At 35.7% G+C, this 72,089-nt stretch overlaps 3 protein-coding genes across 3 annotated transcripts; 1 reads left to right on the top strand and 2 right to left on the bottom strand.

The window, feature by feature from the left end:
- Window positions 1-7,165: 7,165 nt before the first annotated feature.
- LOC128870600 (uncharacterized) lies at window positions 7,166-9,607 on the bottom strand. Its single transcript, XM_054113252.1, has one exon. It carries the CDS (start codon window positions 9,605-9,607, stop codon window positions 7,166-7,168), a length of 2,442 nt encoding a protein of 813 aa, XP_053969227.1.
- A 24,409-nt stretch (window positions 9,608-34,016) lies between these two features.
- LOC128870598 (uncharacterized) lies at window positions 34,017-38,219 on the top strand. Its single transcript, XM_054113251.1, has 4 exons — window positions 34,017-34,039; window positions 37,199-37,382; window positions 37,441-38,009; window positions 38,168-38,219. The coding sequence occupies exons 1-4, from the start codon at window positions 34,017-34,019 to the stop codon at window positions 38,217-38,219; spliced, it is 828 nt and encodes a 275-aa protein (XP_053969226.1).
- A 4,950-nt stretch (window positions 38,220-43,169) lies between these two features.
- On the bottom strand, window positions 43,170-43,740 carry LOC128870609 (putative nuclease HARBI1). Its single transcript, XM_054113262.1, has 2 exons — window positions 43,392-43,740; window positions 43,170-43,334 (listed from the first exon to the last, which is right to left on the bottom strand). Exons 1-2 carry the CDS (start codon window positions 43,644-43,646, stop codon window positions 43,170-43,172), a joined length of 420 nt encoding a protein of 139 aa, XP_053969237.1. The 5' UTR covers window positions 43,647-43,740.
- Window positions 43,741-72,089: the final 28,349 nt, after the last annotated feature.

Genomic DNA, 72,089 nt, shown 5'->3' with positions numbered 1-72,089 from the left:
GGTATACATATACCATCTTTTCACTGACGGACAAGAAGACGGTCGCAGTTGCTGTTTTTTATATGCATACGTTTTGCGTTCGTTGAAGGTTTGTATATATTTGTATACATATGCGTGTATGCGCGTTTGGCTTTCTGGATGCATCCATGGATATTAGAATATTTTCTCATCAATATGTGTATGTAAGTAGTTCAGATTTGACTGAAGAGATTAAATATAGGAATGCATATTCATATGATTGGCTTTATGGCTGTTTTACATATAAATTAATTCAAATGAAGTATGAATAATGTTATATAGAAAATAAATTTCTAAATAACAGGTATTAGAAAAACCTGAATACACTATTTTAAATCAATTCTAATTAAACCAAATATAAAAAATGAAATAAAAATATCGAACAAAAAACTGTGCACAGGATTTGAACCTGAGTCAAATATGAGACGATGTACTGCATACACGACACGTGTTTCACGATTGCACGAATCTACAATTATTAATGATCTTTTCTAAATCACTCATTTATTCGATTCGCAGTTTTATATGCACATATTCTGCGTTAGTTGAAAGTTTGTATGCGTAATTATATGAATATGCATGTGTGTATGCGCGTTTGGCTTTCTGGACGGATATTAGAATGATATTTTCTCATCAATATAATTTGGATTTGATGAAATAGATTATAGATATATGTACATATTTTCTGTTTTGATTGATTTATATAAAAGTCAGGTCATATCCAGTATGAACTATTTTATACCGAAAAGAAATTTCGATTTATAAAATAAAAAAAAAACAGTATTTTAAAGAAATTTTAATTAAAATAAACTCAAAAATTTTACCAAACTTTCCTGGTTTGAATTGTAAAATAAAATGTGCAAGAAAAAAAAAAAAATGACTTCAGGACTTGAACCTGAATTAAATACGTGCCAAAAAACAAAACGAATAATTCCGCCGACTTTAGCTTCTGCACCACAAACTAACTGCCGCGCGGCCTTCTTAATCGCAAATTTATTCGCTTCGATTTCCTTAGTAGTGTGCCGAAAAATCTTATGAACTTCCTCAGTAGTCTGGTAAACGCAGAAAATATCTGAATTCTTGTCCTAGCGTGGTAAGTAAATATAGAAACCCTCCACTCGCGTCACTCGCGTGGTAAATATCTGCAATTCGCCACTCGTGAGCAAAGTTGAATTTGAAATGACCTTATTATGAATCTACAAATTAGAACTCGAAAAAAGCTCGTTTAACATTTGCTCCTTCTCATTGCATTAACATTCTCTGGTTGAATTTGAAATGACCTTATTATGAATCTATAAATTAGAACTCGAAAAAAGCTCTTTTAACATTTGCTCCTTCTCATTGCATTAACATTCTCTGCTAGTAGCCATCGGAAGCAAAGCAGCACGGCAGTAGCAAACCACTTCATTTAGTATTTTTACAAAATTTTTACATTGGATTTTATTCGTTTCGGTCACATATTATTAGCTTTTTTTAATCAGTAAAGAAAACTTTCTTTTGATCGTTGGCACTGTGACCCTGTTGCTTTTTCATTTGGATTTGTTTTTCTTGAACCTTTGCCTGCGATTGAATTTTTTGATGTCCTCGAACCATTTTGTTGATATTTCTTTTGATAACCAGCCCTATCATAGAATCCGTCGTAGACAGTTTTTCGTAGAAACTAAGAAATTTTAATCATACAATTCGAATAGCTCTGAACGCACATTCGAAATTCGTAGAGTAGCATTCACTGAATACACCGTCAAATCTTACCGTTTCGTACAATTTTTCTACGACAACGTTAGACTAACGGACAAAAATTAGAAGTAGTAATAAAAAGAAAATTTAAAAGGAGAAAAATACGAAAGCTGTAAAATGTAAGTCCTATATTAACTGAACTATAAACAAAAAGGAATTTTTTAAGTATATGAACTTTTATTGGATTTTGAATCATCAGCGGCTTCCATGTGCTACTCATATTGTACAAACACATCCTAGGGTTACCCGGGTCCACGTTTTGGATTATATCTCGAGACCCTAGTCACGGAACGGTATGAAAAATACTCTATACTATAGAAATCATCAACAGCTCCCATTTGCTACCCATATTGTACGAATACATCCTTAAGTTATCGGGGTCCACATTTTGGGCGATATCTCGAGACCCTAGTCACGGAGCGGCATCAAAAATACTCTATACTATAGAATCATCAACAGCTTCCATTTGCTACCCATATTGTACAAACACATCCTAGGGTTACCTGGGTTCACGTTTTGGCCTATTTCCCGAGACCCTGGTATCCGATTCTTAAAATTTTAAAACACAAACCATCTACTGAATAGTCCAAACAAAGCCTAAACATTTGGTGTGGATAGATGAGCCCGTTCTTGAGTTATAAGATTACCAAGGAAATGTAACATCTTTTTATATATATAGACTAGCATCACCCAGTGGGCTTCGCACCACCATACATAAAATGTTTTTTTTATATCGCAAGAAATTTTTCATATTAAGTTTTCTTTATAGAACTCGTAAAATGTTTAAATAGTTGAATTAGTTGATTTTTTTCATTCAACATACTTTCTAAAGATGTACATATAATTTCACAATTAAATCCATAAGTGCTTTACATTTTTGCCGAAATGGATACTCATGTGGTTCAAACACATCCTAGGGTTATCCAGGTCCACGTTTTGGTCTATATCTCGAGACCCTAGTTACGGAGGGGCATTAAAAATACTCTATACTATAGAATCATCAGCAGCTTCCGTTTGCTACCCATATTGTACAAACACATCCTAGGGTTACCCGGGTCCACGTTTTGGATTATATCTCGAGACCCTAGTCACGGAGCGGCATCAAAAATACTCTATACTATAGAATCATCAGCAGCTTCCATTTGCTACCCATATTGTACAAACACATCCTAGGGTTACCCGGGTCCACGTTTTGGATTATATCTCGAGACCCTAGTCACGGAACGGTATGAAAAATACTCTATACTATAGAAATCATCAACAGCTCCCATTTGCTACCCATATTGTACGAACACATCCTTAAGTTATCGGGGTCCACATTTTGGGCGATATCTCGAGACCCTAGTCACGGAGCGGCATCAAAAATACTCTATACTATAGAATCATCAGCAGCTTCCATTTGCTACCCATATTGTACAAACACATCCTAGGGTTACCCGGGTCCACGTTTTGGATTATATCTCGAGACCCTAGTCACGGAACGATATGAAAAATACTCTATACTATAGAAATCATCAACAGCTCCCATTTGCTACCCATATTGTACGAACACATCCTTAAGTTATCGGGGTCCACATTTTGGTCTATATCTCGAGACCCTAGTTACGGAGGGGCATTAAAAATACTCTATACTATAGAATCATCAGCAGCTTCCGTTTGCTACCCATATTGTACAAACACATCCTAGGGTTACCCGGGTCCACGTTTTGGATTATATCTCGAGACCCTAGTCACGGAGCGGCATCAAAAATACTCTATACTATAGAATCATCAGCAGCTTCCATTTGCTACCCATATTGTACAAACACATCCTAGGGTTACCCGGGTCCACGTTTTGGATTATATCTCGAGACCCTAGTCACGGAGCGGCATCAAAAATACTCTATACTATAGAAATCATCAACAGCTCCCATTTGCTACCCATATTGTACGAACACATCCTTAAGTTATCGGGGTCCACATTTTGGTCTATATCTCGAGACCCTAGTTACGGAGGGGCATTAAAAATACTCTATACTATAGAATCATCAGCAGCTTCCTTTTGCTACCCATATTGTACAAACACATCCTAGGGTTACCCGGGTCCACGTTTTGGATTATATCTCGAGACCCTAGTCACGGAACGGTATGAAAAATACTCTATACTATAGAATCATCAGCAGCTTCCGTTTGCTACCCATATTGTACAAACACATCCTAGGGTTACCCGGGTCCACGTTTTGGATTATATCTCGAGACCCTAGTCACGGAGCGGCATCAAAAATACTCTATACTATAGAATCATCAGCAGCTTCCATTTGCTACCCATATTGTACAAACACATCCTAGGGTTACCCGGGTCCACGTTTTGGATTATATCTCGAGACCCTAGTCACGGAACGGTATGAAAAATACTCTATACTATAGAAATCATCAACAGCTCCCATTTGCTACCCATATTGTACGAACACATCCTTAAGTTATCGGGGTCCACATTTTGGGCGATATCTCGAGACCCTAGTCACGGAGCGGCATCAAAAATACTCTATACTATAGAATTATCAGCAGCTTCCATTTGCTACCCATATTGTACAAACACATCCTAGGGTTACCCGGGTTCACGTTTTGGCCTCTTTCTCGAGACCCTGGTATCCGATTCTTAAAATTTTAAAACACAAACCATCTACTGAATAGTCCAAACAAAGCCTAAAAATTTGGTTTGGATAGGTGAGCCCGTTCTTGAGTTATAAGATTACCAAGGAAATGTAACATCTTTTTATATATATAGATTAATGCGTGGCCGTGTTTACAAAAAGTTGAACTGCTAATAACAATTCGCGAATATTTGCACATATATATATATGTGCATATGTGACTGCATTAGACTAGCGAAAGGAGAAGTAAAGTTATGTATACATATGTTATGCTAAGTAAATGCCTGCGTATACTTTGTATGTCGTTAAGCGAAAAAGAATATTGTGAGGAATGTATAAAAACTCATAAATAACACTGTGCGACAGTGAAAATATACTTTTATAGAGACCTAGTACAACTTGTAGGTATAGTAAAACTAAGAAACATGGTATAGAAGAAATTTCCAATACACCCCCAAAATCTCATTTTATGGCCATAAAACCGTTTTTCAGTAGGTTGATGTGAAGAATCACTCCTAACTTCGCCAATTTCCATCCGATTTCGAATTTGTTTTTTTAGTTCGAAAGAACAAAAACAAGCCTTTTTGACAGTGTGTTTATATTTTTTCTCAAATGACAACTGCCGAGACTGTAGACGGAAGTATTTGGAATTTTTTTATTTTTTCTCTATTTTTTCAACTTTGACATAATTTTTACGATATTATCCGATATTGAGGATTTTTTTTAGTACACTGCTGTTATAGTAAATTTAATTTTGCGTCGAATGAGCTATATTTGACTGTAATTGAATTAAAATTAATAGAGTTGTGTGGGTTTTAAGATTTTTTCTTTTTTTTTACTACGAGATTTGGTATGCGTTTCGAAGCATGAAAATGATAACAAGTGTCATTATAAACACATAATACTTATTGGAGTATTGTGCAGTGCACCACTGTACGGTATGGTTCGGTGCGGTACAGTGCAGTACACAACGGAACTGGTTACAAACTTAAAAATGCATTGGAAACGGCCCTTTGGAGTTTAGTATGGTACGGTTCTTTGTCATTCTCTTCATCAGTTTTGAATACTTCTCTGTAAGAAATTCGATCATCATCATTCATCTTAAGACGTCATCAACTAAATTCCATTGTTTAAATCGAGAAGCGAGCGTTTCAGATTGTCTTCCCGATAGAAGTAAATCACGAGAAAGATCCTGAAAATCTGAATTTTATACAATGTGTCGTTCTGAAGACTTAGAACCAGACGGAAAGTACTCTTCATTATCAGATTTATTGTTATCAGTTTGATCATCATGAGCAATGAGTTGAACTTCCTTCAGTTCATGACTTGCAGTTGAGTCAATCATATCGTCCAAGACTACGGGGTTCTTAACAGTTGCAACATCAGCATACTTTATGTGCTTTCGAGTTTTATAATGATGACCGTTGACGTCCGTTTTACAAAAATAACAATCATCTGGTTTATGATAAGGCTGATGATGCCACATCATCGGAGAATATTGAGAAATTCGACTTTTCTGGCAACGTTTTGATTTATATCTCTTGAATTTCAATGAAACAAACAATAAAACTTTGACGCTTTAATAAGGTTAAATTATAATAACAAACTTCTTTTGTTAATCAATGTACAGTGTGAACTTTGGTACACTTGGGAGCTTTTTCATATTTCTATTGAAAAAAAAAATGTGCTATAATATGTCAGATATTTTCGTAAGTTCTAACCAGTTATGTTGTATGCAGTACAGTGTACTCTTATGTATACATATACACTCCAATAAATATCACGTATCTATAATAACGCATCAAAACACGTCCTTATTCCTATTTAGCGTAAGTTATACCTACATACCAAATTATTAAAAAAAAAAAAAAAATCTTATAACTCACACAACTCTTTTAATTTTAATTCAATTACAGTCAAATATAGCTCTTTCGACGCAAAATTAAATTTACTATAACAGCAGAGTACTAAAAAAAATCCTCAATATCGGATAATATCGTAAAAATTATATCAAAGTTGAAAAAATAGAGAAAAAATAAAAAAATTCCAAATACTTCCGTCTACAGTCTCGGCAGTTGTCATTTCAGAAAAAATGTGAACACACTGTCAAAAAGGCTTGTTTTTGTTCTTTCGAACTAAAAAAACAAATTCGAAATCGGATGGAAATTGGCGAAGTTAGGAGTGATTGTTCACATCAACCTACAGAAAAACGGTTTTATGGCCATAAAATGAGATTTTGGGGGTGTATTGGAAATTTCTCCTATACCATGTTTCTTAGTTTTACTATACCTACAAGTTGTGCTAGGTCTCCCTAAAAGTATATTTAATTTTTTTTTTTTTGTCACACCGTGTAATATAACATGACATTTTAAGGTGACCAGCTTATATAAATTATAAATATTGGCTATAGTAAGAAGTTAGTTTGTAGGTTGTGGAACGGGATTAGCTGCTGCTCCGAACACCGAAGTCATCAAGGAATGGCGATAACGAGGCAATGCTGCTCGAATTAAAGACGCATTTATTGCTTGCAATACAGTGTACTCCGGCCACAATTGCGCTCTTTGTACTATGCGAATAAGAAGTTGAGTTCCCTGATGAATGTCTTCAGCCTTAAGTTGCGATGACCTTGGCTATTTTTTAATGTTAATAAATTTGCTGACATACCCAAAAATTCGCTGCATTGTTCCGAATGAGTTAATGTATTTGAATTAAAAGGAAATGTCTATATGATTATTTGCAGAAAGCAAAACCCTTTGTCGAATTTCGGGAAGTTTTGGTTATGGTGAGCACATGCGTGGCCAGTTGTCCTCCGCTTCTAGTAAAAAGGGTGGGCCGTGCATCCAAAGTTTCGATCCTAGAAGTTCCCGGGGTGTAGCTCCCTTCGATAAAATGTCAGCCGGGTTCATTGCTGTAGGAACGTAGTGCCATTGCATGCCCTCTGTCAGTTGATGTATGGTGGAAACCCGATTGGCGACAAAAACGTTAAACCTTGACGGTTCTTCTCGCAGCCACGAAAGGGCAGTGGAGGAATCCATTAGCTGTGCGAGCAATGTTGCTGCACAGAGTTCCAGTTTGGGTATGGTGACGGTCTTTAGTGGAGAGACACGGGCCTTTGAACATAATAGGTGAACTTGTATGTTGTTGTCCTTGGTTGATCGCGTGTAAACACACACTTCAAGGCTTGCATCGCAAAATGCATGGATTTCTCTAATAGCTTCAGACTGAAAAACGTAACGAGGAAATGATAGATACTGCATGTCTGCAAATCCAGTGCAAAAAGCAGACCAAGCAGTGTCTAATGATTGTGGCAGACTCTCATCCCACTCGAGCTTATCTCTCCACATTCGTTGCAGAAGAATCTTCGCCTTGGTCAGCGTGGGCCCCATTAGTCCAAGGGGATCGTAACATCGAGCTAGTGTAGACAAAGCAGAGCGTTTGGAGTTTTTTCCGAATTCTCTTTGTGGTACAAATGAAAATAGCAATTTGTCCTTGTGCGGGTCCCAGACAAGCCCCAGTGCTTTGGTGATGTCACTGCCATCGTCAAACTTAAGAAACTTTTCCTTGTCTACGTCAGGAATATCACGAAGGATCTCAGGACTATTAGAGCACCATTTGCGTAACTTGAAGCTTCCTCGGGTAAGAAGGCTAGTTGTTTGCAGTTTAATGTTGAGTACTTCTGCCATTGAATCGCTCCCAGTTATCAGGTCATCTACATAGAAGTCCCGAAGTACCGCTTCTGCTCCAATGGGATAAGTCGCGGATTCGTCTGCTGCGAGTTGGTGCATGGCTCGGATGGCTAGAAACGCTGCAGGCTTAGTTCCATACGTCACCGTGTCGAGCTTATAGATGCGAAAGTCTTCTTGTGGAGATTCTCGCCACAAAATACATTGGAGCATGTTGTCCGGTGGAGTGACGCGAACACACCTATACATCTTACAGATGTCTGCAGTAAGTGCTATAGGAAAAGTACGAAATCTAATGAGAATATGAAAAAGCTTCGGTTGAATAGTTGGGCCTGCCATGAAAAGGTCATTTAACGAAAAACCTGAGGTAGTGGTTGCAGATCCATCAAAAACCACCCTCAATTTTGTTGTACTACGGTCATCCTTGATAACGCAATGATGTGGCAGGAAGTACTTGCATTGTTGTACAACCTCGTTGGAAACCAGCGACATGTGGTTGAGTTCCAGATATTCCTTAATAAACTTACTGTATTCTGCCTTTAGATCAGGGTTACGGGCGAATTTTCGTTCCAGACCTTGAAAGCGTTGACGAGCTTGTAAATAGGAGTCTCCTAGGGCATCCATGCTGCGTTTTATGGGCAGACCAACAGAGTATTCACCTGATGGCAATCGAAAATAATTTCCCTGGAAGTGGGCTTCGCAGTTAAGATCTTCTTGGGAGGCCTTAGAGATCGGTTCGAAAATGTGCTCGATCTCCCAAAACCGACGTACTAAATAGTCCAGCCGAGTGCTGGGAATGAGACCACTGGAGGATTTCTGCCTCACGACGAATGATGACAGGTTTGGAGTTTGTTGCCCACCTCCAGATAGCATCCATCCGAGACGAGTTTTCTGAAGTAGTGGTAAACCAGATCCTAAGCGTATCTGACCCACACAAAGTAGATCGAAGAACAGTCCTGCTCCGATAAGCAGATCAATACGCTGTGGTAAGTTGAACCCAGGATCGGCTAGTGGTATATTCGATGGAACATTCCACTCGTTGGTGCTCACGGAGCAGCCAGGCTGATTGTCGGTGATGGTTTTCACAACAAGGGCAGTGATGCTTGTTGAAAAATCTGAAATCCGCGACTTAAGTACGAGATCGAGTGAGTAACCTTCCGTTGGGAAGTTGGCATCTCCAATTCCAGAGACTGTAGCAGAAGCTTTTGTTTTGAATAGCTGAAGTTGATTTGCGAAGCGAGTTGTGACGAAGTGCAACTGGGAACCAGAATCTAAAAGAGCGCGACAGGACACGAAGATTCCAGCACGATTTTTTACAAGAATGACGGCAGTAGCTAGGAGCACAGCATCAGAAGGAGACACGGGGGCATTAAGCGAAGCAGATATCGATGCAGTCATAGCACTGCATCGAATTGTGGCCACCGATGAAGCATCGGCTTGACTATTGGTTAACGAAGCAGTTGAGCGGTTAAAATGCAGGAGCGTGTGGTGTTTCGACTGGCAGGTGCGGCACGATCCGGATTTGCAGTCCCGCATTTGATGGCCAGTCTTGAGGCAGTTAAGACAAAGTGCAAGCTTCTTAACTTCCCCCAGGCGCGAGTTCGGATCTAAATTTGCGAAAAGTTGACAACTATAAATTGCATTCTCGGGTGATCCACAAAATACAAAAACACGTGTTGAGCCCTTGGAGGCGACAAACGTTTTCCTTTAACTAATACTGTCGTTTTTGCTATGCCTTAACGCCTGACCAGTCTGTGCTTGAACAGCATACTCAACATTCTCAAGCATTCGGCAGCGCCTTTCCAAGAATGCAGTCAATTGATCCCAGGATGGCAGCTCGCTGATCGAAGAGGTTTCCTCCTATTTGGCCTGCGTCGTTTTGTCAAGTTTTTGGAGAATCATTTGAACGATGATGCAGTCTGCAATTTTCTCGTTAGATGCGAGCGACTGTAATGCACGAATGTGTGAAGTGACCTTGTCTGTCAGCTTTCGGAGCATGCTTACGTTTGCATCCACCTTGCTCAGCCCAAATATCTCCCTGACGTGTGCCTGAAATATAAGACGTTTATTATCGAAACGCTTCTGTAACAGTTCTAAAGCAGTTTCATAATTATCATTGCTTATTTCCAGTGAGCGCACGGTGTCGAGGGCAGCGCCACTCAAACAGGAACACAAATGTTGTAGTTTGTCGATGTTTGTGAGGTCGCTGTCCTTGTCGATAATTGACGTGAACATCGAATAGAAATTTGTCCACTCAGTGTAGGCCCCACAAAATTTAGGCAGCGTTAGTAATGGTAGACGTGAACTATTGGCGTTCACGACGATTGATTGGGCTTCACTGAAGTTCATCCTGAACGTGGAGCAATGTTGAGAGGTACTACGTTTACCTATCTCGCGTTGCAAGCTAGCCCTAAGGTTGATTAGAGCAGCATCGAAGTGGCTTGGCAAATCGCTGGCTATGGAGTCAAAATCTAATTCCTCTAAGCTTGTATGCGCGACAGAAAAGTTGGATTTCAATTCGACCAGAGATTCTAGCGTTGCCGATATACTGTACTCGTCCATACTGTGCAGCTTGTCTGAGTCCAACTCTTTGATTAAGCGCTCCAATCTGTTGAAAATAGCCTTGGTTTTCAGTCTCAGAAAGGCTGCTCGATCTATATCTTCCCCTTGCCTGACGAAGGTTTAGATGTTGGCAAACGAGAGTCGAAATTATATCAGTGCGCAGCAGGCACAACTGTACGTTTTTAATAACGGATTTAAAATACCGGAAAATCGCGTTATATTATCACGCCGGGGTCACCAATGTTGGAGCTAGCTAAGCCTTTTTAGTAGCGTTATGTTAAAAGAAAAACGAATCTTTTGCCTTTTTGTTCGACTATTTATTCTCAAATGTTTGTACAAGACTGCCTAACTTACTTGCTGTGTGACATATTTATGCAGAACAACGAAGAACGGATTCCAAGGAATAACAGAAATAAAAAACATGATAATTACATAAATTTCTATAGACCGGCACAACATAGCGATACATAAGAAAAATATGTATGTGCACACATCTGTATGTACGTACATATGTGCTTGCAAGCTACTGTTTATTTGCGGGTGCACTAGGGCAGATCATCCGCGGGTCCGAACAGCTACCTTAAATTACATGTCTTTGTAAGGCAGTGAGTTATACTAATTTAATGAGGTATGACCATACTCGCTAACGGCGAATCATGCTCGATAACTTTGTTTCGCATGCAAACTTTTCGTTAAGTTAATCGAGCTAGAGATAGCGATCGAGAAATTGGCGAATGACATAATGATCAGGAACGGTTAATTTTTCAACAGCTAAGTAATTGATGTGTGAAAATTAAAAAAAATACTCACTTAAGAAATAATATTTAACGTATGTTTTTAATTATTAAAACAAAATACTTTTGCAAAATTTTCTAAATATATCTTTATTATTAGACTCGTTTTTTACGTTGCAGAAAAGCTGAAAATATAACTATTTCCATACATTTGTTGAGGAACCACTAAGTGTGATGTCTTTTGGTTGATAAAGGTATTAATAGGATGTTAAAGGAAAATATCAAAAGAAGATATAACCGATCCGGATGGAAAATATTTTTATATTGTGTCATTAACATCCATCCGGCCACTTAAATTTAGTTACACTTTACAATATAAGCAATCACAATGTACAAAATTGAAAGTTAGTTCATGCCGCACTTGAAAATGTGAAATAAAACAATATTGGTTCAGCAAGTGAGGGTTTTTCCGTCATTTTGTTTATAAAAATAAAACTATGCAATTTGGTTTGTAAACGAATTTATATTAAATTTATTTATTTAAACTAAACGTGCGGAAGGTAAAGCAAATACAAAAAATACGTACATAGTTTTTCTTAAAAGCTTTTCTAGTGTGAGCATAGAATGCAATGCGTAAAGGCCTTTGTTTTTGTTTCGATAGTGAAATTACTAGCGGCCATGATAACGGTTAATGGGAGAAATGTTTTTGAGAGATGATGATCCACAAATGGAGGGACCTACAGTTTGAAGCCGACTTCGAACGGCAGATAGTTTTATTTTTTCCTCATTTTGGTGTTTCGCCGAGATTCGAACATATGTTTTCTCTGAATTCTAAATGGTAGTCACGCATCAACCCATTCTGTTACAGCGCCCGCCGGTTACTGACTACATACTACAAAAATATCGTTTTCCAAATCTAAATTACAATTTAATTGAGCAGATATAGCAAAATATAGTTTCGATAATGTAAAACCTAATACGAGAGAATTCGACATCTGATTGAGGCCATGCAGAGTGCGAGCTGTAGGAACATTGCAGGTATAATTGGTTCTGAACCTATTCAAATATAATGGATATTTATTGCCTAAAGACCTGGTAGGGATCGAGAAATTCTATCGTTTCTAAAAGAGAGGAACATTCAATTTCTTAATTGATCTAATCTCTAATTGTTTTGGATTAATTAGAAATAGGCGGGATTTGTATGGTGGGGCAGGGTCAGAGAAATTCAGGGAAGAGAGAGCATACTTTTGTACTCGTTTAAGTCTGTCTGTAGATAATTGGTGGAAAGGTCACCAAATAAAAACGGTATGTTTCAATGTAGATCGAACAAATGAACTAAATAGCAACTTCTACCTATATACTCATCAAGTTGGTCTCCCTGCTGCGGGGAAGAGGCTTAAATGGTTTTACGTTTTAGACCCATTTCGTAGGGACTAACTCTCCACGAACTAATAATGAAGTTCACCATGCGGAGATTATACTTTCTCACATGTAGCGGCTAAACAAGGATTTGTCCACACGATGTAACCCACTTTGTTCTTTTTATAGAATACATATGTTCTTATTAATGAGCTTGAAGTGAGTGGCATCATCAAAGCAGAACATTGTAACATGCGTTACATGCCGTTGATATCCAGGCATGCCCGTTATGATGCATACCAGATGGATCAAATTCGCGCAACTGTACTTTGGCACTATTATAAGCATTAAGTATTTTTATTACTACCGAAAATTGCTTATATTACACTTCCGATATGCTTGCTTATATTATATCCTCCGATGGAGGATCTATCACTGATACACTTGATCTTAGCCATAAGCTGATACACTTTGATCTTAGCCATAAGGCCAAGAAGCTTAGCTCCAGTATGGCCAGATTACCATTTTCGTAACTTGATTTAGCATTTTTTTTTTTTTGTTATTTTTATTATTTTTTGTCTCGGAGTTTTAGTTCTTTCTTCATGACATTTTTCTAGCTGTTCTAATTAAAATGTCATGTTTATAATTTTGTAAAATATAAATTTTTTAATAATTATTTAAATAATTCTCTCAGTTTTATTTAGCTTTACTTTTTTTTAACATCTGGTGGAATTGCCCACGATTGCCGGTGTTGTTGGTGTTCTTCTGCTTTCGGCAGTCAAATCTCTCTCTCGCTACTGCAGAGTTACCTAGCTTTGGATATAAAAACGCACTAAATGCCCATTTAAAGAAAATAAAACACGAAATTTTTATTGTGTTACTTAAAGAACTTTGTATGCGTGACAAATTGCCTGTAGAATGTGCGTTTTTTTTTAAATAAATGTGTTATGCTTATGTACAATTTAATTTATGAGTTTTTTTTGTTAAGAACGACTTTACTCTTATTAAGGGAACGACTTTTTTGCTATATTTGAAGTTATGTAACTAGATAAGTTACTCTTTTTGTAAAAATGTCAGTATGGTTTCTTTAGTATTTTCTGGTATTTCGTTGCTTATTTTTACTATGAATACACCTCTTGATGCTCTATGTCTCACTAAGGATTGATGACGGGGAGAAACGATTACACCTCTATGGTTTTAATTCGTATTCAATAAATTCAAAGGCTTTTTAAAATGTGTAAAAAGGTTTTCAATCTTAAGAAGAGTTGAGAGAGGGGCATTTAATATTTTTGCATAGTCTTAAATGGAGTCAATAATTAAATTTGCACTTTCAAATTATCAAATTTTATAAGAGTAAAAAAATTTTCATTAGCACTAAAATCTTCTCAGAGTGACCTTTTTTAAACTTCTTTTGTATAATAATACAGTTTTTTTTAACCTAAAGTTTCGCTAGCCTTAAATTAAAAACAAAAAGAAACAAACACCAAACTTAAAAATTGTCGCATTTTCGGTATAAAAAAGCACTAAATTTATTGCGAAGAGCAAATGGTTGGCAATACTGCACAACTCAGCAAACGTGACGTCACGTACGCTCTGATGGGCGCAATCTTCTTTCTATCATTCTTGGATACATAAGAAAAATATGTATGTGCACACATCTGTATGTATGTACATATGCGCTTGCATGCTACTGTTTATTTGCAGGTGCATTAGGGCAGATCATCCGCGGCTCCGAACAAGCGTATTTATAAGTTCTCTTGGAGTTAGAATTCGAAAAGACGTATCTACCGCCATCTAAAAGTTCAAGAATTTGGACTGGTCCTTTAATTTGTTTAACTAAATTGTATTTCTCATAATTTCTTTACAAATTCTCATTTAAACACTTTACACTTTAATTTGCACTATTACTCTTGTGGTACTTGTGAAGCAACGGAAAAATGCTCAAACAAATGACATTTTTACACAAGAGGAGAATATGAGCCAATGTGGGTATTGATGCAGTATCGTATTGATATGCAACTTACATTACAAAAATGTGTGTATGTATATATATATGCATGCTTGTTTGGACAATACTAAATGTTGATTTCATTTATTTAATCAGTTATAATGCTTTAAACCAATGGCAGGTAAGGTTCATTTGTAATTGCGCTTTGTAAAAATTCGTTGCAAATATTACTTTTATATGTAAGATTTTACCTTGTTATGCAAAGAAAAAATAGTAGCCATCGAAAGCAAAGCAGCACGGCAGCAGGGAACCACTTGATTTTTTTACATTGGATTGTTGTTATTAGCTTTTTTTTAATCAGTAAGGAAAACTTTCTGCTTGTGTTTTCCCCGTCGGACTGACTGATTTATCGTGCCGTTGAAAAATGCTATAGCTGTTTCAATTTCGACACTTGCTTTTAAAGGTACTTTCAAAGTTGCCCAATGTAATTTCATCAGCTACGTCTTTCGGTCTGTGGTATGAGTATACAGTGATCGATTTATCATTTCCTGTAGTAAACTTTGAGTTGTCGATATGATTGGCGAGTGGTTAAAAGAAAGTTCAAGGCAAGGTATAAAACGTTTAGCAAATGGGATATTTGTTTACTGTCTGAGGGTCAGACAGTAGATACTTTTGAATAGACAGCCTTCTGCTCTTACACATATGCTGTTGATAAGTGGGTTTCCTTTGGTAATTGTTTATCTGAAACACTATGTCAAATTTTTTGCGGTATAATCTCCGCCGGGAATGAATATGCTTCCGAGCGTTTTAAGACAATTTACATTATGTACATTTTTGTTGTTGTTGCAAGTAGTCTTTGTGTCTTGTTGCCTCTGTGCTAAATATACAATGTCGCCTTTTTTATAATTTCTCCTTCGCCAAATAATTGAATACAACATAAAAATGTTTTAATATTCCATATCGGTTAGTATGTGTACAAAAAGTGACTTAAATGTTTAGAAACACAATTTAAATTATTATATCAGCTATTGTATCATAAATGATAATTTAATAAACTTTTCTAGTATACAGTTACACCAAAAATCGCATTTAAACTAAAAATTAAATTAAAGTACATATATGTATTATGGAGATTCTCGATGAATGTTTTTTCAATTTAAAATTCTCATTTAATTCTTTTTCATATTATTTTTTCTTCCAGTACCAGTTAGTTTCCTTATAAGTATTTACTTCTTATTTTAATAAAGTCATCTGTAAGGCTGAGCTGTGCTGTGAGCTGTGAGATATACTCAATTTACAATATCCTCTTATAATCAATTGTAGCCAATTCGTTCGACATATCATAACTAGTATCTTGATCGTCTTAATTGTAGTCGCCGTTAGGTTCAACTTTAAACACGGTTAACAATTATTTTTAATGTACAACAATATTTAGTTTCTAGATGCCTGCAATTTAAAATAAAAATACTAATAAATTCACAAACGTCTCTATAGAATTCTACCTCCATATGAACTTCGTTCTTTTTTGAGGTATCTGGCAACACTAACTTTTCGCTTTAAACCTCCGGAGGGTGGGTTTAAGGTTTTAGGATGGAGATACCCCTCTCTTTCTCCTCTTTTAGATCCTTTTTTTAATGGCAGTATATTGAATGTTCCCCAAAAAGTGCAGCAAATGAAAATATTCTTACATATAATATATATGCACTGGCGAAAACTCGCCCGTTCCGCTGGTCGTCTTTAAAAAAATCTAGATTAATTAATTAAATTAAGCCGAAAAGTACTGTGTGTTTTTTGTAAAAATTCTCGCGCATGAATAGTAATGAAAGAAGTTTTGAATAGTAGTAGCAATTAAAAAACGTTTGATGTGATTTACTTTATTACTTTTTTTATTGTAATCCTCTTTGGTATACAATATTCTTCTTTCTTTTCCGGCTTTATCGTGGCAAATAATATAATATTTTGAAACAATTTTGCGTGAAAATTTTTAAATATTTCAGTAAATCTTCGTTTCCTATCAAATAGATGCAAAATATTCTAAATATTTACTCAAATGGTTGTTTTTATCAGAAAACAATTTTAAAAACGTGGTTTTCTCTGGAGAAAAAATACTCACTTGTTGTTTGCTTGAAAATCAGATCAGAAAGAAAGTTTGATCGCGTCGTTGTTCCGTTCTGCATTTGCATAGATGCGCTCCCCTTTACACATAAACAACAACATCAATCTATGATACATACACTTCGTCGTGTACGAAAAAGCAGAGAAGGAGAAGAGAACTGTTCTATTCCCCTCCGCGTTAACCCAGCTATGTGTTCAGGTGCAAATGACTTTTTTGCGTGAAGTCTGATATAAAATAAGTTCTATTTACTCTTCTTAAATTTATATAAACTTTTCCAGGCGAAGTAAAAAAGCTGACATATGTATATTTGCTTCAACCGTATATTTGTGTGTACACATGTAATACGTAAATATATGAATGATATAGGTAATATCTCATATTAGCATAACCTTTCTGCAAAAAATTAAGGAAACGATCACCAATCACGCCGGCAATGATACAATGAATTTTTCACTATAACTGACTTCAGAGTAACATTTATATAATAAGCGTATATGTAACATTTTAAAATTTTTTTAGAATTTTTTTTTTAATTTTTAATAATAAGTGGTCTTCCTCTTCCTATTCCTCTTCCATTTCCTGTAGCTATTCCTTTTCCTCTTCCATCTCCAGCTCCATCTCCTTTCTTTATCCCGGAAACGGGCAGTAAAAATTACTTCACTTAAAAGCTTTCGTCAACAGCTTCCATCTGATACCCATATTGTACAAACACATCCAAGGGTACCTTTGTCCACCTTTTCGGCTATATCTCAAGACCCTGGTCACTCAGAGATCTAAAAAATACTCTGTATTAAAGCACTCATCAGTAGCTTTGATTTGATACCCACAATGTAAAAACACATCCTAGGGTTACCCGGGTCCTCGTTTTGGCCTTCGGCAGCGCCACCTGGTGGCGAGTGGAATCAATAAGCATATTACACTAACCTTCTCCGTGGAAAAAAATATATATATACCAAATTTCATAATAATCGGCCCAGACACACACGACCAAAATGTATTCAATTCTAATGAATGCTATGTGCGGCAAATAGCACAAACACTCTCACTTAACCGACGCACCGCACACACACGCGTTATCGGATTTCAACCAAACTTCACAGAAGCAACACCAATAATGTGTGAAACTTTCATTGTTTTCCTTACACGCGTTGCTGAGATTACCCCGGAGAAATGCACACTTTTTTTCGGCTTAATTTTTGTATATATATATTAGATAACATAAATAACACTAGTCTACAAGGAAAAGTATCCAAAATAATTTAAACTAATATCTGCTTCTCTGTCCATGCAAAATTCGGATTGATAACTAAAATTAATTTATTAGTTTGAGTTTTCGAGATATCCTAACCTAAAAGTGCAAAAAACCCCATTTTTGCCCATATTTGAGGTTATGTAGCCTTGCAGATGTTTTCTTTCACCAAAATTAAAGGATGGCATCTTTAAATACAATCCTTCTTTTTTCAAATGGCGTTTTGTTTGCTCAAATATCATTTTTTTTCGCAGAGATATCGCATTTTGAAATTTTCATGTTTCGAAATTTTCCTACACCTGAAAATCGATTAAGATAACATAGACATGATATATTCGATTACTAATTTTCTTGAATTGAGTCTTATTTTTCTTTAAATTTTGTCTCACACCATAAGTGTGCTGACTCACCACATCCCTACACTATCTAACCTTTGGGTACCGAGTCACACACAGCCCTAACCCCTGAAACCACCCCTATCATACCGCGAGCAGGCTAACCCACATAACCGCAAGCAGGCTTTCCCACAAACTCCAAATTTACATACTATTAATCCATATATTTCAGGCCCTCAAACCCAAGAAAATTAGTAAGCGACTATATCATGTCTATGTTATCTTAATCGATTTTCAGGTGTAGGAAAATTTCGAAACATGAAAATTTCAAAATGCAATATCTTTGCGAAAAAAAATGATATTTGAGCAAACAAAACGCCATTTGAAAAAAGAAGGATTGTATTTAAAGATGCCATCCTTTAATTTTGGTGAAAGAAAACATCTGCAAGGCTACATAACCTCAAATATGGGTAAAAATGGGGTTTTTTGCACTTTTAGGTTAGGATATCTCGAAAACTCAAACTAATAGAGCAATTCTGAGGCCAGATTTGGATTCAGCGCATCATAAACCTTCGGAAATATATAGTCTGGTTTCTGGGTCTGAATGTTGGTTAAATTTTGTCGGCCTGTGTTATATGTGCTGAAAGGCTAATTGTGAAGTTAAGGTAAAAAATAATTTAAAATATATTTAGTTTTATGCCTTTTATTGATTATTACTTCTCGTTTAATTACTTGTTTATCGACTGCCTTAACTTAATTAACGTGCCAAAGCATAGACAGAACAAACCACAAACCAAAAACCACGGTAACTAGCAAGCGATTCGTCTTCAAATTCAGTACAGCAGTGTTTGAAGCTGATTGCTTGCGTTTCATCTTCATCTTCGTCTTCGTCACAGCGCGCACTATGCGTACGAGCGAACGAATTCATACGATTTGTTCTGCACTGTTTTTCGTCTTCAGCTTCGTCTTCATCTTCGTCTTCGTCTCAGCGTGCACTGTGTTTGCAACCTAAGAAACGATATATAAGGCCCACGATATGAAAAAAATATGGGTAGTAAAATCTGGCGTACGCTGACGGAAGTGACGCATTGCCCTTTCTCTATGCCCCTTTTCTCTTTTGGTTTGTGTTTTTGATGGTTTATTTAGTTGGTAAGTGTTTATTTTAAATTTTTCCAACGAAGACATAAACCACCACTTTGAATATTTGAATATTATCTGCGCAGCGCAATAGTGCCACAACAAACCATACAGCAGCTACCCAGTGTTTTTGGTACTACATTTCACCTCAAACTGTGCATGTGTAATTGTGCCTGCGAATGTTTTGTTACAATGGAGAAACTACTCAGAGTGTTTCGCTGCTACATTTGCATCAAACTGTGGCTCATCAGCATAAATGTGTGGCTTACAAAGTATATTCACTAATTTTGCTAATAGCAAAATTGCATAGCTGGAAACATAAAACGCCTCTGTTAGCTGTCCTACATAAAAGTAAATTTTGGTAACTGTGCATGTTAATTATTAATTGCGCAGTTACCTTTTAAAGCAAATTAAACTTTAGAACAGCGATTTTCATACGCCGCCGGCCACGGCATCTACACCAGAGCAGCAATAGAAACTTGGTTAAGAATTTGCGCTAGCTAAGCTACGAACCATTTCTGGTTCCATTTTGCAAAGACGTTACTACAGTGCACATCAAACAGTGGACGTTACTCTTATATGTAAGAATTTACCTGTTATGCAAAAAAAAAAAACATAAAACACTAGTAGCCATCGGAAGCAAAGCAGCACGGCAGTAGCAAACCACTTCATTTAGTATTTTTACAAACTTTTTACATTGGATTTTATTCGTTTTGGTCACATTTTATTAGCTTTTTTTAATCAGTAAAGAAAACTTTCTTTTGATCGTTGGCACTGTGACCCTGTTGCTTTTTCATTTGGATTTGTTTTTCTTGAACCTTTGCCTGCGATTGAATTTTTTGATGTCCTCGAACCATTTTGTTGATATTTCTTTTGATAACATGTTTTAATTAATAAATTTTTACAACGTGGTTGTTCCACTTAACAATATTTATAAAATGCGATAATAGTTCGAAGAAACAGGGCACTTTTATAACGCGGTATTTGCTATTACGTTTTTGTTATATCCGGAATTATTTGCAATTCCATTTTTGTAATCAACTCCTGGCGTTCCGCGTTTGTGTTTTGCTGCATTTTAAACAAATCAAACATTACTTAAGCACATTAATTTTCACCGAACCGACGCTGACATGAGTCAAACGAGTCAGGAATTACGGAAAGTAGGTGGTAAAAAAATACCCTACAGGAATGATATAAAAGAATTAACAATTTCCAAGAATAGTTTGCGCAAAGTAACGCAAACTATGACGCTTTCAAACATCATGCACTCATGTATGCGTATGCTACACGAAATATATTTATATATACATTTTTTATACATATATTTTTATAGAATATGTTCTATTAATGAGCTTGAAGTGAGTGGCATCATCAAAGCAGAACATTGTAACATGCGCTCTCCATAATAATATCTGCCGTTGATATCCAGGCATGCCCGTTATGATGCATACCAGATGGATCAAATTCGAGCAACTGTACTTTACCACTATTATAAGCATTAAGTATTTTTATTACTATAGAAAATTGGTTATATTACACTTCTATCACAAATGAGGAATTACAATTTCACCACACCTGTCTACAACGGTTCTTATATTGTTTGTTTACCTTCTGTTAAGTGCTGACTTTTTGTGAAAGAACGTGGTTTAATATTATATGTAGGAATCATAGCAACCCATGATTGTAAGAATCATAGCAAGCCATGTAGGTACATTTTGTTCAACCGTTATTCTTAGTTTTCATATGTATAGTTAGTTGAAATAAAGCAACCGTAGCAAATTCACGTGCGGATATATAAAGGTAACATAACCTTACGTTATATTGATAAAAATGTCCGAAATAAAAATTTTGAAAATAAATAAAAATAATGAAATGTTGGGTATTTCTATTATTTAGAAAGAATAACAAAACAAAGGACATATAATTGAAAGAACCAATAACTGTAGGCGATATTGATATGCCACTTAATTTATATGTCCTTGAAGGCGAGCTTTTTGTCTTAGCAGAAAAGTGGGTCGATGATGAACTTTTTATAATATTGGGGACAAAATCTTCATTGGAAATGCTGAGTAGCAGTGACTGCTGGGCTGTTGATGGAACTTTCCACTTTTTCCATACATGGCAGAGTACATGGCGAAATCGTGCCTCTCGTTTTTTGCTTGATGAGCAAAAAAACGTTGAAGTCATATGTCACTGTTTTTAACGAGTTGCTGACGATTGCAGGTAACCATGAACTAAATTTATGCCCTCAGCGTATAATTTGCGATTTCGAAATGGGTATCATATCGGCAATTAAGCAATGTTTCCCAAATACTGATTTACGTGGCTGTTTGTTCCATTTTGGACAACTAATATGGCGAAGGGTTCAGAAGGAGAGGTAATTAAAGCCTATTTTATGGTTGTGTATGTATACTAAGTAATAATATGTTCTTTTTATGTATAGATTGGCTCAAAAATATGGGACTTCGGTGGAATTCGCACTGCAAGTCCGAATGATTAAAAGCTTAGCTTTCGTACCGCCAAGCGAAATACCGAATTACTTTCAAACATTACTTAATAACTGCGATGATGAAAGTGTAAAAAAATTACTAGTTTGGTTTGTAAAAATTATCTATATATATAAAAAGAAGTTACATTTCCTTGGTAATCTTATAACTCAAGAACGGGCTCACCTATCCAAACCAAATTTTTAGGCTTTGTTTGGACTATTCAGTAGATGGTTTGTGTTTTGAAATTTTAAGAATCGGATACCAGGGTCTCGAGAAATAGGCCAAACCGTGAACCCGGGTAACCCTAGGATGTGTTTGTACAATATGGGTAGCAAATGGAAGCTGCTGATAATTCTATAGTATAGAGTATTTTTGATGCCGCTCCGTGACTGGGGTCTCGAGATATCGGCCAAAATGTGGACCCCGATAACTTAAGGATGTGTTCGTACAATATGGGTAGCAAATGGGAGCTGTTGATGATTGCTATAGTATAGAGTATTTTTAATGCCCCTCCGTAACTAGGGTCTCGAGATATAGACCAAAACGTGGACCTGGATAACCCTAGGATGTGTTTGAACCACATGAGTATCCATTGTAAGTTGTTGATAAATGCTAATGAAAGAGGACTTTTCTTTTCTCTGGGTAACTAAGGACTCCAGATATAGACCAATTGGGAACTCGCCTTTAGGTTAAGAGATTGCATTCTTATGTACTACAACCAGTTAAAATGTTTTTAAAAATTCAGATCCGTTATCTACATATATTTCTCGAACTTTACGGATTCAAGGTCAAATATACCATAGAGCTGGGTCTTTGCTACCATTCCCAGATGGTGACCATCAATTTTTGCAAATATATTTTATTAGTGATGAGAATCGTGAATTAGATCAGCGCTGTGCAATTTCGACGAATACGAAAAGATCAATCGTGAATGAATTGCAAACAATGTTCCATCAACACAATGAATTGGTGAAATTGTTCAAAGTGGCACTCGATCTGATGCCCACCGATGGCCACAAAATCATAATAAAAGCCGATAAAACACAAATTGGGAGCACGCCAGACGATTCAATGTACCAACGATTGATGAAGTAGCTATTGTTGTGGTTGGTGAACAGTTTCAGCCACGAGATATTGTTTTGTATCGTAGAAATGAGCAACAACGTATTTCAGAACTCAATCGCTGTTATGATGCATTGCAATACCCCATTTTGTTTTAGAGAGGGGACGATGGCTATCATATCAACATACCAATGAGAAATCCAACAACTGGTACATACACATTTTATTTTTGTTTAAATATGATTTTTAAATAATTTTCATACGCTAATTAATTTTTGCATCGCAGGTCAAAAATCAACGAAAACCGTCAGTGCGATGAATTTTTATTCGTATCGATTAATGATTCGCCCTCAAGAAAACAATTTTATTTTGCGATGCAATCAACTTTCGCATAAATTTTTTATCGAATTGCAAGTGATTTTGGACGCAAATATAATAAAAAATTTAATGCTCCAGGAGGAACTGGAAAAGCATTTTTAACTTTATTTATTTTAGCATAATTTATTTAGCGTAAAAAATTTAAATGGAAATTAAAGAATCAAAGTTTAATTACAAGTTTTTATCGGCTCTTTCACCTTACCTGTATATATGTAGGTGACCACCACAATCAAATTTTAAAAAAGTACAGAAAAGGTTATTGTGACATCTTTAGAAACTATGTTGAATGAAAAAAATCAACTAATTCAACTGTTTAAACATTTTACGAGTTCTATAAAGAAAACTTAATATGAAAAATTTCTTGCGATATAAAAAAACATTTTATGTATGGTGGTGCGAAGCCCACTGGGAAATGCTAGTATTAATATAAATAATAATAATTCCAAATATTCTCCCGAGTTTTGGTCAGTGCATGACCATAATGCATCGCAAACAGAAACGTTTCCTAGAACACAAAACAATATTGAAGCGTGGCATCACCGGCCGAAAGTTATTGTTGGAAGTACCAATTAGTTTCCTTATAAGTATTTACTTCTTATTTTAATAAAGTCATCTGTAAGGCGAGGGCATATAACTCCTCTGAGCTGTGAGATATACTCAATTTACAATATCCTCTTATAATCAATTGTAGCCAATTCGTTCGACATATCATAATTAGTATCTTAATCGTCTTAATTGTAGTCGCCGTTAGGTTCAATTTTAAACACGGTTAACAATTATTTTTAATGTACAACAATATTTAGTTTCTAGATGCCTGCAATTTAAAATAAAAATACTAATAAATTCACAAACTTCTCTATACAATTCTACCTCCATATGAACTTCGTTCTCTTTTGAGGTATCTGGCAACACTACCTTTTCGCCTTAAACCTCCGGAGGATGAAGATACCCCTCTCTTTTCCCCTTTTAAATCCTTTTTTTAATGGCAGTATATTGAATGTTCCCCAAAAAGTGCAGCAAACGAAAATATTCTTATATTATATACTAGCAACCCGCCCAGCTTCGCACGGGTATAAAATATATACCCTATGTCACTCACTGAAAAAATTATTAAAATCGATCCAGTAGTTGTGGCTTATTCATTAGTGCCCGTGGCATGCACGCGTTAAATTTGGAGTAAAACAATTCTCCTTTTTTTATAGCATGAAGATTTCCTGCTATCTTTGGGATATCTAAATTCATACCCTACATTTTTGCATATTAACTTTTTGCATTTTTACATATCTATTTATTTTATTTTTACAACAATTACTATATTACAGAATGTCTTTATATACAACGTTCATAGCCTTCTTGTCATTAGACAATACAAACATGTTTTCTCTAGAGGTTACTCTTGAAAGAGCGACATACAGTTGGCCATGTGAAAAACAGTCAACACTCAAATCTAAGCCTGCAACGTTGAAGGTTTGACCCTGAGATTTATTAATGGTCATTGCAAAAGATGTCTTTACCGGAAACTGTAAGCGTTTAAATTGGAATGGTAGATCCGATGGTATCAGAGGGATTCGGGGAATGAATACATCTTCTCCGGTACCACATCCTGTGAGTATTGTGCACTCTATTATGAAAGTTTTCAGTGATTTTACCAGCAAACGCGTGCCATTGCAAGGTTTAGGTGGACTTAGGTGGACTTAGGTTTCTTAATAAAATAACAGGACAACCTATTTTCAGCTCCATTTTGTGAGGAGGGAGTCCAGACGGGTTCAAAGAATTTAGAAATTCTGTAGGAAATTGAACAGCTTCTTCCAAATCGAGAACAGTATCGACCGAGTAGTATATTTTCGTCGGCGCATCAATCTTTGAAATAATCAAGTTATTTACTTTATCTACTTGTTCGTTAGTTGGTGACAGAATAGCTCTTTCTTTAAACCAAGATATTGTCTTATAACTTATGTTATCAATGTCAGGATAGACATTGTTGACTAACTCTTGGATGTTGTCTATCAAAACACAAAGGTTTTCTAGGTTAATCCTTCCCTCACTTTGTATTAATTCTCCATTGCCAACTTTTAGTAGCATCTCTGGAAATAGCCTGTTCTCACGTGAAGATGACGAAACCCTCATATTAGTTTTAAGATCTAATTTATTGACATGCGACCAAAGGTGGGATCTTTTTAGCGAAGCATTTATTTCGTCAGCACGTGTTTCTCGAGTCACAACTGGTAGGATTTGACGGAAATCTCCTGAGAACAGAATTGTACATCCACCCATAGGGGAATTTTTGTTGCGCAAATCGCGCATTGTCCTATCCAGTGCTTCCACAGACGTCTTGTTTGACATGGTAGCTTCGTCCCAGACTATTAATGAGCAGTCACGCATCAATTTTCCTGTATTGCTCTGTCTAGAAACACTACAGACGCTGTTATCATCATCGGTTGCGATTTTCAGCGGGAGCTTGAATGTAGAGTGTGCGGTTCGGCCTCCTTCCAAAAGAGTAGCGGCAATGCCGGATGACGCAACAGCTAACGCAATTTTTCCGGTAGATCTCACTTTTTTTAAAAGCAGATTGATTAAAAATGTTTTTCCTGTGCCTCCTGGGGCATCAAGGAAAAACAATTTCCCTTCATTGTTATCAATTGTTGATAGTAATGCAGTGAATACTTTTTTCTGATCGATTTTTAATCGTGGCTCATCTTGAGCTATATTTTGTAAAAGTCTCGTTTGATCGTATGATGTTTCTCTTGTGTACTCGGCGCTATTAGTTAAATCAGAGTTAGTAGTATTAGCTGGCATCGGCAGCCCAAAATCCTTGATCGTTTTACCCGAAAGTAATTGCACTATTTTGTTTAATTCAAATAATGCTTCGTCAAATATGTTTTGGTCATATTGTACATCAACAGAATTTGACTCTTGCCGTCGCCGAATCAGAATATCACTGGCCATATTTTCTTGAAATTTATTCCATAGACTAACAGAATCAGTTACTTGACAAAACACTACTATGACGGCAAATAAATATCTTAATGATGTAGCTGAACTACAAACAGCTGCTTCTGATAATGTATTTTCCCAGTGAGAATCGTCTTCCAAGAGCCCCATAGCTTTGCATGCTGCTTGATAAGTATTGTAAACAACACCTTGTAAAGTTCTTAGGTGAGCAAAGGATGTCGGGCCTTTTACAATATGAAGTAACATTCTCAGATAAAAGCATTCGCTGTTGTTGGGATGAATCACATAGACTCTGCCAAGAGCATCCGTTTTTTTTACTCCGGGGAAACCATCAACCGCAGTACCTTTTTTCGCCGTTGAAAAGCTTTAGAACTCTGGTTCCATGTATAGTAACTTGGAACTCTGTCATATGTCAGTGTTTTCGCGAAATCATCTTGAGCACATAACTTGAAGAATGCTGTCAATGTTGTATCCGGCGGGTTATTAATATCTTCTTGTATATTGTTCTCAGTAAAATATACCCTTTGTCCATTTTCTAAATGAACTGCAAGGTGGACAATTGTGGGAGACCGGTCGTGCACTTCGAATGATAAAATCCTCCATACAGCTTCAGAGCTGCAGATGTAACGTCCAGACTGATATATTTCCACTTCATTTGGTGATTGTATGCTGAAAGTGGCTTGATCACTGCCTTTATTAATGTACTTAGTAACATATTGGATTGACTTTATTGAATTGCACAACTCCACGTTGATGTGGGCATCAAAAATTTTCAAAAGGAGCGGATTATAGGGAACGATCCATCGGTTGTCAATATCAATGTTTCGGACGGTAGCAATTTGCCCACCCCCTTCTGGCGATCGTCGACGATATTTGGGGTATCCATCATCGCTAGTAATTGTTTCAGTTTGGAACAACTTCGGAAATTTTTTGGTGCATTTAGAATCTCGCATACATGGAGAATTCGGGTTTAAAGTCCCGCAAGGGCCGTGTACCATATGTTTCTTTACGATTTCGTATAGGATAGGATCTTCATCTTTATCCGGTAATTCAGCTGAAATAACCCTGTCAATTTGGTTTGGTCTAATTTTGTTCACTAACCACACCAGCAGGTGTACATGTGGCAAGCCACGCTTCTGCCATTCTATTGTGTACATATGACAGTGCGGCGGACCGAATATATGAGACTTGTTAATGAGGTGCAGAATTTTCTGTACTTTTAAATGGAAGACTCTGTTAACTATATCGTATCTGTCTTGTGGTGAATTGGTGTTAATATTTTCTCTGATTTCCGACCAATTTGGGTTACATGTTGCAGTTATAAATAAATCAGGTTTGCCGTACTTTCTGACGTAAGCCAGGGCGTCTTGCGATTTTTCGTGTAAATATCGAGGTCCACCTGTGAATGATGAAGGTAGTATAACCAACTGCCCAATGCCGTTGTGGTGTTCATTCGCCTGTAAAGCATCCTGAAGATGAACGTAATTTTCGGCTCTCAATTTAGTTTGATTATTACGGATGTAGGCCAATCTCTCAGATTCAATTTTAGCATATTGATCTACCAAGTATTGGTTTGTTAACATTCCATATCTAAGCAAAGTGTTGAAATCATTACGTCTTGTCATTATACGGTAGCAATAGTAGTTCATACATGACACTGTTTTACGCAGAGGTGTACCACCGATTGGGTCAACTTGAGAAATATTAATAGCATAACCATTTTCTCCACGACATAGCATCAAAGGATATTGTAAGCTGTCATAAGATCTGTGTAACTCTGAAATTTTTTGCAAATTATCATCACGACTATGCAATACAATATCTCTTTTGTCAAATTGCTGTCCGGCTATCACCACTGCTACTTCACTCGTGGAAGGCGCATTGTATCGTCCTCTGTGTTCTCCAACAGGAACTTTATTTGCATGGATTACGACATTAAAGTCAGGAGTATCTGCTGGAACACTCTCAATCGCAGTTTTGAAAGACTGTATGTAGCAATTATGAGAATGTAACATATCTTGGAGAGATCTAATCAAATCTCTATCAATTGGCCGTGCAACACTTGAACACCTCGTAGATGCTTGTGTATCTGGATCTGCAATAAAATATATTTGCAGGAATTTGTGATCATCGGGTCGAAGTGGTAGCAAGCTCCCAGCTAAGTGGTATACTTGCCCTGAATTTTAAATGTAGGCATGAAGCCACGCTCAACGACTTGCTTACTCTTAAAAGAGGTCATTTGAAATGCGTTATTGTAATGGCGTATATAGCGTATGAAATGATTAGATTTCTGATGATCACCCGTAAGAAGAGAGTGAAGTGGTTCAGGTGGAGGGAGAATTTCTTCTAATTTGACTTTTCCTTGTAAACAACACATACCTTTCGATTCGTCCTTGAATTTCAATGCGAAGCAATGTTCACACACTACTGACATAGTACCTATTGATACTATTCGGTCGTCCTTGTAAGAAATCGAAGGATCATAATTCATGGCCGAATTTTCTTTACTCACCCATGAATTAGTAACTCGTGCTGATGATTCTCTGGCTCTCTTTATTCGATGTCTGTCCTTATCTCGGGTGCGGCGAAGCTCACGCTCTCTTGAAGATTCTCCCTCTCTCTGAGTTCTATATCTATCCCGAAGCTGACTGAGTCGAGCCTCACGCTCTGCTGACGATTCTCTGTCCCTCTGAACCGTATGCCTATCTCGATCCCGGCTGCAACGAACCTGACGCTCTACTGAAGATTCCCTCTCTCTCTCAGCTCTATATCTATCCCGCATCTGACTGCGGCGAGCCTCACGTTCCGTTGACGATTTTTCATCTCTTGCTGAACGTAGTCTTCTGGCGACCACTGTACTACGACCTATGTTCGAACGACGACGTCTTCCAGCCATGACTTTATAATTTTTGTGAAAATTTACTCAGTTCTATATGTATGATTACCTATCCACAAATTGTCATATTATTAGTACGTGCCGCAGTTAAAAATATGTAAATACTTACCATTTAGAAACAAAAGATAATTACTGATGTAATATCTTGAAAAATATTTTTTTCAATTATATGCTGTAAAGAGTCATATACATAGATCTATATTAAAACAACAATGTATTTAAGGTATTTAATTGGTTAAGGATTAATGATGTACCTATTTGCTGAAATCACTTCGAAAATAAGCTATTAGTTGTCGTAAAAAGTAAATGACAAAAAATGTTATTGTATGGAATCGATAGCAAACTAAACGCGCTCCGAATCAATAAAAACTATTCAAAAACTGTATTTTAACACGTTCCCTGTCCCAATACAAAAATGCAAAATTGACCGACACGTCCAACAGCGTTTTTTGAATAATTAGTTTTTTTGTAGTCATAGCTTTATATAATACTAATAATTAAAAAAAACGGATGTAGGGTATTTCTACCTGAAACACATATGGTCCATGAGCGTAGAGGGACATTTTTGCTTCTGCACGTTCATGAAACACATGTGGTTTATATATCCCCTGACGCACATATGGCTCAGGAACGTATCAGTGCTTATCAGGCGCACGTTTCCTGAACCATATGTGGCTCAGCGGACAGGGAACGTGTTAATTATGTGGGATTTACTAATATAGAACGTGAAAATAGCGTTTTATTTCGCTGTAAAACTAATAATTAAAAAAAACGGATGTAGGGTATTTCTACCTGAAACACATATGGTCCATGAGCGTAGAGGGACATTTTTGCTTCTGCACGTTCATGAAACACATGTGGTTTATATATCCCCTGACGCACATATGGCTCAGGAACGTATCAGTGCTTATCAGGCGCACGTTTCCTGAACCATATGTGGCTCAGCGGACAGGGAACGTGTTAATTATGTGGGATTTACTAATATAGAACGTGAAAATAGCGTTTTATTTCGCTGTAAAACTAATAATTAAAAAAAACGGATGTAGGGTATTTCTACCTGAAACACATATGGTCCATGAGCGTAGAGGGACATTTTTGCTTCTGCACGTTCATGAAACACATGTGGTTTATATACCCCCTGACGCACATATGGCTCAGGAACGTATCAGTGCTTATCAGGCGCACGTTTCCTGAACCATATGTGGCTCAGCAGACAGGGAACGTGTTAATTATGTGGGAATTACTAATATAGAACGTGAAAATAGCGTTTTATTTCGCTGTAAAATTGTATGTGCATATAATTACATGGAATTCAGTACATACATAGATACATATGTACATACGTCCGAAATGAAATAATGCGAGCGATTCGTAAATACATACATACATACGTCACCATACGATGTAATTCAACATTAATGAGGTGTGGTGAGATTATCGCTTAACGCCTGTTGCTTCATTCGGTTGACAGCGAACAAACACACAAACAGCTTTTTTTGGAAAAAGAGCTGCTTTTGTTTAAACAATTTTGGTTAAATAACAAATATATCAATTTTTTTTTTTATGCAGAACGAAAGTAAATATTTCAAAGTTAAACTCTAAGAAAGTTTCATTTTAATTGGTTGATTCGTTTATGATTTATGGCCGTGAAAACAAAAAAATTATGTTTTTTTGCCACATTTTGACCGATTGCCACGCCCCCTTTATATATTTCTTCACATTATATAGATATAAACCTTCCTCTTCAATCAATCTATCTTTAAAAAAAACCGCATCAAAATCCGTTGCGTAGTTTTAAAGATTTAAGCGATTACGTGGACATAGGGACAGAAAAAGCGGCTTTGTTTTATAATATCGTCCCCTTAGTATTAAAATAGCCTATACATTTTTTGATGTTTTGAGAAAATGAATTTCAAACTTTTTGTCGAATGTAGCTCTCACTCAAATCTCGTTATGTCTGTAAGTATTTATTATTTTTTGACTGACGTTTTGACCCACTTTGTGGAACTAGAATTTGACCAAATTTTGACCACATATAAAATCGACGATGGAGAATCCAAAAATTCAATAAAAAAATAATAGCCTATGAGCACATAGGCTATTGTTATACTAAGGGGACGATATGTAGTGATATAAGCATAACATAAATAATTGGCGCGCACACTTCTGTTAGATGTTTGGGCGAGTTCCTCCTATTTGTGGTGTGTGGCTTAATGCCGTTTCACAAATGGGGGATCCTACAGTTTTAAGTCGATTTCAAGCGGCAAGTGGTTTGTTATGAGGAGTTTTTTCATGGCAGAAATGCACTCGGAGGTTTGCCATTGCCTGCCGAGGGGCAAGTACTACTATTCGAACCTATGCACTCCCGAATAGTAGTAACGTACTCATCATTCGGCTAAGGCGGCCCCCGTATATGTAAATGAATATTGTTCCTTTTCATTGTAAATTTAAATTTCAATTTTCATTATTAAACTAATGCAAAATGAAAAATAATTTAATGTTCAATTTCCATACTATTTCTTAACTATAATTTATAAAAAAGCAAAATACTGTAAAATAAATAAAAGATGGGTGTAATAATTCTTAATGACACTACACTCAGACATTATGAGCAACACTTTAATCTTTAAGTATATAAGTTGTTGTAAATAGGTCGAGGGGATTACCTGTCGATATATATTGGCTCCATTATTAATAAATAAAACTTTTTGTATTTATGTACATCAATTATTGAACTTATGCAAAAAATAATATAAACACAAACAAAAATTTCATTTTTATTCTTAATGATAATTTATAAAAACAAAAGCGAAGTACTGTAATTCAAAAGGCGGATGTATTGATCACAGACATGTGTAATCATTTTTAAATTAGGTTCATACACTTAGACATTATAAGCAGAACTTTAATCTACGATAAACTTTGTTTCTTTATGTAATATTACGTTCTACGATTATCTACTTTTTCGTGCTTTACTCCCAATCCGTAATTAAAAATTTGTCTCCAAAATCTGAGATTATAAAATAATCCTGGATAATAACCATACTGTGTTTTTTGTGGAATAGATCATTATTTCTACGAGTGTAAAGAAAAACGTTAAAGTAAAAATTAAATAAAATAGATGCCGGCATAGAAAACAGGTTTGTAACATAATTCTAATAAAATGTTTATTAAGTATTATTAACCGTACATTCATTTAACAGAAAAAAGCGTATGTCCATAAAGGTGAGTCCTCTTATTACTTACTATAAAATGTAATATCGAATTTCGAATGCGTATCCCACTGTTTATTATTACCAGCCAATTGCACAATTAAATTAGTTATTCCTTCTCCTTGTGGTTTCTTCATATCGTTAATAATAATTAAACAAACCAAAAGCTCCGAAATAAAGCGAAAGGTGTCGCTACTGTCGCTGTTAAACTAGTTGAAGGTATAGTTTTTGAAGAATACGCTGATCCAGTTGATATTAACGGTATTAAATCGGCCCCACCTGCCAATTTTCCGACTCCCCCTTTTTCAGTGTTAAAAAGCTCAATTGAAGATAAGTCTGCTGTTGGATTTGGATAAATGTCTTTAGTACTTTTCGAGTATTTAGTGGCCTTTTTTGATTTTTTCTCCGCTTGGTTGCGACAGAAGGAAATCTAGCGATTTTCTGGTGCTTTCTGACTCTATGGAATGCAAAGTTAAATTCGTTTGATAAATAAAATAATATAAATTCAATTAGAAATTAAAAGGTTGTTTTGTAATAATAACTTGAATTAGTTTGATTGGCAGGAGGCATCTGGGGAGCTGATCGCTTTTTGCTAGTAGGCGATTTGTATGTAGGTGCAAGTTTAGCAGCAATTACTTTACCAACTTCTTTATCCGTTTCCATTAAGGTTTCTTAAACGCTTCTAGCGGTTGTAAAACAATATCCATGCGCATCAGTTTCTTATTTATAGTGTTAACTTCTTCCTTTGTTGGAACTCCAGCTTCTTGTTTTAATATGTTTTTTTCACTCGTCGACATATTCAAGGATTGATTTTTCACTTTATTTTTTTGCGCTCTTTTCGGTATTCTTTGACATTTGTGGACAAATTTCTGGGAACTATGCCTTCTACATGTGGTAAATTTAGAATATTATCCTCTTTTCTAGTGCAGAGTTCCATTCTGTTAAACATAAAATTCGCAGTTTCTAAATTCCCAAGCGGAAATGGATATGCGTATTTGGCAGATTTTAGCCTTTTAATTTTCTTTAACTGCGCCATTTGACTTGTGTTATTAGGTGATACCACCGCTTGTTTCAGTGAATTTTTACTTCCTGGCTTACGACTTCGCTTTTTAGGTTAATTAACTTCGTCAAGCTGCGGTGGTGAATTATTCAATACACAAGGCATCATAACCTCTGAGAAGCTACTACTATTAATATTGCTTGCCAAATCTATAGCACTACCATGATCGCAGTTAATAGGCATGTTTGGAGATTTTTCCAATCCCTCAGGAGAAACCGAATTCGTATCGCCAGACGTCAAGCGATTCAATAATGTTGGAGATGGCGTTATAGTGGTTCCCCAAGGCAAATTGATAAATTGGCTCTCATTCCCACCATAAATCTGGGCCGAAGCCATGCAATTCGTATTTGGAGATAATGGTTTTTAAGGTTTCTGCTTAGAAATTTTCTTAAAGATATTTAGTTTATTTTTATCTAGTTCTGCTGACAATTTCATTCCTGGAAATGCTTTCTTATCATGACCCAGGGACACATTTACAGGTATTTGCACATTATCAAGAACGCCATCACGGATGAGATTGGAAACAGCATCAAAACGGTTATCTTTCATCAAAGTTTTCGGAAGGGCCACTTATGAGATAAGTGCCAATTCTGGTTTTGATATACAAGTTTGAGCTGTGCAATTTGTAACTAGTGGCGGAGGTAAACATTCTTTCATAGATGGAGTAGCACTGTTGCTTTTAGAAGTCGATAATAAAGGTAAACATAGCTTCTTTTCATTCAGCTTTGCTAAGCCCTCTGGCTTATTTGACTAGACGTTGTTTTTGTGTCTATTCAATAATTTTTTCTGATACTTTGACTGTTTTTTAAGAAACTTTGATCTTAGCCAAGAATGATAGAAAGAAGATTGCGCCCATCAGAGCGTACGTGACGTCACGTTTGCAGATAAATTTAGTGCTTTTTTATACCGAAAATGCGACAATTTTTAAGTTTGGTGTTTGTTTCTTTTTGTTTTTAATTTAAGGCTACCGAGACTTTAGGTTGAAAAAAACTGTATTATTATACAAAAGAAGTTTAAAAAAGGCCACTCTGAGAAGATTTTAGTGCTAATGAAAATTTTTTTACTCTTATAAAATTTGATAATTTGAAAGTGCAAATTTAATGTTTGGCTCCATTTAAGGCTATGCAAAAATATTAAATGCCCCTCTCTCAACTCTTCTTAAGATTGAAAACCTTTTTACATGTTTTAAAAAGCCTTTGAATTTATTGAATGCGAATTGAAACCATAGAGGTGTAATCGTTTCTTCCGGTCATCAATCCTTAGTGAGACATAGAGCATCAAGAGGTGTATTCATAGTAAAAATAAGCAACGAAATACCAGAAAATACTAAAGAAACCATACTGACATTTTTACAAAAAGAGTACCTTATCTAGTTACATAACTTCAAATATAGCAAAAAAGTCGTTCCCTTAACAAAAGAATTTCGCTTAACAAAAAAAAACTCATAAATTAAATTGTACATAAGCATAACACATTTATTTTAAAAAAATGTACATTCTACAGACAATTTGTCACGCATACAAAGTTCTTACTTAACACAATAAAAATTTCGTGTTTTATTTTCTTTAAATGGGCATTTAGTGCGTTTTTATATCCAAAGCTAGGCAACTCTGCAGTAGCGAGAGAGAGATTTGACTGCCGAAAGCAGAAGAACACCAACAACACCGGCAATCGTGGGCAATGCCACCAGATGTTAAAAAAAAGTAAAGCTAAATAAAACTGAGTGAATTATTTAAATAATTATTAAAAAACTAAAACTCCGAGACAAAAAATAATAAAAATAACAAAAAAAAATGCTAAATCAAGTTACGAAAATGGTAATCTGGCCATACTGGAGCTAAAATCACGTAACTAGTTGTCAAATTCGCTGAGCGCAAAGTAAAGGGACCATGATACGTGCCATTTAATTATTCTTTGCATCATGGATCTTAGCCATAAGGCCGAGAAGCGATAACCATACACAACCAACAAACTACCTAGTCAATACATTTTCTAATAAACCTTTTGAGAATTACACGCTCACAAAAATTAATGTACGAAATATTTACCCCCGATTCACTTAAACTGACTTTCAGTATCTAAACCAAAAATAGAAAAGCCAAAAAACTGTTTTCAATAAATAATCAGAAATGTCCTACAATGCAAATTTTAAAAAAAAATTTTTTTTCCTGTGATTCGAACTAAGAATTTTGGATCGGAAGCTCACATTGCTAGCCGCTCGCTAGCTATCGCGCCATACTGTCGGTGCTGGCCTAAAAGTTATTTAGTTCGTCGCTACGTTTATATGTAATATTCGTAGCCAAGATGGTCGCTTTTTCGTTTCACTTTTTCTCAAATCACTCCCAACGATTCTAAAGAAGTTTTCACTTCAAAATATGGGTAGTAAAATCTGACGTACGCTGACGGAAGTGACGCATTGCCCTTTCTCTATGCCCCTTTTCTCTTTTGGTTTGTGTTTTTGATGGTTTATTTAGTTGGTAAGTGTTTATTTTAAATTTTTCCAACGAATACATAAACCACCACTTTGAATATTTGAATATTATCTGCGCAGCACAATAGTGTTTTTGCTACTATATTTCACCTCAAACTGTGCATGTGTAATTGTGCCTGCGAATGTTTTGTTACAATGGAGAAACTACTCAGAGTGTTTCGCTGCTACATTTGACATCAAACTGTGGCTCATCATCATAAATGTGTGGCTTACAAAGTATATTCACTAATTTTGCTAATAGCAAAATTGCATAGCTGGAAACATAAAACGCCTCTGTTAGCTGTCCTACATAAAAGTAAATTTTGGTAACTGTGCATGTTAATTATTAATTGCGCAGTTACCTTGTAAAGCAAATTAAACTTTAGAACAGCCATTTTCATACGCCGCCGGCCACGGCATCTACACCAGAGCAGCTATAGAAACTTGGTTAAGAATTTGCGCTAGCTAAGCTACGAACCATTTCTGGTTCCATTTTGCAAAGACGTTACTACAGTGCACATCAAACAGTGGACGTTACTCTTATATGTATGTAAGAATTTACCTGTTATGCAAAAAACAAAAATAAAACACTAGTAGCCATCGGAAGCAAAGCAGCACGGCAGTAGCAAACCACTTCATTTAGTATTTTTACAAAATTTTTACATTGGATTTTATTCGTTTTGGTCACATATTATTAGCTTTTTTTAATCAGTAAAGAAAACTTTCTTTTGATCGTTGGCACTGTGACCCTGTTGCTTTTTCATTTGGATTTGTTTTTCTTGAACCTTTGCCTGCGATTGAATTTTTTGATGTCCTCGAACCATTTTGTTGATATTTCTTTTGATAACCAGCCCTATCATAGAATCCGTCGTAGACAGTTTTTCGTAGAAACTAAGAAATTTTAATCATACAATTCGAATAGCTCCGAACGCACATTCGAAATTCGTAGAGTAGCATTCACTGAATACACTCGTAACGTCAAATCTTACCGTTTCGTACAATTTTTCTACGACAACGTTAGACTAACGGACAAAAATTAGAAGTAGTAATAAAAAGAAAATTTAAAAGGAGAAAAATACGAAAGCTGTAAAATGTAAGTCCTATATTAACTGAACTATAAACAAAAAGGAATTTTTTAAGTATATGAACTTTTATTGGATTTTTACAGGTACAAAGTTGTAACAACACGTCAGCAGTATGCTAGTTTGTTGGAACTAATAAAGGAGAAGCCAGAAATTGCTCAGGGGTTCTCCAAATGCTCGAAGGAAGAGGTAGCCGAGTTTTGGCAAAATGTTGCGAAGCAGCTTAATAGTATAGGCCTACCGACCAAAGATGTATCAAGCTGGAAAAAGGTAATAAAGGGCTGTATATAAGTACATTAACCGTTTGCACAACATATTTTTATTTCAGGTGTGGTTAGATTGGAAGGCTTATATAAAGCGAAAATTGTCAGAAAACAAGAGGGAGCAAACAACAACTGGCGGTGGCCGCTATAAGCAGCACCACTTTAATGAGATGGAAGAAGAAGTAATCAGACTGACCGCTTTAGAGACCAGCACACACGGTATCCCAGGCACAGTAAGTGTGGGACTACCTGCTACTGTCGAGGCAGAGAATAGTGGACCCGATCCGGACGTATCCATGCTGTCGGATAACTGCAGTCCTTCTTTCACGAGACGTGCACCAACTGTCCAAAAGCGAGTCGGTACAAGTACTGCAGATCTTCTAAAAGAGCAGCTAGCGCTTCAAAAGGACTTCCAAGCAAAGAGTCTGCAGCATTTTGAACAGCAAGATATGAAGCTAGACAATCTCGCTTCGACTATGCAGAGAATGTGTTCGGCACTGGAAAAAATGTGCGACCTGAAAGCCGCCGACCTGGAAGAAACGCGTAGGCACCATAGAAATATGGAGTGCTTGAATGCGGCCAAAAATGAAATAAAACAACAAATGTTAGAAGTCGAGAATAAGAGCCTCGAAGCGTTGTCAAAAAAAAATAATAATTCACATTTTTTATTGAAAACTATAAATGTTTACTGTGCCTTACTTGTATGTATATATGTATGTAAAAATGAAACAATGAGTAATTGTCAAATTTGTATTTTGGTAAAAAATTAAGAATAAAACTTATGGTTTACAGCGTTTGTATTGTCAAAACTGAACGTCGTTGCTTTACGGCGGCTTCACAATAACTGCTCGCTTGTTCACTGCTGACTTCTGCTCCTCGCAGGGTTGCCATTTGTCACATTCGGTCATCCTGTTCGTCATCTGCCCCAGATGACCCGTCGTTCTCAGCTGCATAATGCGCCCAAAGCTTCATATTGTCGACGCTGGTAGAAGTAAGGTGCGGCCCAGCGAAATCGGCTGCTTTTTCAACCTCGTACCGCCCATTACCTTTATCTTTGACCACGCTATAAGGCCCGATGAACTTGTTCCCCAACTTTTTATCTGAAAACTGTGTTACTTTTATCGCCACCAAATCCGCCTTTTGATATCCCTGACTACTTTTACGCCTCCTGTCGAAATTTCGTTTATACACTTCTTGGGCGGCTTGGATATTGATTCGAGCCTCCTCTCTTAGTTTGTTGCGATCCCCTTGGAATGCGACCAACATTTCATCTTGGAGCAACTTAATTACATCGGCAGACATTTCGTTTCTCATTTTTACACCAAACATAATTTCGTACGGTGTAAATTTTGTTGTTGTATGAACATGTGCGTTAATCGCTTTTTGCACCATCGCTGTATAATTATACCATTTGACTGAATTATTAGCTGACAATTTTGCCAACACAGAAAGTATAACCCTATTGACGCGTTCAATTTGTCCGTTGCCTTTCGGGACACCCGTTGTTATTGCAATATGCTCAATTTTATTTTCCTTGCAGAAATCTTTAAATAAATTTGATAAAAAAGCTGATCCTCTGTCGCTCACAATTCGTTGCGGATTCCCAAATGTTGTAGTCCATGTTTTTAAATGCTTTACTGCTTCCTCTGCGTCCGTTGACTTGGTCGGAAATATCCAAACAAATTTCGAAAATCCATCAACAATCGCAAAAATATACGTATAATTCTTCGCCGTAGGATCTAAAATTCCCAAATGGTCTATATGGATAGTAGACAGTGGAGAGTCACCCTTGTCAATACAATGCAGGAAGTCCTCTTGCTTTCCCAACTTTCGATTATGTACTATGCACTCAATACAATTCGAAATATGCTGCGCTACCTTTTTTTCGAGATGCGGTATAAAATAATCTTGTTGAATTACGTGAATCGTTTTTTGTGTGCCGAAATGGCCGAAGTTATGAACATTTCTTATAATTTCCTTTTCCATACTTCGTGGTACAACGAGCAGTTCTAGGCCCTTTAATTGTTTAAATAAAACTCCGTTTTTCAAAACATAGTCAGCGTAAGGTTTCTGTTCGAGAACTGCAGTTACTGCCTTCAGATGTTCATCATTTTGCTGCGCTTTACGAATTTTTGCTTTTATGTGTGACTCGATTACCATAACCGGATAGCGGCTTAAGGTATCTACGTGTTTCATTCTATCTGCTGAACGATGCTCAATATTAAAATCAAAATCTTGTAAGTACATGAGCCACTGAACTACTTCACGTGGCACATCTTTTTTGGCAGCTGTCTGCTTAAACGCTGCGCAATCTGTTATTAAGTCGAACCGTATACCCATCAAATAATGACGAAGACGTTTCGTCGCTAGATATGCTGCCTTCACTTCCAGAAAGTAACTGTGAAGTTTTTCTTCTTGTGGTGACGTCTTTCGGCTCCAGTAAAACACCGGATGCCACTTGCTCTCATGCTGCTGCACCAATGTTGCCCCAAAGCCATGCTTTGATGCATCGACATGAAGTAGAGTTTTTCCGTTTTGTTTGAAAATCTTTAAAACGGGGTCTTGAGTAAGTGCTGCCTTCAACTTCTGTACTGCTTGCTGTTCTGTGACACCCATTACAAATGCTGCATCTTTTTTCAATAACTGCGTTAGTGGCCTAGCTTTAGTTGCATAATTTTGGATAAACTTTCTAAAATATCCAGTTAATCCTAAAAACGCTTGAACTCCTCTAATATTTTTCGGCATAGGAAAATTTGTAACAGCTTTTATTTTATCTTTACCTGGCCATATGTTGCCATTCTGAATTTCGTGCCCCAAGAAGCTTATTTTATCTCTTAAGAACTTACACTTAGCCCATTTAATTTGCAAGCCGTAAGGTTCTGCTGTTTGCAACACTTTTCGCACATTTGTAAGGCATTCATCGCTTGTTTGACCAAAAACTACTATGTCGTCTACATACATTTCCATTATTCCCTCGTTTATAAGCTGTTGAAAAATATACATAACGTACCGAACGAACACCGCAGGTGAGTTGCAGAAACCAAATGGTGCCCTAGTAAATTCATATAAACCCTCTTTCGTAACGAATGCCGTGAACTTTTGGCTACTTTCTTCGATAGGGACGTGGAAAAAACCATTTTTCAGGTCCATCACTGAAAAAAATCTAGCTGACTGCATTTTCTCTAAAACCTCGTCAATAATCGGTACAGGGAATCGGTCTTTTAAAACATTGGCATTCAGTTTCCTATAGTCTATGCAAACACGATAACTGCCATCTTTCTTTTTTGCTAGGACGACTTTGCCAGCTATATTTGCAGTGGATTCACGCACCATACCCTTTTCTAACCATTCCTCAATTTGCTTTTTAACAACGCCACGCTCTGCTCCAGACATTCGAGTTGGACTCTCATTAAAGTTTAGTAGATTTCCCTTTGTTACAATTCTTAATTGAATAGGGTGTACAGCAGGGTTAGCAACCGGTTTATAATTATTGATTAATTTCATTACAACTTCTCTGTACTGTGGTGCAACGTCAATTTCTTGCCCCGATTCTACAACATTGTATACACACTGAAATGTCCCATCGTGCTTCTGATAAATTTTTCCAGAAAAAAAATACCCATCGGAATTAAATTCCAATTGGAATTGCTGAATGAAATCGTAGCCCACAATCACCTCGCAACTTATATTGCTGTCAGCTATAACAAGGAATGTATGATCGGATTTTATCTTATCCACCAAAACTTCTGCTTTGAGTGCACCTTTAACCGTAGTTGTTACATTTCCCAAACCATACAATTTCGCCGAACTTTTACTCAATTCCAAATTGCTAAAATGTTTCTCATACACAGTTTGCTGCATCAGCGATACATCTGCGCCAGTATCAATCAGACATGAAAAATATTTGTTGTTGATCTGCATTCTCTTGTTTCTCTTGTCATTCGTTATTATGCTTACTGTCCTCTTCCCGTTCGATTTGTCACAATTTTTTGCAATGTGCCCACTACCATTGCACTTGAAACATTTTGTCTCTGCTTCGCATTGTGACCGTATGTGTGAAGTTGACCCGCAGTTGAAACAATGTTGTTTCGAAACTCCACGCAGTTCGCTGCCGCCGTCTCTGCCCTTCTGCGCTGGCTTCGCGTAGTTTTGCTTTTGCTCTACCAGGTTGTTGATTTGATTGCCGCTCATCTGCTGTATAACTTCGAAACGATCTCGCAGCTCTTTAAAAGTTTTGGCGCTATATAAAGGGTATTTCAAGTCGTCACGTACCTTTAGACCATCCACGATATATCGAATGACTGATTCATCTTCCACCGTTCCTAGCGCTGCTAGCTTCCTCATTTGAAGTACGTACTCGTGAAAATTCTCTTCATTTCTCTTTTTCCGTTGTATCAACTTCTGATGAACGTCGGCACTGCTAAGTATCACGTCAAACTCTTCGACTAGTGCTTCACATAAAGCTTCATAGTTTGAGACGCTGACTGTTTCGAGGAATAATTTGGCTGTTCCTCTCATCTTATTTCTTGCATTCACATACTTCTGTTTTTCCGTTAAATCGTACGCAGACGCATTTTCGTTGAAATTCTCCAGCCACGTTCTGATTGGAACTGTTATACCGTCATAATCTGGTATAATTTTTGCAAATTGTTCGACTGTTACGCTCCTACTGGCTTCTAGAATTCTTAACATTTCGAGAAATTCAACTGAATTCGCCGAATTACTGCATACGCTTGATGTTGCCTGCATATTGTTCACGTTAAAATCTTCAGACTCTATCAACTTTAATCCAATTTTCTCAACTTCCACTGAAATTTTTGCTGCTGACTTTAGCTTCGAATCGTCTTCTTCCCCTTCTTCTTGACTCTTTTTTGTTGCTTGCGGCTTCCCACTTTTTTCAACTTCCAACTGAACTTCTACCGGTTTCGGTTCTACTTTTTTCTCTTCGACTTCTAACTGAACTTCTGTTGCTGCTTTACACTTCTTTTTGCTTGATCTACATATAGGCATTCTCGAACATTCTCCTGCTTCGACTTTTTCACAGTATTTTGTTCAGAGGTTGAGCCACCATGTAAAAATGAAACAATGAGTAATTGTCAAATTTGTATTTTGGTAAAAAATTAAGAATAAAACTTATGGTTTACAGCGTTTGTATTGTCAAAACTTCACAATAACTGCTCGCTTGTTCACTGCTGACTTCTGCTCCTCGCAGGGTTGCCATTTGTCACATGTATATATATCGTATTTACTAGGTATGGCTAGACTGGAAGGCTTATATTAAAAGGAAGCTAGCGGAAAACAAAAAAGAACAGTCATATATATAATACATAATACATATATGTAAGTCTTGCTATTTTTTAATTGAATACTATAGTCGTGTTAATGTTGAAGATATAGATTCCCTTATCCGAATAGCTGCATCAGTATATGTTGAAGGAGAAGGTTCACACGTTTGATTAAAATGGTTTTCTTCAACATTTTCTGAAAAATCATCAACCACGCGATAATGCATACAAATATTGTGCAATGCTGCGGCAACGTTCACTATTTGGCAAACCTTCATGGGTTCATAATAAAGCTCACGAGCACCCAGAAGGCATCTGAATCGGTTCTTAAATACACCTATGGTCCTTTCTATAGTATTTCTGGCTTTTGCATTTATTTTATTGTAGTTTCCTTCGGCGCTTCCTGTTGTAGGTGAACGAAAAGGTGTCATTAACCATGGCTCTAGAGCATATCCGGCGTCTCCTGTGGAATAAATAAAATCATTTTAGCAAAAAATTATTCAAACGGTCTATATGTGTATGCACATACCCAAAAGCCAAGTGTTTCGTTCGCCGTTTAGGTATTTATTTTCAAAAAAATTTCGCGCGCTGCTTACGTTCCAAATATGAGCATCGTGGTTGCTGCCAGGATACTGCGCATTCACGTAGCGAATTCTCATTTTATTATCGCATATCTGCAATAAATAAAAAATTAGAAAGATATTTGAAATATCAGTTTTTTCAAGACTTACAATCATAGCATTGATGCTATAGTACCCTTTACGATTAAAATACAGGAATTTGTCCTTAGCTGGCGCAACAATTTTAATGTGTGTTCCGTCTACACATAAAATCGCACCAGGAAATCCATATTTTTGATAAAAGTCCATCTTTGCTTGTCTTTTTTCTTCGTTGCTTAAATCCAGATTCACCCACTGAGGACATAGGTGACATTGAAGAGTGTGTAACACGTCTTTTAATACGCCACAAAATGTGGATTGAGCCATGGGAATGTCAAAGTCCTTTCCCACTCCATGCTGGTACCCACCCTCTGCAAAAAAACGTAATACGGAAGACAAACGCTGGAGCGAAGAGATGGAGCACGACCTCATTGAGCGTACATTTCCATCTAGGACACTTAAGACGTACAAAAACGCTGCCTTATTCAAGCGGTAATTTTTAGTAAACCTGTTTCATAAAATAAAGTTAACCTATGAAGTTATGAAGTTATTCCTATACTTACATTGTGTCCTCGACATCGAGCGGATTGCTTGCGTCCCTTAATATTTTTCGTTGAATTTTCATATTCGCTCTACTTCTTTCACCTTCCGCCTCCACCAACATTATAGAAAATATCAACGAAGAATCCATAACACTTAAAAGCTTTGTTTTTCCAATATATATTGCAGTCTAATTAAATTTATTTACGCTTGTCTTTATTGAAATTTTAATTTATTGCAAAACATTTGATTTCGAAATGTCAAAATTTAAAATATGCGTATGGCAACATCTTTTTCGAATTCACATGGGTTGCATGATAAAAAATTGCTCCGATTCGGAGCGGACATTTACATTCGGAGATTTGCTACGATGGATTGTGCGATAGGGCAGAACATGTTTTAATTAATAAATTTTTACAACGTGGTTGTTCCACTTAACAATATTTATAAAATGCGATAATAGTTCGAAGAAACAGGGCACTTTTATAACGCGGTATTTACTATTACGTTTTTGTTATATGCAATTCCATTTTTGTAATCAACTCCTGGCGTTCCGCGTTTGTGTTTTGCTGCATTTTAAACAAATTAAACATTTCTTAAGAGGGCGTCCATAAATTACGTGAGGTGTTTTTTCAATTTTCTGACCCTCCCGCCCCCCCTGGTGAGATGTCGTGAGATTTTATTCAACCCCCTCCCCCATCCCCCAATCTCACATGAGATTTTTCAAAATGTGGGTTTCTTATGTAAACGCGTTGGATTGTTATTATAAAAAGAAAAAAAGTTGCTTCGTGCTTTTATTTACGACTAGTTAAGACTAGTAATCAATATTGCTGAGAGTTATAAGTGTAATAAAAATTTAACAATAGAAGACTTAAATCGTAACTACTGCGATTAAAAAAAGAATATCTACTCTAATTCAGTCCATGGAGAATCATGCGCGGTTTCAAGAGAGACTATTGGGGCCAACATGTCCATATGATTTTCCGTAAAATCATGTGCTCCTTCAACTTCGTTCTAATCTAGCCACTCTAAGCCGTTGACGCTTGCGCACAGTAACTCATTAGCTCGTCTTGCGACAATCCGTGAGGGTCGCACTTTGCGGAACATACGCGCTTGCTTAGCTGGTGCAATGTGAGCTGCTCTCCTGTGCTCTGCAGCTCTTGTGATAGATGGGAAGTAAATACCGCATGTACTGCAGCATATTTTCTCTAAATCATCACGTATACTTGGGCAATAGAGATCAATAGGCGTGCTGATAAAGGCATTCAGCGGTTGAATCGATACGCGGAGCATACGCGCTTGCTTAGCTGGTGCAATGTGAGCTGCTCTCCTGTGCTCTGCAGCTCTTGTGATAGATGCGAAGTAAATACCGCATGTACTGCAGCATATTTTCTCTAAATCATCACGTATACTTGGGCAATAGAGATCAATAGGCGTGCTGATAAAGGAATTCAGCGGTTGAATCGGTACGCGTATTTAAAGTCCGGAATTGTCAAACGTCAACCTGAGTGATAGGGCGTTCGGCTCATAGTGGCGCGAAAACAACCGACAGGCTACAATGTACCGCAAATTCAGATTAAATTGAGCTATTTGGTATAAAACAAATATGGTGGTTTGACAGTAGTAATGTATAACGTCGAAGTATGAATGAAATTATTTTCTTTCGAACGAATTAGTGAATGATCTTAATCATACTACGATTACGCTTGAGATTAAATCTTAAGCACGAACAATTTTTTTGTTTCAATCAGAAAAAAACTTGCGTGATATTTGCCGAGACCCCCCCCCCTCTCCAACGTAAGATTAGATGAGATTTGACTCGACCCCCTCCCCCCCTTAAACATCTCACGTAATTTATGGACGCCCCCTAAGCACATTATTTTTTCACCGAACCGACACTGACATGAGTCAAACGAGTCAGGAATTACGGAAAGTAGGTGGTAAAAAAATACCATACAGGAATGATATAAAAGAATTAACAATTTCCAAGAATAGTTTGCGCAAAGTAACGCAAACTATGACGCTTTCAAACATCATGCACTCATGTATGCGTATGCTAAACGAAATATATTTATATATACATTTTTTATACATATATTTTTATAGAATATGTTCTATTAATGAGCTTGAAGTGAGTGGCATATCAAAGCAGGACATTGTAACATGCGCTCTCCATAATAATATCTGCCATTGATATCCAGGCATGCCCGTTATGATGCATACCAGATGGATCAAATTCGAGCAACTGTACTTTAGCACTATTATAAGCATTAAGTATTTTTATTACTACGGAAAATTGGTTATATTACACTTCTATCACAAATGAGGAATTACAATTTCACCACACCTGTCTACAACGGTTCTTATAGTGTGTATTTACCTTATGTTAAGTACTGACTTTTTGTGAAAGAACGTGGTTTAATATTATATGTAAGAATCATAGCAACCCATGATTGTAAGAATCATAGCAAGTCATGTAGGTACATTTTGTTCAACCGTTATTCTTAGTTTTCATATGTATAGTTAGTTGAAATAAAGCAACCGTAGCAAATTCACGTGCGGATATATAAAGGTAACATAACCTTACGTTATATTGATAAAAATGTCCGAAATAAAAATTTTTAAAACAAATAAAAATAATGAAATGTTGGGTATTTCTATTATTTAGAAAGAATAACAAAACAAAGGACATATAATTGGCCCAAAAAAGTAAAATAATGCGGACTAGAAAAAAGAAATGGAACATGAAAGAACCAATAACTGTAGACGATATTGATATGCCACTTAATTTATATGTCCTTGAAGGCGAGCTTTTTGTCTTAGCAGAAAAGTGGGTCGATGATGAACTTTTTATAATATTGGGGACAAAATCTTCATTGGAAATGCTGAGTAGCAGTGACTGCTGGGCTGCTGATGGAACTTTCCATGTTGTTCCTCGCGTTATGATGAAACTTTTTTCCATACATGGCAGAGTACATGGCGAAATCGTGCCCCTCGTTTTTTGCTTGATGAGTATGTCGCTGTTTTTAACGAGTTGCTGACGATTGCAGGTAACCATGAACTAAATTTATACCCTCAGCGTATAATTTGGGATTTCGAAATGGGTATCATATCGGCAATTAAGCAATGTTACGCAAATACTGATTTACGTGGCTGTTTGTTCCATTTTGGACAACTAATATGGCGAAGGGTTCAGAAGGAGAGGTAATTAAAGCCTATTTTATGGTTGTGTATGTATACTAAGTAATAATATGTTCTTTTTATGTATAGATTGGCTCAAAAATATGGGACTTCGGTGGAATTCGCACTGCAAGTCCGAATGATTAAAAGCTTAGCTTTCGTACCGCCAAGCGAAATACCGAATTACTTTCAAACATTACTTAATAACTGCGATGATGAAAGTGTAAAAAATTTACTAGTTTGGTTTGATAAAAATTATATTAATATAAATAATAATAATTCCAAATATTCTCCCGAGTTTTGGTCAGTGCATGACCATAATGCATCGCAAACAGAAACGTTTCCTAGAACACAAAACAATATTGAAGCGTGGCATCGCCGGCTGAAAGTTATTGTTGAAAGAAGGAACTCGCAATTTTACCATCTTGTGCTAAGTTTGCAAAAGGAACTTATTTTAGCGAAAACTCAAATATCAAGAAAAGAAAATGGAGAAAGAGTTAGAAAAAAAAGGAAAATAATTAAGAAAAACAAACAGCTGCGAAGAATTATTAAGAAAAGATTAAGTCACACTACATATTAAAAAAGAATTGCAAAAAATATTGTAATTGGCTAAACTAAAATATTGTTATCGCTTAAACATACCTATATGTATATTTATGAATTAAATGTTTAGTTTGTTGCTTCTTGTATGACGAAAATCACAAAACTTGAATAAAGCAGAATTTTTCGCATTAAACATGCAGAGTTTTGAAAAAGCAGAATTTTAGAAAGCGGAATTTTAAAAAAGCAGAATTTTAAAAAACATAATTTTTTTGCAATTTACAGAATTTTGTAATACAGAATAATGACACGCTCCCGTTCTGTATTCGTACATAAAATTCCATTTCCATCTATATTTGCTGACAATGAATTTTTAAATGTTTTTGGAGGCGGAAAATCTTTCTTGAGTAAAGCGAAAGGTGTCGCTACTGTCGCTGTTAAACTAGTTGAAGGTATAGTTTTTGAAGAATACGCTGATCCAGTTGATATTAACGGTATTAAATCGGCCCCACCTGCCAATTTTCAGACTCCCCCTTTTTCAGTGTTAAAAAGCTCAATTGAAGATAAGTCTGCTGTTGGATTTGGATAAATGTCTTTAGTACTTTTCGAGTATTTAGTGGCCTTTTTTGATTTTTTCGGATCCTGCGAATTAAAATTTAGATCGCTTGTTGAATCTTTCGAAGTGTCATTACACACTGGCAAAAATAAGTCCTCCACATGGGGAAAATTTAATGGAGGAGTTGTTAACTGATGTTGGTTTTGATTTAACTCTTTGGAAAGTAGTTCACTCGAAGTATTAAACACCGATCGTAGTGGATACTCGACGGAGCCGTCAGAGAGTTCAATTGGGTCATCATTATTTAGTATACGTACGGAAGCAGAAGATGCTGCTAAAGTTTTATTAGGTGATGCATTTTGAGAATATATGTCGCCGACCAAAGATGAGTTTTCAGTTTTTGGTTTAGGAGATTTAATACTATTTCTTTCATTTGATTTCTGACCTTCGCCTGGGTTCAACGACGAATGCATATCAGGAGTGCTCCAGTTATCAAAATTCTTTAATATCCTATCACCGATTGCAGATGGTTGCTGAGGTTTAAAAATATTTGGACTATCTCTTTCAAGTTTTGTGATACTGACTTTAGTCTCATGCGACATTAGTTTCATTGATTCTGGCACAAAAGGAGGTACATTGGAGTAGCTACGTTCTCCGCTTGGTTGCGACAGAAGCAAATCTAGTGATTTTCTGGTGCTTTCTGACTCTATGGAATGCAAAGTTAAATTCGTTTGATAAATAAAACAATATAAATTCAGTTAGAAATTAAAAGGTTGTTTTGTAATAATAACTTGAATTAGTTTGATTGGCAGGAGGCATCTGGGGAGCTGATCGCTTTTTGCTAGTAGGCGATTTGTATGTAGGTGCAAGTTTAGCAGCAATTACTTTACCAACTTCTTTATCCGTTTCCATTAAGGTTTCTTAAACGCTTATAGCGGTTGTAAAACAATATCCATGCGCATCAGTTTCTTATTTATAGTGTTAACTTCTTCCTTTGTTGGAACTCCAGCTTCTTGTTTTAATATGTTTTTTTCACTCGTCGACATATTCAAGGATTGATTTTTCACTTTATTTTTTTTGCGCTCTTTTCGGTATTCTTTGACATTTGTGGACAAATTTCTGGGAACTATGCCTTCTACATGTGGTAAATTTAGAATATTATCCTCTTTTCTAGTGCAGAGTTCCATTCTGTTAAACATAAAATTCGCAGTTTCTAAATTCCCAAGCGGAAATGGATATGCGTATTTGGCAGATTTTAGCCTTTTAATTTTCTTTAACTGCGCCATTTGACTTGGGTTATTAGGTGATACCACCGCTTGTTTCAGTGAATTTTTACTTCCTGGCTTACGACTTCGCTTTTTAGGTTTATTAACTTCGTCAAGCTGCGGTGGTGAATTATTCAATACACAAGGCATCATAACCTCTGAGAAGCTACTACTATTAATATTGCTTGCCAAATCTATAGCACTACCATGATCGCAGTTAATAGGCATGTTTGGAGATTTTTCCAATCCCTCAGGAGAAACCGAATTCGTATCGCCAGACGTCAAGCGATTCAATAATGTTGGAGATGGCGTTATAGTGGTTCCCCAAGGCAAATTGATAAATTGGCTCTCATTCCCACCATAAATCTGGGCCGAAGCCATGCAATTCGTATTTGGAGATAATGATTTTTGAGGTTTCTGCTTAGAAATTTTCTTAAAGATATTTAGTTTATTTTTATCTAGTTCTGCTGACAATTTCATTCCTGGAAATGCTTTCTTATCATGACCCAGAGACACATTTACAGGTATTTGCACATTATCAAGAACGCCATCATGGATGAGATTGGAAACAGCATCAAAGCGGTTATCTTTCATCAAAGTTTTCGGAAGGGCCACTGATGAGATAAGTGCCAATTCTGGTTTTGATATACAAGTTTGAGCTGTGCAATTTGTAACTAGTGGCGGAGGTAAACATTCTTTCATAGATGGAGTAGCACTGTTGCTTTTAGAAGTCGATAATAAAGGTAAACATAGCTTCTTTTCATCCAGCTTTGCTAAGCCCTCTGGCTTATTTGACTGGACGTTGTTTTTGTGTCTATTCAATAATTTTTTCTGATACTTTGACTGTTTTTTAAGAAACTTTGATATTAGCCAAGAATGATGGAAAGAAGATTGCGCCCGTCAGAGCGTACGTGACGTCACGTTTGCAGAGTTGTGCAGTATTGCCAACCATTTGCTCTTCGCAATAAATTTAGTGCTTTTTTATATCGAAAATGCGACAATTTTTAAGTTTGGTGTTTGTTTCTTTTTGTTTTTAATTTAAGGCTACCGAGACTTTAGGTTGAAAAAAACTGTATTATTATACAAAAGAAGTTTAAAAAAGGTCACTCTGAGAAGATTTTAGAGCTAATGAAAATTTTTTTACTCTTATAAAATTTGATAATTTGAAAGTGCAAATTTAATTTTTGGCTCCATTTAAGGCTATGCAAAAATATTAAATGCCCCTCTCTCAACTCTTTTTAAGATTGAAAACCTTTTTACACATTTTAAAAAGCCTTTGAATTTATTGAATGCGAATTGAAACCATAGAGGTGTAATCGTTTCTTCCGGTCATCAATCCTTAGTGAGACATAGAGCATCAAGAGGTGTATTCATAGTAAAAATAAGCAACAAAATACCAGAAAATACTAAAGAAACCATACTGACATTTTTACAAAAAGAGTACCTTATCTAGTTACATAACTTCAAATATAGCAAAAAAGTCGTTCCCTTAGCAAAAGAATTTCGCTTAACAAAAAAAAACTCATAAATTAAATTGTACATAAGCATAACACATTTATTTAAAAAAAATGCACATTCTACAGACAATTTGTCACGCATACAAAGTTCTTACTTAACACAATAAAAATGTCGTGTTTTATTTTCTTTAAATGGGCATTTAGTGCATTTTTATATCCAAAGCTAGGCAACTCTGCAGTAGCGAGAGAGAGATTTGACTGCCGAAAGCAGAAGAACACCAACAACACCGGCAATCGTGGGCAATTCCACCAGATGTTAAAAAAAAGTAAAGCTAATATAAATAAAACTGAGTGAATTATTTAAATAATTATTAAAAAATGTATATTTTACAAAATTATAAACATGACATTTTAATTAATAGAACAGCTAGAAAAATGTCATGAAGAAAGAACTAAAACTCCGAGACTAAAAATAATAAAAATAACAAACAAAAAAATGCTAAATCAATTTACGAAAATGGTAATCTGGCCATACTGGAGCTAAAATCACGTAACTAGTTGTTAAATTCGCTGAGCGCAACGTAAAGGGACCACGATAGGCGCCATTTAATTATTCTTTGCGTCATGGATCTTGGCCATAAGGCCGAGAAGCGATAACCATACACAACCAACAAACTACCTAGTCAATACATTTTCTAATAAACCTTTTGAGAATTACACGCTCACAAAAATTAATGTACGAAATATTTATACCGATTCACTTAAACTGACTTTCAGTATCTAAACCAAAAATAGAAAAGCCAAAAAACTGTTTTCAATAAATAATCAGAAATGTCCTACAATGCAAATTTCAAAAAAAAATTTTTTTCTTGTGATTCGAACCAAGAATTTTGGATCGGAAGATCACATTGCTAGCCGCTCGCTAGCTATCGCGCCATACTGTCGGTGCTGGCCTAAAAGTTATTTAGTTCGTCGCTACGTTTATATGTAATATTCGTAGCCAAGATGGTCGCTTTTTCGTTTCACTTTTTCTCAAATCACTCCCAACGATTCTAAAGAAGTTTTTACTTCAAAATATGGGTAGTAAAATCTGACGTACGCTGACGGAAGTGACGCATTGCCCTTTCTCTATGCCCCTTTTCTCTTTTGGTTTGTGTTTTTGATGGTTAATTTAGTTGGTAAGTGTTTATTTTAAATTTTTCCAACGAAGACATAAACCACCACTTTGAATATTTGAATATTATCTGCGCAGCGCAATAGTGCGACAACAAACCATACAGCAGCTACCCAGTGTTTTTGCTACTATATTTCACCTCAAACTGTGCATGTGTAATTGTGCCTGCGAATGTTTTGTTACAATGGAGAAACTACTCAGAGTGTTTCGCTGCTACATTTGACATCAAACTGTGGCTCATCATCATAAATGTGTGGCGTACAAAGTATATTCACTAATTTTGCTAATAGCAAAATTGCATAGCTGGAAACATAAAACGCCTCTGTTAGCTGTCCTACATAAAAGTAAATTTTGGTAACTGTGCATGTTAATTATTAATTGCGCAGTTAGCTTGTAAGGCAAATTAAACTTTAGAACAGACAGTTTCATACGCCGCCGGCCACGGCATCTACACTAGAGCAGCAATAGAAACTTGGTTAAGAATTTGCGCTAGCTAAGCTACGAACCATTTCTGGTTCCATTTTGCAAAGACGTTACTACAGTGCACATCAAACAGTGGACGTTACCTTTATATGTAAGAATTTACCTGTTATGCAAAAAAAAAAAACACTAGTAGCCATCGGAAGCAAAGCAGCACGGCAGTAGCAAACCACTTCATTTAGTATTTTTACAAAATTTTTACATTGGATTTTATTCGTTTTGGTCACATTTTATTAGCTTTTTTTAATCAGTAAAGAAAACTTTCTTTTGATCGTTGGCACTGTGACCCTGTTGCTTTTTCATTTTGATTTGTTTTTCTTGAACCTTTGCCTGCGATTGAAGTTTTTGATGTCCTCGAACCATTTTGTTGATATTTCTTTTGATAACATGTTTTAATTAATAAATTTTTACAACGTGGTTGTTCCACTTAACAATATTTATAAAATGCGATAATAGTTCGAAGAAACAGGGCACTTTTATAACGCGGTATTTACTATTACGTTTTTGTTATATCCGGAATTATTTGCAATTCCATTTTTGTAATAAACTCCTAGCGTTCCGCGTTTGTGTTTTGCTGCATTTTAAACAAATTAAACATTTCTTAAGCACATTATTTTTTCACCGAACCAAAGCTGACATGAGTCAAACGAGTCAGGAATTACGGAAAGTAGGTGGTAAAAAAATACCCTACAGGAATGATATAAAAGAATTAACAATTTCCAAGAATAGTTTGCGCAAAGTAACGCAAACTATGACGCTTTCAAACATCATGCACTCATGTATGCGTATGCTAAACGAAATATATTTATATATACATTTTTTATACATATATTTTTATAGAATATGTTCTATTAATGAGCTTGAAGTGAGTGGCATCATCAAAGCAGGACATTGTAACATGCGCTCTCCATAATAATATCTGCCGTTGATATCCAGGCATGCCCGTTATGATGCAATCAATGATGGATGATGGATCAAATTCGAGCAACTGTACTTTAGCACTATTATAAGCATTAAGTATTTTTATTATCTATCACAAATGAGGAATTACAATTTCACCACACCTGTCTACAACGGTTCTTATAGTGTGTGTTTACCTTATGTTAAGTACTGACTTTTTGTGAAAGAACGTGGTTTAATATTATATGTAAGAATCATAGGAACCCATGATTGTAAGAATCATAGCAAGCCATGTAGGTACATTTTGTTCAACCGTTGTTCTTAGTTTTCATATGTATAGTTAGTTGAAATAAAGCAACCGTAGCAAATTCACGTGCGGATATGTAAAGGTAACATAACCTTACGTTATATTGATAAAAATGTCCGAAATAAAAATTTTTAAAACAAATAAAAATAATGAAATGTTGGGTATTTCTATTATTTAGAAAGAATAACAAAACAAAGGACATATAATTGGCCCAAAAAAGTAAAATAATGCGGACTAGAAAAAAGAAATGGAACATGAAAGAACCAATAACTGTAGACGATATTGATATGCCACTTAATTTATATGTCCTTGAAGGCGAGCTTTTTGTCTTAGCAGAAAAGTGGGTCGATGATGAACTTTTTATAATATTGGGGACAAAATCTTCATTGGAAATGCTGAGTAGCAGTGACTGCTGGGCTGCTGATGGAACTTTCCATGTTGTTCCTCGCGTTATGAGGAAACTTTTTTCCATACATGGCAGAGTACATGGCGAAATCGTGCCCCTCGTTTTTTGCTTGATGAGTATGTCGCTGTTTTTAACGAGTTGCTGACGATTGCAGGTAACCATAAACTAAATTTGTACCCTCAGCGTATAATTTGGGATTTCGAAATGGGTATCATATCGGCAATTAAGCAATGTTACGCAAATACTGATTTACGCGGCTGTTTGTTCCATTTTGGACAACTAATATGGCGAAGGGTTCAGAAGGAGAGGTAATTAAAGCCTATTTTATGGTTGTGTATGTATACTAAGTAATAATATGTTCTTTTTATGTATAGATTGGCTCAAAAATATGGGACTTCGGTGGAATTCGCACTGCAAGTCCGAATGATTAAAAGCTTAGCTTTCGTACCGCCAAGCGAAATACCGAATTACTTTCAAACATTACTTAATAACTGCGATGATGAAAGTGTAAAAAATTTACTAGTTTGGTTTGATAAAAATTATATTAATATAAATAATAATAATTCCAAATATTCTCCCGAGTTTTGGTCAGTGCATAACCATAATGCATCGCAAACAGAAACGTTTCCTAGAACACAAAACAATATTGAAGCGTGGCATCGCCGGCTGAAAGTTATTGTTGGAAGAAGAAACTCGCAATTTTACCATCTTGTGCTAAGTTTGCAAAAGGAACTTATTTTAGCGAAAACTCAAATATCAAGAAAAGAAAATGGAGAAAGAGTTAGAAAAAAAGGAAAATAATTAAGAAAAACAAACAGCTGCGAAGAATTATTAAGAAAAGATTAAGTCACACTACATATTTAAAAAGAATTGCAAAAATATTGTAATTGGCTAAACTAAAATATTGTTATCGCTTAAACATACCTATATGTATATTTATGAATTAGAATTTTAAAAAGCAGAATTTTTTTGCAATTTACAGAATTTTGTCACCCAGAATTTTGTAATGCAGAATAATGACACGCTCCCGTTGTGTATTCGTACATAAAATTCCATTTCCATCTATATTTGCTGACAATGAATTTTCAAATGTTTTTGGAGGCGGAAAATCTTTCTTGAGTAAAGCGAAAGGTGTCGCTACTGTCGCTGTTAAACTAGTTGAAGGTATAGTTTTTGAAGAATACGCTTATCCAGTTGACATTAACGGTATTAAATCGGCCCCACCTGCCAATTTACCGACTCCCCCTTTTTCAGTGTTAAAAAGCTCAATTGAAGATAAGTCTGCTGTTGGATTTGGATAAATGTCTTTAGTACTTTTCGAGTATTTAGTGGCCTTTTTTGATTTTTTCGGATCCTGCGAATTAAAATTTAGATCGCTTGTTGAATCTTTCGCAGTGTCATTACACACTGGCAAAAATAAGTCCTCCATATGGGGAAAATTTAATGGAGGAGTTGTTAACTGATGTTGGTTTTGATTTAACTCTTTGGAAAGTAGTTCACTCGAAGTATTAAACACCGATCGTAGTGGATACTCGACGGAGTCGTCAGAGAGTTCAATTGGGTCATCATTATTTAGTATACGTACGGAAGCAGAAGATGCTGCTAAAGTTTTATTAGGTGATGCATTTTGAGAATATATGTCGCCGACCAAAGATGAGTTTTCAGTTTTTGGTTTAGGAGAGTTAATACTATTTCTTTCATTTGATTTCTGACCTTCGCCTGGGTTCAACGACGAATGCATATCAGGAGTGCTCCAGTTATCAAAATTCTTTAATATCCTATCACCGATTGCAGATGGTTGCTGAGGTTTAAAAATATTTGGACTATCTCTTTCAAGTTTTGTGATACTGGCTTTAGACTCATGCGACATTAGTTTCATTGATTCTGGCACAAAAGGAGGTACATTGGAGTAGCTACGTTCTCCGCTTGGTTGCGACAGAAGCAAATCTAGTGATTTTCTGGTGCTTTCTGACTCTATGGAATGCAAAGTTAAATTCGTTTGATAAATAAAACAATATAAATTCAATTAGAAATTAAAAGGTTGTTTTGTAATAATAACTTGAATTAGTTTGATTGGCAGGAGGCATCTGGGGAGCTGATCGCTTTTTGCTAGTAGGCGATTTGTATGTAGGTGCAAGTTTAGCAGCAATTACTTTACCAACTTCTTTATCCGTTTCCATTAAGGTTTCTTAAACGCTTCTAGCGGTTGTAAAACAATATCCATGCGCATCAGTTTCTTATTTATAGTGTTAACTTCTTCCTTTGTTGGAACTCCAGCTTCTTGTTTTAATATGTTTTTTTCACTCGTCGACATATTCAAGGATTGATTTTTCACTTTATTTTTTTTGCGCTCATTTCGGTATTCTTTGACATTTGTGGACAAATTTCTGGGAACTATGCCTTCTACATGTGGTAAATTTAGAATATTATCCTCTTTTCTAGTGCAGAGTTCCATTCTGTTAAACATAAAATTCGCAGTTTCTAAATTCCCAAGCGGAAATGGATATGCGTATTTGGCAGATTTTAGCCTTTTAATTTTCTGTAACTGCTCCATTTGACTTGGGCTATTAGGTGATACCACCGCTTGTTTCAGTGAATTTTTACTTCCTGGCTTACGACTTCGCTTTTTAGGTTTATTAACTTCGTCAAGCTGCGGTGGTGAATTATTCAATACACAAGGCATCATAACCTCTGAGAAGCTACTACTATTAATATTGCTTGCCAAATCTATAGCACTACCATGATCGCAGTTAATAGGCATGTTTGGAGATTTTTCCAATCCCTCAGGAGAAACCGAATTCGTATCGCCAGACGTCAAGCGATTCAATAATGTTGGAGATGGCGTTATAGTGGTTCCCCAAGGCAAATTGATAAATTGGCTCTCATTCCCACCATAAATCTGGGCCGAAGCCATGCAATTCGTATTTGGAGATAATGATTTTTGAGGTTTCTGCTTAGAAATTTTCTTAAAGATATTTAGTTTATTTTTATCTAGTTCTGCTGACAATTTCATTCCTGGAAATGCTTTCTTATCATGACCCAGAGACACATTTACAGGTATTTGCACATTATCAAGAACGCCATCATGGATGAGATTGGAAACAGCATCAAAGCGGTTATCTTTCATCAAAGTTTTCGGAAGGGCCACTGATGAGATAAGTGCCAATTCTGGTTTTGATATACAAGTTTGAGCTGTGCAATTTGTAACTAGTGGCGGAGGTAAACATTCTTTCATAGATGGAGTAGCACTGTTGCTTTTAGAAGTCGATAATAAAGGTAAACATAGCTTCTTTTCATCCAGCTTTGCTAAGCCCTCTGGCTTATTTGACTGGACGTTGTTTTTGTGTCTATTCAATAATTTTTTCTGATACTTTGACTGTTTTTTAAGAAACTTTTCTATTTTTAGCCGCTGAAAAATGGAGTCACAATAGTCAGGTGCGGAGTCCATTCCTGTCTTAAGCATTTTTTGTAATATAAGATTTTCTTATTTCTCCGTTGGGTTTTTTCGGAACTATGCATGCCGACTGAAATCAAGCCAGATTCAGAAGCTTGAAGATCTGGGCGATTAAATTTGGCTGCCAAAGGATTTGACAGGTTTTGCGTATTCTTCTTTTTAGCCTTTTTAAGCAATTTTGATGCAAGTGTCGGCTCTTGTAAGGTATGTTGCGTTAAATGATTTGGCACAGCCTTCTTTGGTGCAGTTGGGTACACTGCCTCGGATGCTGGGAATTGGTGGTTTACCAACATTGATGGGTACTTTTGTAGGCCGGGAGGAAAATATATTTAATAAGCAAAAGGAGTGAATGAAGACCTTTTCTATATTACTGGAAAAATATAAATTTATTTATTAGCAGCGAATTGCGCAATTAAATTAGCTAATCCTTCTCCTTGTCTTTTCATCATATCGTTAAGATGAAAATAATTAAACAAAGCAAAAACACCGAAATATTCCACCAAAATAATTTCTATGAAGAAAAACCTTTCACAACAGTATTGCTAGCTGATTGTCAGTTTTGTAGGTATCCGCCATATGTGAACTGGTATATTAATTTTGTTGATTTATTGGTAATTAATGCATATGTGAACGTATTTTAAGCTCTCTGGAACCTTTATTTTTAAATATCACGGTAATCGTTCTTAAGGAGTAAACTCCAGTCGCGTGTCGGAGCTGACACACACACCTCTTTTTTTTTTAAATAGACTTTTAATACGTTCACATATAAGTAGATGATCTACTTTTTCGTGCTTTCCTCCCAATCCGTAATTAAAAATTTCTCTCCAAAATCTGAGATTATAAAATAATACTGGATAATAACCAAAATGTGAAATAAAACAATATTGGTTCAGCAAGTGAGGGGTTTTCCGTCATTTTGTTTATAAAAATAAAACTATGCAATTTGGTTTATAAACGAATTTATATTAAATTTATTTATTTATGGCATTGAAATCTGGGGCACAGCAAAAAAAACCAATATCAAAATAATTCAAAGGACGCAATCTAAAATACTTCGAACAATAACAAAAGCAGGCGACCTCAATATCGACACAATAGATGACACAATTAGAAAATACAGCATCAAGCATATAAAACGACTAACAAATCATCAAAATGAACAAATGCGCAAACTACCACAATCGGAGAAAGCGGGAAAACGAAGATTAAAACGATTAATTCCAACAGAACTCACAATTTAACAAAACAATAAAGAAAAACAAAAATAATAATAATTAATAATAATAATAATTATAACACAGAAAATAATATAATGTAGCATAATCTGAAGCAAAATTGAATGTTTATCTAGCATTGGTTAGAGAACAAAGAATTCCAATACTACTTTAAAAATAATTACTTATTGTTAAAATTTAACAGATTGTAATTTAAAAAGGGAAATAATAAAAAACAGAAAAAAAAAAACAAAAAACTAAACGTGCGGAAGGTAAAGCAAATAGAAAACAACGTGGCGGCGGATATGATATGATAAGTACATTGTTTTTCTTAAAAGCTTTTCTAGTGTGAGCATAGAATGCAATGCGTAAAGGCCTTTGTTTTTGTTTCGATAGTGAAATTACTGGCGGCCATGATAACGGTTAATGGGAGAAATGTTTTTGAAAGATGATGATCCACAAATGATGATCCTACAGTTTGAAGCCGACTTCGAACGGCAGATAGTTTTATTTTTTCTTCATTTTGGTGTTTCGCCGAGATTCGAACATACGTTTTCTCTAAATTCTAAATGGTAGTCACGCATCAATCCACTCTGTTACAGCGGCCGCCGGTTACTGACTACATACTACAAAAATATCGGTTTCCAAATCTAAATTACAATTTAATTGAGCAGATATAGCAAAATATGTATAGTTTCGATAATGTAAAACCTAATACGAGAGAATTCGACATCTTATTGAGGCCATGCAGAGTGCGAGCTGTAGGAACATTGCAGGTATAATTGGTTCTGAACCTATTCAAATATAATGGATATTTATTGCCTAAAGACCTGGTAGGGAGCGAGAAATTCTATCGTTTCTAAAAGAGAGGAACATTCAATTTCCTAATTGATCTAATCTCTAATTGTTTTGGATTAATTAGAAGTAGGCGGGATTTGTATGGTGGGGCAGGGTCAGAGAAATTCAGGGAAGAGAGAGCATACTTTTGTACTCGTTTAAGTCTGTCTGTAGATAATTGGTGGAAAGGCCACCAAATAAAAACGGTATATTTCAATGTAGATCGAACAAATGAACTAAATAGCAACTTCTACCTATATACTCATCAAATGGTTTTACGTTTTAGACCCATTTCGTAGGGGCTAACTCTCCACGAACTAATAATGAAGTTCACCATGCGGAGATTAACGTACGAATGTTCCTTTGTTATCTCCTATCAAGTCTTCTCCTTGTCCTTCTATTACTTAATCAGGCGGTAGGTATAAAATGCTCTTTATACTTTCTCACATGTAGCGGCTAAACAAGGATTTGTCCACACGAGGTAACTTTGTTCTTTTTATAGAATATGTTCTTGAAGTGAGTGGCATCATCAAAGCAGAACATTGTAACACGCGTTACATGCCGTTGATATCCAGGCATGCTCGTTATGATACATACCAGATGGATCAAATTCGCGCAACTGTACTTTGGCACTATTATAAGCATTAAGTATTTTTATTACTACGGAAAATTGCTTATATTACACTTCCAGGAGGAAGACAAAGATTTCTCTTTATTTCAAGCATTTCCCATTTTGGAAGGGAAACCTTTACTTGAAACCCTTTATTATAATGCCAGGTTGAAGCTTGTACAAAAACATTCTTCAGCGTCATCAACAGGTTTACTTGGACCTCGCACCCACCTTTCTTCGTTTACGCTTCAACTTTCGCATACACTTCTTATGCCAGTTAGCTCTCATTTTTATTTCTTCACGCGAGGACGATTTAAGAGAGATGAATCAATAATCTTTCCATTTGTATTGCTCTATGTAATTGGAGTTTGTAATTCTTTTATATACATATCCTAAATCCCTAAAAACTACTCCTACGCGAGCGGGGCCACGGGTTAAAGCTAGTTACTCTTATATGTCAGAATTTACCTGTTATGCAAAAAAAAAAACACACTAGTAGCCATCGGAAGCAAAGCAGCACGGCAGTAGCAAACCACTTCATTTTACAAAAGTTTTACATTGGATTTTATTCGTTTTGGTCACATTTCATTAGCTTTTTTTAATCAGTAAAGAAAACTTTCCGCTTGTGTTTTCCCCCCGGAAAAATCTCGGTTTAATAAATTAAATGAAATACCAACATTGTAGCCGTAAAAATTGTTCATCTGCTCCACAACGGAAAATTGGTTATATTACACTTCCAGGAGGAAGACAAAGATTTCTCTTTATTTCAAGCATTTCACATTTTGGAAGCGAACTCTTTACTTGAAAACCTTTATTATGATGCCAGGTTGAAGATTGTGCAAAAACATTCTTCAGCGTCATCAACGGGTTTAGTTGGATGAAGAAGAGCGATTGGTATTTGCATAAAAAATCATTTATTTAAGCAAATTGCGTACCTGTTTATATATTTTTTCCTTTCTTTTTGGAGTTTACTCCTTAAGAAACGATATATAAGGCCCACGATATGAAAAAATATGGGTAGTAAAATCTGGCGTACGCTGTCGGAAGTGACGCATTGCCCTTTCTCTATGCCCCTTTTCTCTTTTGGTTTGTGTTTTTGATGGTTTATTTAGTTGGTAAGTGTTTATTTTAAATTTTTCCAACGAAGACATAAACCACCACTTTGAATATTTGAATATTATCTGCGCAGCGCAATAGTGCGACAACAAACCATACAGCAGCTACCCAGTGTTATTGCTACTACATTTCACCTCAAACTGTGCATGTGTAATTGTGCCTGCGAATGTTTTGTTACAATGGAGAAACTACTCAGAGTGTTTCGCTGCTACATTTGACATCAAACTGTGGCTCACCATCATAAATGTGTGGCGTACAAAGTATATTCACTAATTTTGCTAATAGCAAAATTGCATAGCTGGAAACATAAAACGCCTCTGTTAGCTGTCCTACATAAAAGTAAATTTTGGTAACTGTGAATGTTAATTATTAATTGCGCAGTTACCTTGTAAAGCAAATTAAACTTTAGAACAGCCATTTTCATACGCCGCCGGCCACGGCATCTACACTAGAGCAGCAATAGAAACTTGGTTAAGAATTTGCGCTAGCTAAGCTACGAACCATTTCTGGTTCCAGTTTGCAAAGACGTAACTACAGTGCACATCAAACAGTGGACGTTACTCTTATAAGTAAGAATTTACCTGTTATGCAAAAAAAAAAAAAAAAAAACACTAGTAGCCATCGGAAGCAAAGCAGCACGGCAGTAGCAAACCACTTCATTTAATATTTTTACAAAATTTTTACATTGGATTTTATTCGTTTTGGTCACATTTTATTAGCTTTTTTTAATCAGTAAAGAAAACTTTCTTTTGATCGTTGGCACTGTGACCCTGTTGCTTTTTCATTTGGATTTGTTTTTCTTGAACCTTTGCCTGCGATTGAATTTTTTGATGTCCTCGAACCATTTTGTTGATATTTCTTTTGATAACATGTTTTAATTAATAAATTTTTACAACGTGGTTGTTCCACTTAACAATATTTATAAAATGCGATAATAGTTCGAAGAAACAGGGCACTTTTATAACGCGGTATTTACTATTACGTTTTCGTTATATCCGGAATTATTTGCAATTCCATTTTTGTAATCAACTCCTGGCGTTCCGCGTTTGTGTTTTGCTGCATTTTAAACAAATTAAACATTACTTAAGCACATTAATTTTCACCGAACCGACGCACATACCGGTATTTTGATAATCTAGGCGGCCAAAAGTCAATTTTGTGAAGTGCATTAATTGATTTAAATAATGAATAAAATAGAAAGATAACACAATAGACTATTCACTTCACCTCCTCTCGCGCTTTTTGTCGCGTGTGCTACCGCCGTATTGGCAGTCAAAAGTTCATTGCTTATCACACTACACATATCTCGCTCGGCGTTCGGCAAGCAACAAATCTTCAAAAAGGTAAAGTTAACTTATTTAAAGTTATATGTCTCGTTTTAATGATGGAAATTGAAGCTTCAGGTATATTTTTTCCAAATTTAATAAATATTTTATAGATTTTGTTCATTAATAACGTAATTTATTGAATTCCGTACAAGGAGAAATAGTGCATTTTTTACACATATTTTTTTATTTGTTAAGATGAAAGTTATACTTCCAAGTCCGTCCAAGCTTGAATTTTTTTTTCAGATTGTGTACATATGCTTTGAGATGTAAAATAAACTAGAATTAGCCGCAGAAAACCGCAGATTAATTAATTGTGGAGTTTCAAAAGTTTCATGGAAGAGTTTTTTTTAAAAGCGTTTTCTATACTTGTTATTTTTTGGTTTGTTTAAGGTTCTCAAGGAACTTCAGGGGTTCGAATTGTGACTCGAAAATACCTATTCGACCGCAGCAAGCTCAGAATTTACCAAATTTGGACGAAAAATTAAACTCTTTACAACAGGAGCTTTTGTCAAGTGAAAAATACTCTGACGAACAGATATCAGCTCTTAAGGACAATTTTGCACATTTTAAATCACAAATCAAGAAAAAGTGGCTACAAGTACATAAAAAGGAAGATGTTTTCCTATCAAAGTACAAGTCTTGGTTGGAAGGAGGTTTTGAATTAACTGTTGCAGCAATACCGAAACGATGTGGCCGTCCTCAGAAACATTTTAGTGACTCAGGTGAAAGATCTAAAAGACGCAAAACTGCAGAACTCAGATCTACAGTAAAGGACAACAACTTGATTATGCATGATTATGAATCTGATTCATCAGATAAATGAAAATTTGTAATTTTTTCCTTTAATTTGTTCCATTTTGCTTTAGTTCTTATTGGCGTAAGATTATTGATTGAATTAAATTTTTTTTTTTGGTTCAAATAATGTATTTTATTTGACACCTTCTGTGAAACTTGGCATTTGATAGTAAATAATTAAAACATTAATAATGATGTCTATTCTATATAATTTAACCTATAAATACCCAAAAAAAAATTCATTTTCTATTTATTCTAGTACAAAATGGTTGTATCTTTAAAGATACCACGGTCATTTAAGGGTTAATAATATAATAGTTCAATAAAAAAAGTCCATTGTCTAAATTTTTTCTTTTTTTTATTATTATTTACATTGTAACTAGTTAATAAATTATAAACTAACGAACAATTTGGATTTAATTTTGTACAATACAACTTAATTTAAAAATATTCTGCATCAGGCTTGCAGGGAGATGGGCTACTGCGTGAGTTGGTGCGGTTTTTTTCGTTTCAGCCTTTCTTTCCATTTAACGGGGTCAATTAGGGCTGAGGCTTCGCTATTTACATGGTGGCGTAGTCTTGTCTAAATGATGATGAATAAAAGTATTTAAGACAATAAAAAACGTTAAAATAGCTTTGGCCGCCTAGATTATCAAAATACCGGTATGTGCGACGCTGACATGAGTCAAACGAGTCAGGAATTACGGAAAGTAGGTGGTAAAAAACTACCCTACAGGAATGATATAAAAGAATTAACAATTTCCAAGAATAGTTTGCGCAAAGTAACGCAAACTATGACGCTTTCAAACATCATGCACTCATGTATGCGTATGCTACACGAAATATATTTATATATACATTTTTTATACATATATTTTTATAGAATTTGTTCTATTAATGAGCTTGAAGTGAGTGGCATCATCAAAGCAGAACATTGTAACATGCGCTCTCCATAATAATATCTGCCGTTGATATCCAGGCATGCCCGTTATGATGCATACCAGATATATTAAATTCGAGCAACTGTACTTTAGCACTATTATAAGCATTAAGTATTTTTATTACTATAGAAAATTGGTTATATTACACTTCTATCACAAATGAGGAATTACAATTTCACCACACCTGTCTACAACGGTTCTTATATTGTTTGTTTACCTTCTGTTAAGTGCTGACTTTTTGTGAAAGAACGTGGTTTAATATTATATGTAGGAATCATAGCAACCCATGATTGTAGAATCATAGCAAGCCATGTAGGTACATTTTGTTCAACCGTTGTTCTTAGTTTTCATATGTATAGTTAGTTGAAATAAAGCAACCGTAGCAAATTCACGTGCGGATATATAAAGGTAACATAACCTTACGTTATATTGATAAAAATGTCCGAAATAAAAATTTTTAAAACAAATAAAAATAATGAAATGTTGGGTATTTCTTTTATTTAGAAAGAATAACAAAACAAAGGACATATAATTGAAAGAACCAATAACTGTAGACGATATTGATATGCCACTTAATTTATATGTCCTTGAAGGCAAGCTTTTTGTCTTAGCAGAAAAGTGGGTCGATGATGAACTTTTTATAATATTGGGGACAAAATCTTCATTGGAAATGCTGAGTAGCAGTGACTGCTGGGCTGCTGATGGAACTTTCCATGTTGTTCCTCGCGTTATGAGGAAACTTTTTTCCATACATAGCAGAGTACATGGCGAAATCGTGCCTCTCGTTTTTTGCTTGATGAGTATGTCGCTGTTTTTAACGAGTTGCTGACGATTGCAGGTAACCATGAACTAAATTGATACCCTCAGCGTATAATTTGCGATTTCGAAATGGGTATCATATCGGCAATTAAGCAATGTTTCCCAAATACTGATTTACGTGGCTGTTTGTTCCATTTTGGACAACTAATATGGCGAAGGGTTCAGAAGGAGAGGTAATTAAAGCCTATTTTATGGTGGTGTATGTATACTAAGTAATAATATGTTCTTTTTATGTATAGATTGGCTCAAAAATATGGGACTTCGGTGGAATTCGCACTGCAAGTCCGAATGATTAAAAGCTTAGCTTTCGTACCGCCAAGCGAAATACCGAATTACTTTCAAACATTACTTAATAACTGCGATGATGAAAGTGTAAAAAATTTACTAGTTTGGTTTGATAAAAATTATATTAATATAAATAATAATAATTCCAAATATTCTCCCGAGTTTTGGTCAGTGCATGACCATAATGCATCGCAAACAGAAACGTTTCCTAGAACACAAAACAATATTGAAGCGTAGCATCGCCGGCTGAAAGTTATTGTTGGAAGAAGAAACTCGCAATTTTACCATCTTGTGCTAAGTTTGCAAAAGGAACTTATTTTAGCGAAAACTCAAATATCAAGAAAAGAAAATGGAGAAAGAGTTAGAAAAAAAAAGGAAAATAATTAAGAAAAACAAACAGCTGCGAAGAATTATTAAGAAAAGATTAAGTCACACTACATATTTAAAAAGAATTGCAAAAATATTGTAATTGGCTAAACTAAAATATTGTTATCGCTTAAACATACCTATATGTATATTTATGAATTAGAATTTTAAAAAGCAGAATTTTTTTGCAATTTACAGAATTTTGTCACCCAGAATTTTGTAATGCAGAATAATGACACGCTCCCGTTGTGTATTCGTACATAAAATTCCACTTCCATCTGTCGCTGTTAAACTAGTTGAAGGTATAGTTTTTGAAGAATACGCTGATCCAGTTGATATTAACGGTATTAAATCGGCCCCACCTGCCAATTTACCGACTCCCCCTTTTTCAGTGTTAAAAAGCTCAATTGAAGATAAGTCTGCTGTTGGATTTGGATAAATGTCTTTAGTACTTTTCGAGTATTTAGTGGCCTTTTTTGATTTTTTCGGATCCTGCGAATTAAAATTTAGATCGCTTGTTGAATCTTTCGCAGTGTCATTACACACTGGCAAAAATAAGTCCTCCACATGGGGAAAATTTAATGGAGGAGTTGTTAACTGATGTTGGTTTTGATTTAACTCTTTGGAAAGTAGTTCACTCGAAGTATTAAACACCGATCGTAGTGGATACTCGACGGAGTCGTCAGAGAGTTCAATTGGGTCATCATTATTTAGTATACGTACGGAAGCAGAAGATGCTGCTAAAGTTTTATTAGGTGATGCATTTTGAGAATATATGTCGCCGACCAAAGATGAGTTTTCAGTTTTTGGTTTAGGAGATTTAATACTATGTATTTCTTTCATTTGATTTCTGACCTTCGCCTGGGTTCAACGACGAATGCATATCAGGAGTGCTCCAGTTATCAAAATTCTTTAATATCCTATCACCGATTGCAGATGGTTGCTGAGGTTTAAAAATATTTGGACTATCTCTTTCAAGTTTTGTGATACTGGCTTTAGACTCATGCGACATTAGTTTCATTGATTCTGGCACAAAAGGAGGTACATTGCAGTAGCTACGTTCTCCGCTTGGTTGCGACAGAAGCAAATCTAGTGATTTTCTGGTGCTTTCTGACTCTATGGAATGCAAAGTTAAATTCGTTTGATAAATAAAACAATATAAATTCAATTAGAAATTAAAAGGTTGTTTTGTAATAATAACTTGAATTAGTTTGATTGGCAGGAGGCATCTGGGGAGCTGATCGCTTTTTGCTAGTAGGCGATTTGTATGTAGGTGCAAGTTTAGCAGCAATTACTTTACCAACTTCTTTATCCGTTTCCATTAAGGTTTCTTAAACGCTTCTAGCGGTTGTAAAACAATATCCATGCGCATCAGTTTCTTATTTATAGTGTTAACTTCTTCCTTTGTTGGAACTCCAGCTTCTTGTTTTAATATGTTTTTTTCACTCGTCGACATATTCAAGGATTGATTTTTCACTTTATTTTTTTTGCGCTCATTTCGGTATTCTTTGACATTTGTGGACAAATTTCTGGGAACTATGCCTTCTACATGTGGTAAATTTAGAATATTATCCTCTTTTCTAGTGCAGAGTTCCATTCTGTTAAACATAAAATTCGCAGTTTCTAAATTCCCAAGCGGAAATAGATATGCGTATTTGGCAGATTTTAGCCTTTTAATTTTCTTTAACTGCGCCATTTGACTTGGGCTATTAGGTGATACCACCGCTTGTTTCAGTGAATTTTTACTTCCTGGCTTACGACTTCGCTTTTTAGGTTTATTAACTTCGTCAAGCTGCGGTGGTGAATTATTCAATACACAAGGCATCATAACCTCTGAGAAGCTACTACTATTAATATTGCTTGCCAAATCTATAGCACTACCATGATCGCAGTTAATAGGCATGTTTGTAGATTTTTCCAATCCCTCAGGAGAAACCGAATTCGTATCGCTAGACGTCAAGCGATTCAATAATGTTGGAGATGGCGTTATAGTGGTTCCCCAAGGCAAATTGATAAATTGGCTCTCATTCCCACCATAAATCTGGGCCGAAGCCATGCAATTCGTATTTAGAGATAATGGTTTTTGAGGTTTCTGCTTAGAAATTTTCTTAAAGATATTTAGTTTATTTTTATCTAGTTCTGCTGACAATTTCATTCCTGGAAATGCTTTCTTATCATGACCCAGAGACACATTTACAGGTATTTGCACATTATCAAGAACGCCATCACGGATGAGATTGGAAACAGCATCAAAACGGTTATCTTTCATCAAAGTTTTCGGAAGGGCCACTGATGAGATAAGTGCCAATTCTGGTTTTGATATACAAGTTTGAGCTGTGCAATTTGTAACTAGTGGCGGAGGTAAACATTCTTTCATAGATGGAGTAGCACTGTTGCTTTTAGAAGTCGATAATAAAGGTAAACATAGCTTCTTTTCATCCAGCTTTGCTAAGCCCTCTGGCTTATTTGACAGGACGTTGTTTTTGTGTCTATTCAATAATTTTTTCTGATACTTTGACTGTTTTTTAAGAAACTTTTCTATTTTTAGCCGCTGAAAAATGGAGTCACAATAGTCAGGTGCGGAGTCCATTCCTGTCTTAAGCATTTTTTGTAAGATTTTCTTATTTCTCCGTTGGGTTTTTTCGGAACTATGCATGCCGACTGAAATCAAGCCAGATTCAGAAGCTTGAAGATCTGGGCGATTAAATTTGGCTGCCAAAGGATTTGACAGGTTTTGCGTATTCTTCTTTTTAGCCTTTTTAAGCAATTTTGATGCAAGTGTCGGCTCTTGTAAGGTATGTTGCGTTAAATGATTTGGCACAGCCTTCTTTGGTGCAGTTGGGTTCACTACCTCGGATGCTGCAACATTTTTATTAACAAGGGGGTACTTTGTTAGGAATGTGTTGCTATTAGAGACACTGGGAATTGGTGGTTTACCAACATTGATGGGTACTTTTGTAGGCTGGGAGGAAAATATATTTAATAAGCAAAAGGAGTAAATGAAGACCTTTTCTATATTACTGGAAAAATATAAATTTATTTATTAGCAGCGAATTGTGCAATTAAATTAGCTAATCCTTCTCCTTGTCTTTTCATCATATCGTTAAGATGAAAATAATTAAACAAAGCAAAAACACCGAAATATTCCACCAAAATAATTTCTATGAAGAAAAACCTTTCACAACAGTATTGCTAGCTGATTGTCAGTTTTGTAGGTATCCGCCATATGTGAACTGGTATATTAATTTTGTTGATTTATTGGTAATTAATGCATATGTGAACGTATTTTAAGCTCTCTGGAACCTTTATTTTTAAATATCACGGTAATCGTTCTTAAGGAGTAAACTCCAGTCGCGTGTCGGAGCTGACACACACACCTCTTTTTTTTTTAAATAGACTTTTAATACGTTCACATATAAGTAGATGATCTACTTTTTCGTGCTTTCCTCCCAATCCGTAATTAAAAATTTCTCTCCAAAATCTGAGATTATAAAATAATCCTGGATAATAACCAAAATGTGAAATAAAACAATATTGGTTCAGCAAGTGAGGGGTTTTCCGTCATTTTGTTTATAAAAATAAAACTATGCAATTTGGTTTATAAACGAATTTATATTAAATTTATTTATTTATGGCATTGAAATCTGGGGCACAGCAAAAAAAAACCAATATCAAAATAATTCAAAGGACGCAATCTAAAATACTTCGAACAATAACAAAAGCAGGCGACCTCAATATCGACACAATAGATGACACAATTAGAAAATACAGCATCAAGCATATAAAACGACTAACAAATCATCAAAATGAACAAATGCGCAAACTACCACAATCGGAGAAAGCGGGAAAACGAAAATTAAAACGATTAACTCCAACAGAACTCACAATTTAACAAAACAATAAAGAAAAACAAAAATAATAATAATAAATAATAATAATAATAATTAATAATAATAATTATTATAACACAGAAAATAATATAATGTAGCATAATCTGAAGCAAAATTGAATGTTTATCTAGCATTGGTTAGAGAACAAAGAATTCCAATACTACTTTAAAAATAATTACTTATTGTTAAAATTTAACAGATTGTAATTTAAAAAGGGAAATAATAAAAAACAGAAAAAAAAACAAAAAACTAAACGTGCGGAAGGTAAAGCAAATACAAAACAACGTGGCGGCGGATATGATATGATAAGTACATTGTTTTTCTTAAAAGCTTTTCTAGTGTGTTTTTGTTTCGATAGTGAAATTACTGGCGGCCATGATAACGGTTAATGGGAGAAATGTTTTTGAAAGATGATGATCCACAAATGATGATCCTACAGTTTGAAGCCGACTTCGAACGGCAGATAGTTTTATTTTTTCTTCATTTTGGTGTTTCGCCGAGATTCGAACATACGTTTTCTCTAAATTCTAAATGGTAGTCACGCATCAATCCACTCTGTTACAGCGGCCGCCGGTTACTGACTACATACTACAAAAATATCGGTTTCCAAATCTAAATTACAATTTAATTGAGCAGATATAGCAAAATATGTATAGTTTCGATAATGTAAAACCTAATACGAGAGAATTCGACATCTTATTGAGGCCATGCAGAGTGCGAGCTGTAGGAACATTGCAGGTAAAATTGGTTCTGAACCTATTCAAATATAATGGATATTTATTGCCTAAAGACCTGGTAGGGAGCGAGAAATTCTATCGTTTCTAAAAGAGAGGAACATTCAATTTCCTAATTGATCTAATCTCTAATTGTTTTGGATTAATTAGAAGTAGGCGGGATTTGTATGGTGGGGCAGGGTCAGAGAAATTCAGGGAAGAGAGAGCATACTTTTACTCGTTTAAGTCTGTCTGTAGATAATTGGTGGAAAGGCCACCAAATAAAAACGGTATATTTCAATGTAGATCGAACAAATGAACTAAATAGCAACTTCTACCTATATACTCATCAAATGGCTTTACGTTTTAGACCCATTTCGTAGGGGCTAACTCTCCACGAACTAATAATGAAGTTCACCATGCGGAGATTAACGTACGAATGTTCCTTTGTTATCTCCTATCAAGTCTTCTCCTTGTCCTTCTATTACTTAACCAGGCGGTAGGTATAAAATGCTCTTTATACTTTCTCACATGTAGCGGCTAAACAAGGATTTGTCCACACGAGGTAACTTTGTTCTTTTTATAGAATATGTTCTTGAAGTGAGTGGCATCATCAAAGCAGAACATTGTAACACGCGTTACATGCCGTTGATATCCAGGCATGCTCGTTATGATACATACCAGATGGATCAAATTCGCGCAACTGTACTTTGGCACTATTATAAGCATTAAGTATTTTTATTACTACGGAAAATTGCTTATATTACACTTCCAGGAGGAAGACAAAGATTTCTCTTTATTTCAAGCATTTCCCACTTTGGAAGCGAAACCTTTACTTGAAACCCTTTATTATAATGCCAGGTTGAAGCTTGTACAAAAACATTCTTCAGCGTCATCAACAGGTTTACTTGGACCTCGCACCCACCTTTCTTCGTTTACGCTTCAACTTTCGCATACACTTCTTATGCCAGTTAGCTCTCATTTTTATTTCTTCACGCGAGGACGATTTAAGAGAGATGAATCAATAATCTTTCCATTTGTATTTCTCTATGTAATTGAAGTTTGTAATTCTTTTATATACATATCCTAAATCCCTAAAAACTACTCCTACGCGAGCGGGGCCACGGGTTAAAGCTAGTTACTCTTATATGTCAGAATTTACCTGTTATGCAAAAAAAAAAACACACTAGTAGCCATCGGAAGCAAAGCAGCACGGCAGTAGCAAACCACTTCATTTTACAAAAGTTTTACATTGGATTTTATTCGTTTTGGTCACATTTCATTAGCTTTTTTTAATCAGTAAAGAAAACTTTCCGCTTGTGTTTTCCCCCCGGAAAAATCTCGGTTTAATAAATTAAATGAAATACCAACATTGTAGCCGTAAAAATTGTTCATCTGCTCCACAACGGAAAATTGGTTATATTACACTTCCAGGAGGAAGACAAAGATTTCTCTTTATTTCAAGCATTTCACATTTTGGAAGCGAACTCTTTACTTGAAAACCTTTATTATGATGCCAGGTTGAAGATTGTGCAAAAACATTCTTCAGCGTCATCAAAGCGTTTAGTTGGATGAAGAAGAGCGATTGGTATTTGCA

This window comes from Anastrepha ludens, chromosome Y, assembly GCF_028408465.1.
Source record: "Anastrepha ludens isolate Willacy chromosome Y, idAnaLude1.1, whole genome shotgun sequence".
NCBI classification, from domain to species: Eukaryota; Metazoa; Arthropoda; class Insecta; order Diptera; family Tephritidae; genus Anastrepha; species Anastrepha ludens.
The sequence above is the reverse complement of the archived record's forward strand: the minus strand, read 5'-3'. Positions and strand labels throughout refer to the sequence as shown.

What these genes read in the sequence shown, in the direction of transcription:
- LOC128870600 (XM_054113252.1), bottom strand. Translation starts at nt 9,607, where the DNA reads ATGCGGGACTGCAAATCCGGATCGTGCCGCACCTGCCAGTCGAAACAC.
- LOC128870609 (XM_054113262.1), bottom strand. Translation starts at nt 43,646, where the DNA reads ATGGCTCAATCCACATTTTGTGGCGTATTAAAAGACGTGTTACACACT. An exon ending in ATAGCATCAATGCTATGATT is followed by an intron (nt 43,335 to 43,391) that starts GTAAGTCTTGAA and finishes TATTTATTGCAG; the next exon opens with ATATGCGATAATAAAATGAG.
- LOC128870598 (XM_054113251.1), top strand. Translation starts at nt 34,017, where the DNA reads ATGACCCAGGGACACATTTACAG. An exon ending in ACCCAGGGACACATTTACAG is followed by an intron (nt 34,040 to 37,198) that starts GTATTTGCACAT and finishes GGATTTTTACAG; the next exon opens with GTACAAAGTTGTAACAACAC. An exon ending in GAGAATAAGAGCCTCGAAGC is followed by an intron (nt 38,010 to 38,167) that starts GTTGTCAAAAAA and finishes TATGGTTTACAG; the next exon opens with CGTTTGTATTGTCAAAACTG.